Raw genomic sequence first — 64,112 nt, 5'->3', positions numbered from 1 at the left:
ACTTATATTATAAAAACAAAGCAAAAAAAAACTAAAACTGTTAATAAACTTTCAAAGCCCTGACCAATAATTAAACTATAGCGCCATACATAAAAACACCACGACTTCAACTTCATTTATATTACATATAAGTAAGATGATTAGTTAATGTTTTAGAAACGAGTAGTGGGTACTATAATTAAAAAAAATTTATACAGATACTTTAAATATATAATAAATTAAATTATGTAATGAACTATGAATTTGTGTTTAATATGAAAGTTAAAATGTACAACATAAAATAACAAGGTGGTTGGTTATGTGCTAAGTATAAACCTGCAGTAAAAAATCCTCTAGCCGATCTATTGGGCGTAGTAGGTTAAAAAGCACGGTTTATCTGTGATTTGAATACAGGTTTCCAATTAAACTTGGAATTTAAGACATAAGGGAATATGAAAAATGTATAGTCGGGTAAGAGACAAAACGTTGATTATTCGTATATAATTTCGAAATTGAATAATAAACACATGGATTAATGCTTTTCAAATTTAAGACATAAGGGAGTATGAAAAATGTATAGTCGAGTAAGAGACAAAACGTTGATTATTTGGTAATAATTACGAATTTGAATAATAAACACATGGATTAATGCTTTTATTTTAATTGTAAAAACAAAATTCCGATTGAAACGTTAAAGTGTTTCCCCTAATACTTGCTGAATCAACAAATTTATAAAGTATTTTTCTATGCCCTTTTTATCCCTTACCCACTTTACTTAAACATACTTAAAATTGATCAAAAAGTAATTCTTTATAACTTAAAATAAAAATCATGACAAAAGTATTTTTATTTTGCTAACTCGGCACATATTAGAGGAAACACTTTAACGTTTCAACAAGACTCAATAATAAAGAAGTAATAAATACGTAAAGAAGTATCAAAAAAATAACAATAAATAGTTTATATCAAAACACATTTGTTTTACATCATTAGCTGCAATAACCAAAACAATATAACCATATTATTAGTTTACCTAAAATTAGTTAATTTTATGACGAAAAAAAGTCTAATTGATAATTAAGTTGAACATAGATTATTAATCAAAAAAATTTTTAGCACTCAAATTTTTATCTTCTTTGGTAATAGTCGGCTAATCCCTTTTTAATATAATAGATCATATTTTAGAACAAATAAGATATGTAAACGATTGTTTATGAACTAAGTTGAGTTAAATTAAGATTCAGCAATAAATATAAGGCGAATAAATATTAGAGTTATATTTTTTTGTTTTTACATTTTGATTTTGTTTAAAAAAAAAACATTAAAGGGAAGGATTACAACTCTTTGTTAAATTAGATACGTTCATATACTTACAGAGACAATAAAACAAGATGATCATTGTTAAGTAAAGCACATATACTATACCTATATGTTTATGCATAAACTTATAGGCATAAACAAAAACTTGAGACAAGATTCATTCAAAAGCATTTTTATTCTGCAACGAGTATAATATATGTCAGCTAGCCCTTATCAATTTCTTTTGTTAGTTATTGATTTTAAATTAGATCTTGAGTATGTAAAAATTTATAGGTTTCATCAGAAAATACTAAATTAATAAAATTAAGCAAAACTAAGCAAAGTTAATTAGAGATAGATTAACAGATTATAATTACATAATTATAAATTAGTTAGTTATTTTACTAATATAAGCATACCTACAAAAATTAAAGTAATACAAACAACTATTAAAATAAGCGACAAACAACATTTATAACAACTTATAAAGATAAGATTTATAAACGTACTATTCCTTACATAAATTAGGTCTAAAAGTTTTCATAAATATAGATTTAAAAACGCTTAAATAATAATCATTACGTGCTTTTAAAGCAATAAAACAAGCTAATCAAAAGTTTTACTGTTTTACTAAGCATAAAAACTGTGCTAGCGTCTACTTGTACTTTATAGACATTTAATAACAACTAAATCAAAATTTTAATCAAAATACGCTTTAGTTTTAAAGGAAATTAGACTATTTTCGATCAATTTACCAAGTAGACTTTTTTGAAGCATTATTATCAACTAGTTATAGGTAATTTATTTTTTTTTATATTTCTAACATCTTATTTCTTTTTACAATTAAATGGTTACAATTTTAAAACGCATGAGTCCATGTAATTACTAAGATATGATAAAATTTAACTTAATTTATATTGTTATTAATATTACTTAGCGATCTTTTATTCTATTCATTAATAAAACGTTTTGTTAAGAAAGTTTGTTTGTTTTAGTTGATTTAAATACGTGTTAGATAAGCACATTTTATGCAAATAATAAAACATATGTTGTTTAAATTGTTAAAATTACAAGTTTGTTTTTTTATTATAACTTTATCTAAAAATAATAAAAAGTAAATACAAACTTTCATGGTGAGATTTTTTTATTTATGTCATGATAAAGTCTTGAATGTAGTTTAAATGTCACCAGAAGTTACAGTATTATATACTTGCTTTTAAATCTTGTCTTCATCTCGATCTGTAAATAAGTACTATTATAGGAAGGTTTTTGAACGTGTTTATATACCATTTGCAACTTAATATCAAAAGATTATTCTTTTTTTTAAATATTTTATTACACAAAGCTTTTCAAAACCATACAAGTTTCTTTGTCAAGTGATAAATTTTAAATGAAATTTGAAAATAAATTTGTTAAGTGAATAGCTTAAAAAAATAACTTTAAATTATGACGTTTGAATAAATTCAAATAAAATTAGAGATTCAGTAATTAAAACTAAAGGTATGTTTATTTAGATTGTTAATAATTTTGTTTAACCATTTAATGCTACTTGCGTATTTAAGTTAGGTCGCTCTTCCTCGATCAATATTGATTCCAGGCTGTAGAGTTCGCTTTTCTTACATCGTTTTAAAATTTTGAACAATGTCAGAGTTTTGACAGGATGTGCAATTAAAAAGATGTTCAAATATTGTGTTGTATTTATCTGTTCCGAAGTGGTCTGTAATTCGTTGGAATATTTGCCGTGATGTTTCTCCAATAAGAGATGCTCTGACCTGCAGAGCAGGTATATTTATAAATAACATTTGCATCAAATACTTCCGAGCGTTTACTTTTGTTGCTGAAGTAGTCAGAAACTTTTTTGCTGGTGTAGGCCGGTTTAATATTAATGTTGTGTTTTTGAAATATGGATGCTATTCGTTTTTGGAATCTTATTGAACAACTACCAACGTAAACTGTTGTGAAATAAGCGTAGTTTTCGGTTTCTGTTTTCTTTTCATTTTTGTGTTAGTATTTTCATTTTGTTTAAATGTTGAATTGTCGATTTTGTGAGCTTCAGGAAATTTGTTGATTTTGCACTCTATAAGGTTTATTGGATACTGATTCTAAAGTAATAAGTTTTTAATTTTTGTAAGTTCATTTTTAAAAGCGGTAAAATTTGAGCATATATTAGGCGCTCTGTTTAGATAAAAGTTTATTAAACCGAGTTTCCAAGATTTAGGACAAATACTAGCATATTGCATTATTAGACCTGTGTCTGTTGGTTTTCTGTACACATTTGTGTGTAGTTGGTTAGATATTTGTTTTACTTCAGTGTCGAGAAACGGTAGTTTTCCGTCAACGGATCTTTCTAAAGTGAATTCTAAGTTTGGGTGTAGAGTATTCATTTCATGATAGAAGTTTGTTAGTTCAGTTTGGTCTTGTGTGACTACGAATATATCAACTACATACCTTGTGTAGTTTAGAGATTTTGTTTTTGAACTTGTTTGTAATTGGTAATTTTCTTTTGATGCTACAAACTAATTGGCTAGGATTGGGGCTAATGGGCTGCCCATTGCAACACCGTCTATTTGTTTGTAGACTTTTTCACCATAAAGGAAAATACTTTGGGAGCACAACTGTAAAATTTTCCTTAATATATTTTTAGTAATTTTAGTTTCTTTGAAAATTGATTTAATATTTGTGTCATAAATTGTTGTTAATACGTCTTTAATTACTTCTTTTAGCGGAACGTGTGTATATAGGCTTTTGATGTCTAAACTAGCAAAAACATTTGAGTGTTTTATATTTAGCTTGGATATTTTGTTAACAAATTCATTTGATGATGAAACGCTATATTTGTCATAGAAGCAACTTTTTATTTGTTTCTCTAACCATTGAGCTCGATTGTACTCTGGAGTGTTGATAGCTGATAATACTGGTCTTATTGGATAATTTTCTTTGTGCGTTTTTACTACACCATTTAATTTGTCTGGTTGTGAGCCTCGTGGATAAATATTGTAATAGGTTTTTTGGTTAACTATGTTTTTAATATAATTTCTGCAATAATAAATGACTTCATTTTCTTCTATAATCCATGGGGCTAATTTACAATCTTTTGTGTTTACGGAATTAAGATTATTCAACATTTAAACAAAATGAAAATATTAACACAAAAAATGAAAAGAAAAGAGAAACCGAAAACTACGCTTATTTCACAACAGTTTACGTTGGTAGGTGTTCAATAAGATTCCAAAAACGAATAGCATCCATATTTCAAAAACACAACATTAATATTAAACCGGCCTACACCAGCAAAAAAGTTTCTGATTACTTCAGCAACAAAAGTAAACGCTCGGAAGTGTTTGATGCTGTTATTTATAAATATACCTGCTCTGCAGGTCAGAGCATCTCTTACATTGGAGAAACATCACGGCAAATATTCCAACGAATTACAGACCACTTCGGAACAGATAAATACAACACAATATTTGAACATCTTTTTAATTGCACATCCTGTCAAAACTCTGACATTGTTCAAAATTTTAAAGTTTTAAAACGATGTAAGAAAAGCGAACTCTACAGCCTGGAATCAATATTGATCAAGGAAGAGCGACCTAACTTAAATACGCAAGTAGCATTAAATGGTAAAACAAAATTATTAACAATCTAACTAAACATACCTTTAGTTTAAATTACTGAATCTCTAATTTTTTTTATTTGAATTTATTCATACGTCATTATTTAAAGTTATTTTTTAAGCTATTTACTTAACAAAATTTTTTTAAATTTCATTTAAAATTTATCACTTGACAAAGAAACTTGTATGGTTTTGAAAAGCTTTGTGTAATAAAATATAAAAAACAAAATGATTAATCTATTGATATTAAGTTGAAAATGGTATAAAGATCTGTAAATAGTTATTTAGTTTTAAATAAATTTTCTAAATATAATATATATAATAGATAAGTGTGCGTGTTTTAACTTAAACCTATTAGTAAGTAGAAATCTATTACGTATTTCCTTTAGTGCGTTCCTTATTGATGTATTTATTTTGTTTAATGAACAATCTAAAACTGTGGTTTATTTAGACGAGCGTGAACTTGGCTTGAATGGCTTTTTTTTTGTAATTTTTTTTTAAACCAAACTTTAAAACCAATTATTTTCAATTTCTTTAAGGCTAACTTGAAACTTTTTTTCTTTTTATAAAGAAAGTTTTATTGCTTAGATTTTCACAATATTTTTCATCGAATTGGGGTTTTACTTTTGTAGTGGGGCCCCTTTAAAAATTTAATGTTATTTTAAATTTTTTCACTTTGCAACGTTTTTCTCCAAAAATATTTTTTTAATCAAATGTTTTTATTATTAACATACCTATTAAATTGTGTTATAAGAGGTTAATTTTTTTTTTCAAAATTTTTTTTTTTATAGCATATGCTTGAATAAATTTTTCAGAAAAGTTCCAATTTTGCAGGGTTTTAGTTTTTTTTGTATGGTTTTATAGCAAAATTAAATTATTTTTTAAATTAGTTTTATTTTTAACAGACTTATATAATTAAGTTTAATGTACGTTTAATGTTTAATTAAGACAAATGATAGTGTAATGTACATAATTTTGCTTTGGGGCCAAATCGTAAAAAATATTAACATTATTTATAAAATAAACATTTAAGAGTTTAAATAACATGCAAACTAAGGGAAAAAGATAAATAAAAATTTATTTTTGGTTTTAAGACAATAATAATAAAAAAAAAAATTTTGGAGGGACCCCATGAAATAATTCCAACCCCAAACAATTTTTTTTTTGAATTAAAGACAAAGGTGCGTTCTCTAAAGAAAAAAAAATTTTAGATACCTTTTAAGATAAGGCAAATAATTAACTTTAAAAGCTTTATGTTTTTTGAAAAATTAATAAATTTGCCTATAAAATTAACTTTATGCTCGTATTTAAAAGTTTTGAATATAAATATAGTATGAAACCTGTACGTAAAAACATTATTATTTGGTTAGTAGCTTTTTTTTTCTACCAATTTAAAAACATGGACCATTCATCTTCTAATAAAAATTACAAATGTTATAAAGCAGTCTTTTAAATTAAAAACAATTTTTACACTTAATAGACTGGATAATTTTTGTACTTATGTTTATTAAATGATAATAATAGTTTATAGTCTTTGAGCTAAATTTAAAATTTGCTATTAAAAGTATAAAACATTTTGATATTTTCAGAAAGAAGGTTGAGTGACTACTGACTAGTGTACCTTTTGATGACAACTGGTTTAAATAATGATAACACTTAAATATTTTTTCTCATACTTAAAAGAAAAATTTTAGAAAAAAATCAAAAGTGGTGTTTCAAGTAACAAAAACGATTAATAAAATAGTATAATAGATAATCAGTCCTAAACTTAACTATAATGTTTAAATTTATCGCTTGAAAAATAATAACTATAATAAATGTCTTTATGCCCGACCTGAAAATTCACTCACATCAAAAGTTTTGTGCATTCTAACTCAAAATTCGTGTTCACCAGTTCATACCGTGAAGACCACTGATCCATAAAACTAAGGAAAAATAATTCACAAAATTAATCAGAACGCGAATTTTACTTGCAAGAACGAATAAATTTTAAAACTGTCTTTAACTTTCTCGTAAATATTATTTTTTCAAGCATAAGTTTTATAAACAAAGTTCAACTAGTTATAGTTTTATAAGTCTTATACATTTTTGACTCTAATTCAGGGTTTCCCAAACTCATTTTCTAAATCGCCCCCTTTTCAGAAATTTGAAAAATAATCGCCCCCCAATTTTACAAAGTAGTTGTTCTCTTGAGTACAAACTTTTGAGCCGAAAAAGTTGTGTTCAAAAAGTAATTTAGTCTGGTACTTCTTATGCACGAACTTTTGGGCTGTGTTCAAAGTAATTTACAGGGCTTGAGAAAATAAGTTACATTTATTTTCTTATAAACCCAGTAAAGTGTACTAAAATACTTAATTTTTAAAAAGCCTTGTGTAGTCTGTAATCAATTTTGTTTAGATATAAATTGTTTTGAAACTAATGATACTTTTAGGGTAGTCGTAGACAAATTTTGTAGTCAGCAATTCATGTTTACTAAAAAATGTTTTCTAATTTCACTCTTTAAAAAAATGTAATTGCAGGCTGCATAATTTAAAAAATAACATATAAAAAAATTAAAAAACTCGAGCAAAATTGTAATAAAATGATTTAGTATTATTGTGATCTAGGAATACTATTGTCAACTGAAAACCAAATTAAAAGTCTACTTCAAAATATTAAGTATCAAAAAACTAAATTTCGTTTATTTTGCACAAATAGTTTTCAAGTTTTTTAGCGGGTCGAAATGTGACTGGATCTTAACCGTACGTTACTCATCTGAAATCTTAACTGAAACCTGAAATTATAATAATTTTTCATATAACGAATTTCGGACATTTAAAAGTTAATACTAAGTAACTTATTTAAGCCGCACAAAATACTTAGATTATTTTATAAATAGGCATATTCTAAAATTACTACACCAGTGATTTGAAAACTATAAAAGAATGAACAGTTTATTTTAGACATAATAAATGAATATTAAAAAATAATTTCTGATCTAGTTTGAAAAGTTTGACCGACTGGTTGATTATCTCACATGAAAAACTGTTTCATCAACAGCTTCAGTTAATGCAGTAAAATTATTAATTTCAATGCTAAGATATATTATAAGCAAGTTAGTTGTAAAGTTAAAAACTTAATTTTCAACTTTTTAAACCATAAACATAAAACATGTTTATAGCATAGTGATTAAAGTATTCGACCTTAAAGAAACTAAACCTTAATTTTAACATTTTCTTTTTTCTTAATTCAAATTCAAAAAAAAATCATAAGTATTAGCTAATTCTTTGAACAGAAAGTAACCGATTAAAAATTCTATTAATTTGGTTAAAATTTTGTTTTGTAACTGTAGCAGTCTTTTTGATGGCTTATTTAATATTGTTTAAATTTATACTTTTTCTAGTTATTAGCCTATAATAATTTACGATAAGAAAATAGTGAAAAACTAAAAGCTGGTGTTGAAGTATTAAAATAAATGACAGATGCTAATTGCTAATATATTAAATTAAGATAAAACAAAAAACAGTTGTATTAATAGTTTAAAATTCCTTTATATATGACTTTTTAACAATAATAAATCAAGTTAGAAAATAAAATTAAGTTTAAGAATCTTTTAAATGAAAAATTTGAAGTCATTTAAAAAAAAGTTAAATTTAATTTGAAGAGACCTAAAATCTATATTCTTTTAAAGCCAAAAAAAAAATTTGAAACAAAAACGTTAATGGTTATCAAGATTTTTTTAATAATACAGATTAAACAAGTAATAACAAAAATATTTCAAATAAAGTTCTTTCAAACAATTACTTTAATCACTATGCTATAAACACTTTTAGTGCATTGTAATATTAAACAAATATAAACTACAAAATTAACTAGGTCAAAATAAAACTATTAACAGATTTAAAACATAAACCATTTAATAAATATAGTAGACTTCCGCTGAGTTTGCACTTTGAGCAAAATTAAAAAGAGCAAACTCAAAAATTAATATTATTTTTTTTACAAAATGATATAATAAAATATATTATATGCAATAACTTTATGAATAAACATGAAATCAACTAAAACATAAAACAAACCTTCATTAAAAAAATAGATCTACATAAGCTAATAAAAATTATGTATTTTTTGTTTTATTAATACTTAGTTAGTTATTTAATATTAAATAGACTTTATTTAAGTTAAATTTTAGAAAACTTTAATTTGCATTTTTTTGGGTAAAAAGTGCGAACTCAAGAGGAAGTCTACCGTAATTAATATTTATTAGGCATTATGCAAACCTCATGTAGAATAAAAAACTTAATAAAAATTTTATTAAAAAAAGACTACTTAAATACAATACAAACCAGGTTAAATAAGAAGTATTTTAAAAGATCAAATAAAATAAAAAAACTTTCATAAAATAATGTCTGCTACTGAAGTCTAATATATTGTGAAGGATGAGGTTCATGTCTGCTTGCAATTTTTTCTAATCTGATTCTTAATCAGTAAAATAAAGCCTCCTTTACAAATATCTAGATTAGATCTTTTGCTCAAGATGTTTATACCTGAACTAAAAGTTTTCTCAACAACGTAGCTAAAAGGAAAAACTATAAACAACAATCTAAATTCCTCTCAAATGATTGGATTCTTTTGCCTTAGTTTTTGTTGAGTCTAAAAGCTCTCATATCGTTCTTTGGATTTTAGAAAAATTTACTTTAAGTTCAAGGCCAGCTTGTAAGTCTGAGAAGGTTTCCTGTAAGTCGTTTACTTCAAAAAGATCTGCTTCGAAGGGATTCATACTTTTATCTATATGATAGCTTTTTTGTGTCAAATCGAAGTTTTACTACTTAATATGTTGAAATTGTTAAAAATTCCAGACTTTATAGGTTTTTTTTTTGCCTAAATTGTCAAATTCCAGGTTTATTCAGGTTTCTAGGTAAATTGGCAGCCCTGTATAGTTTTATTTCTTAGTCTAACTTAGTGACTTTTCAAAAGACAATTTGAAATATCATGAGGTGATGGTTAATAATGTATAACATAGATTTTTACAAACCATTTATGATCCCAAATAACAAATATGTCAGGTTATAAAATAGTGAGAGGGATTCCGATCGTCTATTAGCTATGTAGTTGTCAAAAAAAAAAAAAAAATGAATGAAAATATGTAATTTACTTGAAAGTAGGAGTCATAAGTACTTGATTTTTTTCTCTATATTTTACATAAACAAAATAAACTATTTTTTGTTTAAGTTTTACCTCAGGGTAAAACATTTTATAGCAAGGTAAAATTAGTAAAATAGCAAGATAAAAAACCAAAATTTTATGACAGCCAAAAATTTTAAAATCGCCCCCTTTTCGCCCCTTACTAGTTATCGCCCACCCTTTCGCCCCCTTACTAATTATCGCCCCCCGACTTACTAAAATCGCCCCCAGGGGGGCGATATCGCCCACTTTGGGAAACCCTGCTCTAATTTGTCTATTTAGACGCATGATGATTTAATTAAAAAAACTTTATCATTTATAATATAATCAAAACTCAAAGTTAATCATTTGCTAATAAAGACCCTAGCGAGAAAAGTTCAGTGGAATATATAATAATAACAAATTTAAACAGTACCAGAGATGCTAAATCGCAGAGCACAAAATCCCCGCAGTAGAATAAAAAATAAAAAGCATGGCAATAGAATTAAAATTTCTTATGGAAGCAAAAGCTGTATTTTACAAGTTGAGAACATAAAAGTTTCATATATTCAATTACACCAACATATTTAAAAGCATATTGTTTTTATAAGTATGAATGCCTTAAATGTAAGTTTATGTTTTTTATTTTCATAAGGTTAATTTTATTCACTTTATTGTTAATTTAATCATAACTACCTATTAACCTTGTAGTAGTAGGTAATGTTTGGTTAGAAAAATTAAAGAAAAGTATCTTCCACTTATTTAAATGGTTAATAAACTAAAAACATTGTAGCTTTGGAACTAATCGATGTTAAATTAATTTATTATTTGATTTTTTTTTCCAAAAATTAGATGCAATAGACAAATTATTTTTTCTTATATCCTACTTTTATCAAATTATTTGAATTTTTAAACTTAAAAATAAAGTTTGATTATTATAATTTTTTAAGATTCATTATAAATTATTTTATTAAGACATAGATTTCACTTAAAAGTAATTTGAATATAATTTATTATTTTTGTTTACAAACTTGAAACTACTATTTGCTTAGATTAAATCTATTTAAAATTTTTAATGTGACAAATTTATTGAGTCTTTTTTTATTATAATTAGGTATTTTATCTAAAAAAAATATTATACTTGAAAGTTTTAGTGTACAACTCAAGGTTTTTAAAACTAGTTTTGTAAATTAAGCAGAGTTGAAACAAGGTCAGGAAAAGTCAAAAAACTCAGGAAAAGCAAAAAAAAAAAGATAAATAACAAGAATAGTAAGGTTTTTTTTTTAAACAGTCAGGAAGTTTGACTAAATATTAAAAAATACCAGATTTTGTCAGTTTAAATTCACTGAATTCCTTATATTCAAAAACAAGTCTTTGAATGGTAAAAAATTAATTTAAATTCTTCAAAGTGTGATTAAAATTGAAAAAATTTCCAAGAATTTTACAAAATTACTTAATGCCTTCATCTGGTAAAATTAAATGAATATCCTTTATAAAACTGCAAAATGTTTCTATTTAAGTTTTTTTAAACTATCCTACTAGAACAAACAGTTTTTGTAAGCAGTTTGATAATCTGTAGCATTTTTTAGTAAAACAATGATAATACACATAAGTTTGTTTATCTAGCATATGTTAGAATTGAATTGTTTTTTGTTTAAGTAAATAAATAATTTCATTCTAATTAAACACTAGGTTTAGTGTTTTGGGTAATAAGTTTATGTTTATAATTTACCTCATTATAATTTTTTCAAAATTGTTTAAATTTTTAAAATAAATTATAAAAGAGGTGAACTTCATGGTTAAGTTTAATTATTTATAGTTTATTGTAGAATAGTTGTTTTTTAATATTTTTTACATAAATAAGGGTAAAATATTTACTACTAATTTTATAAATATTGATAAACTGAAATATAAAATTGAAGGCTTTATTAATTCCAAGTGTTTGAATATGTATTATATTATTTGTTTAAATTGATAATTTGATTTAGAAAAGTCAGGTAAATTGTAATAATAAGTCAGGAAATTGTTTAAAGAGTGGATAATAACTATAGGGTTGCTATTTTACCTAGAAATTAAAAATTCTGTACTTTGACAATTAAGGCAATTAAAACCTTAGCAAAGCTGAAATTAGATATAATTTAAAAAAAACCTACATTTTTTAACAATAATCCTAAAAAACCTGAAATTCTTAACAAGTTTACATAGTTCGGTAATAAAATTTAACTTGATTCAAAAATATTTCATATAAATAAGTTTTTTTTTATCAACAAAAAAAAAAATTTTTCATAAAACGCATTTCAATAAACTTAAGTATTTTTCAATGGCTTATGCTATCAGGGTTGCCACTTTACCTGGAAATCTGTTTTTACCTGGAAACCTGATACTTAACAACTAAGGCAAAAAAAACCTGGAATTTGAGAAATTTTTAACCAAAGACTTAGAAAAACATTCAGTTTTTAACAATTTCAGCATGTTAAGTAGTACAATTTTAACTTGACACAAAAAAACTATCATATAAATAAGATTTCAATTGAAATTTTTTAGTTATAATACACATTTTAATTTACTTTATAGTACATATACAATGTTTTTTTATTATTTAACACAGTTTTTTATATTAGACATAACTTTAAACTGAAAATAAACCAAAATACATGTAATTTTAAAAGCCTCGTAGAGATTTGAAAAACCAGGAAAAATTTATAAACATGAGTGGCAACCTTGTACTATTCCAAACAGTTTATTACAATAAATTTAACTTTAAACTAAAGCTAGACTCTAAAATGTGTATTTTTGAAGATTTTTTGAAATCATGTAAAAAATTTAAATAAAAATCAGGTGGCTATTCTCAGGGTTGCCACATAGTCAGGAAAATTCAGGAAATCAGGAAAAACTAAGAAAAATGACAAAAGTCAGGAAAATTCAGGTCAAAGTGGGGGGTTTTTGAAAAAATTCAGGAAAAATTCAGGAAAAAAATTTATAAAAACCTCAGATATTGTCAGTTCAAATTTATTTATTTCCTTTTATTTCAAAGCCTTCGATTAGTGAAAAATTAATTAAAAATTCTTTAAAGTCAGAATAAAATTGCAAAATGTTCCTTAAGTTTTACAAAATTACTTAATTTTCAATGCCTTTTTTAGTAAAATTATAGTAAAAAGTCAGAAAAATCTTGAAAAAAGTCAGGAAAACTTTAGTAAAATGTCAGGAAAAAGTCAGGTAAAGTCAGGAAAAATTTCTCAGCTTGACTTGTGGCAACCATGCTATTCTGTAGTAGTTAAGGTAAGTCTCTAATGGTTTTTTTTTTCTTGGATTTACAAATAGTTATTAAGTTACACACTAAACACATTACTTTAGCAGTTACATTTTCGTAGGTAACAACCGTTGAAATTATTTTAGATGAAATTCCAGACCAAGAAGATTTACCAACTTTAGATTTTCCACCACCTAAAAAGATGAGGTACCAGAAATCTTGGGAATCTGTTTATGAGTTAAAAGGTTTTTTTATCTCTAACTATTTGTAGTATTTAAGAATACACATTTGAGTATTTCAATTTTGAATTCAACAAAAATTTTTTTTTAATACTGAGCTTTTTTATTAAATATTATAAAGGAAAGTTCTCATGTTTTTATTGAATTAAATAAATTTTTCCATTGTAATTTTTGAAAAAAAAAAATTTTTAAATAGTTTTTAAAGTATTTTTTGTAATTTTATTTCAATAATACACAAAAAATTTTATCATCTAAAGTCAAAAATTCCAATTCACTTTTTACCTAAAAATTAACATTTTGTTTTAATAATTTAATAATTAACAATACTTTAGCATGACATTTATTTACTTTAGTACTTACCTTTGACTACTTTATTTAAATAAATATACTTAAAATACATTTTATAATAACAACACACAAATTAAACTGTTAATTTTATTATAAAATTAAAACCAAAATTTGTTAGTATAAAACAAAGTTCGCTTCATAGACAAAAATTGAATTTCTAATTTTATTATTTAAGTAAAATGGTTCATAGAGGCCATAAGGCGGTGAGATGGGCAAATTATTTATTTACAACAATTTTTTGGTTTTACACCTTACAAATTATCATGATTTTTGTTTGTTAAACAAAAAAAAAATTTTTAATTTTTGTCATAAAATACATTTATTTGAATATTAAAAACATTTTTCTGACAAATGGTTTGTGGTAATATCAAGAATTCTTTATAAAATTTTTTAGTATATTGCTTTCAATTACAAAAAGAAAATTTTTATTTACTATTTTATAAATGCTAAGAAGATTAGCTTTGACTGATTTAATTACTAGACAGATCTACTTAGTTTTTTTATTTCAAAAAAGAATTATTTCACTGCATTGATTAAATTTATATATAAATTTTTGATAAAAGTTGTGATATAAATAACAATTTTATTATAAGCAAATTTATTATCCCATTTGTAAGCTTAACTTTTGGAGCAGTGTTCGCGTTGAATACCAAGAACTTAAGGAGTTAATGATGAAACTACAAACGATACCTTTTAGTAACGCGCAAATCGAGCGAGACTTTTCCTTGATGAATATCTCGAAAAACAATAGACAATCTAATATGGGCCATATTTTGTTAAACTCCTTAATGATTATTAGGTAAGTAAAAATTTAATGTATTTGGATTTATGTCTTTTTATTTTAACCTATTTATTTCATAGAAATGAAATTTTAATGTGTAATTTAAACTGTAAAGTTTTTAATCATTATTTAGATTATTTAATTTTAGTTAAAGTTGGGTATGCAACTCGATGACCGAGAGGTCTTTTTGTGTACCCGGATCCTTGAAACAAGAAATTTTTGAATTTTGTTTTGTTATTATTCAACAAACCTTATCATTTTGATTTTTACTTTTAAAAAACATATTTTATTATAGGAGACATAAAGGCCCTTTTAATAACTTGTTTTTTTTAATGTAATCCAATTAAATTAATATTTTGTATTACAACGATTTGTTTTATATTTTTTTTTTCTTTTATTTTAAATATAAGGGAAGAATAAATGCATAATAAGAATTGAAACATTTTTTTGCTAAATTTATCGGTATATTATCAGTAAAATTCAATAATATATATCACTAGTAAAAGTTACTAGAACTTTTTTAACAAATTTTAGTTTAGGTAGTTTTTTAAATTTTTTATTCTAATTAAAACTATTTGTACAAGGTTAAAAAGCTTGGCGTTTGCTTATTATTTAAATATTATATAGGTTGTTGTCTTTTTAGATAAAGTAAAGTATAGTGTTAATCTGTTTGTTGAATATTTTTATCATAAATATAATATTGGTAAAGTACAAAATTATAACTCAATGTATGGTTTATAAATTACTCTTTTTCATTCAAAGGTTCAATTCAAACATTAGTAATAAAAAATTCCTACAATTACTTTTTACATTCTTAAGCCAATTATTACCCAAAATTATAATAAATTCTATTTTTCTCAGATCAACCTGCAAAAGAATGGAGTTATGCTGTGACAAATTTCCACTTTCAGATACATTGATAGAAGAAGTTGGTAAGTCTAGTTTGTACAAACCAAGAAGCCAAGATGTCAATGAAATCTTGACAAACGAAGAGTACAGCAAATTTAAACCTTCAAATTTGACAATCTTTGCAGCAAACAATGTAATATAAAATTTCAACAAAATTTTTGCGTGTTAAAAAGCAGTTAATTTAAAAAAAAATGTTTTTCATTTAAAGTCAATTCACTATTTTAAAAACACTTTTACTTGAGTGACTGTTAAAGCATTCTACTGTTTAAATTTGTTGTGACTGTATTTTATTCAAAAATTTCAAATTTGTTTATTTACAAAGTTTTGTACATTAATTGCTAAAATTTCTTAGACTATTTGTACTTTTTTACATATTTTGTAGTAACAATAATAAGTTCAATAATAATTCAACCGTTAATCGCGCTAATTTTTTATCATATGAGTATTATGCTAAATTTCTTTTGCCTAACAAACTTTAAAATTTCTCATTTTCTTAGTTTTTATTAAGCATTTTTTAATACTTAAAATTGTTATTTTAAATTTTCGTATTAACTTTTGTATTTTTTAAAATTTTTATATAATATTTTAGGTTTTTAAACAAAACATTTTTACTTCAATTCAGCTTTTTTTTTAAACAATTTTCTTTATTTACCAATATAGATTTTTTTTTAATTGCCATAACTGCTAGTTATTGCAATACAAATTAGTTTAAGTCATAGTGCTGTAAACTGCCCTTATGTTATGCACTTGTTCTTTTATTAATAAACATATAAAATTAATCCAAGCTCTTTATATATATATCAAAAAAGTATGTAGAGTATATAGCTTGTATTAGTATAATATTTTGTAGTGTCGAAGGTTTGTATAATTTTTTAAATTACAATATATCCTAGTTTTTATTTTTTCACAAACTTTGAAACTTGAATTAAATGAATAAACCTAGAAGTACATAAGCAACTTACCAAAATAAATTACTTTTTAGTTAACTATACTTACAAATTAAACATTGAAAATGGTTTAAAACTTAAAGATAAATGAAATAAGTAATACTAGTAACCTTTTAGATTTTTTTTCTCTTAAATAAAGTTTTATTTTATGAAACAAATTAAAGTAGTTTAACATGAATTCCTTTAAATGTACAATTTCAGTCTTTGCTTTATATCATAGTCATTATTATCTAATAAAATATCTTTTCACTAAGTTAACATTTTTAGCTGCGAATATTCTTACTGCAAAAGCTTTAGTATAATTAGATTGTTATAAAACTTATAGCAGAAAATATTTTTAATTTAGTTTAAAAAAGTAAATTAAGCTTAAATCTTTAACAAACCAGTTAAACTGACCTTATTTTTTTTCATTTATTAAAAATTTAAGGTATATAAACAAATAAATTTTTGATAAAAATTTTCATAAGAAAAAAAAATGTTAAAATAAGTAAGTAAATTGTAAATTAAACACTTATGTAGTTTTTCACTTTAATAAAATTTTTGCAGGAACAAAAAAAAATTTTGACTTTAAGAAATATAAGACAAGACGTGAAAGTTAGTTAAAACTTAAAAAATTAACATGCATTATTAAAGTTTTAAAATTAAGTGAATTACTCAAGCGTACGATTTTGGCTTATAAATTTCTTTTTTCTTCTAGCTCTCTCACTTTTGCGCTAAAACTTTGCGTCTATTTGTAAAGTTCTTAAATGAAGAGAATAACTCGAGCGCGCTCCAGCGTACCACTCACTTTTCACTTTACTTTCTTTTATTTCTCCAAATTTCTCTCAATTTACTATAGAGCTTTAAAGCGCGTGTTTACAATTAAAACAGCTGTATTTAACTGCCATCTTGATTATACCATGTCTGAACAGTACTCTTTCTTTATTAAACTAATACATGAAACATGTCTTAGTTTAAAAAAGAAAGAGTACTGTTCAAGTTTGTTATTATTATCATTTAATCGCTTGATTTAAGCAATACTCAAACTTTAGCAACGTCCCGAACTTTTTTACACTTCATGTATATTTTTCTTTACTTATAACTTATACGATTTTATTTATTAGAACTTTCGCACTTTAATAAAAATATTTTTACATTCAGGTTGAAGTGCCCACAATAATCTGCTAAATAAGTTCAGTATACTCATGAGTAGATCATGAACTCAGCTTTGAACTTATGACCTATATGTTATTAAAATGTTAATAATATATTCTAGCATATAGATTCATTTATGGTTTCATATATCATAAGAACCGATTAAAAAGTCTGAATATATATTTAAAGTCTAAAAAACTTAATGACACCATAAAAATGATATAAATCTAACCATACTCATATTATAAGGGTGACCAAAAAACCTGAAAGTTTGTACAAAAATCATTAAAAAACAGGTACAAGTTGAGTTGGTAATTTGTACAGTTATGCTTTATTATGATAAGCAAAATTTTGATTTGTTGATAAGAAAATCAATTTATGTAGGTTTATTTGTATGCCTAAGTATTTATTTACTGTTCCTTACAGTTTTATATATTTTTAAATAAAATTATTTATTAATTTTTTATTTGGAAAAATTATTTAAAATAACATTTCTTCAGTTATTTAAAATTGTATTTTATTTAAATGAATAAAGTAAAAAAGCTAAAATTTTATTAAATTATTAAATAAAATTAGTTTTTACAGTACTTTAACCTATACTATAATACAAGGTTGCCAAAAAGCCTGGAATACTGGAAAAACCTAGAATTTGGCAGTTTAGTTAAAAAAAAACTGTAATTTTAACAATTTTTACATGTAAAATAACCAAGTTTTAATACGTTTCTATAGTTAGTTGAATATTTGCAACTTTAAATTCATATTTATATCCTAAAGCATCAAACCTTAAATAGAGGTTGTATAGTGTTATTACTTTATATATGTGTTCTTGTAAGTCGTCTAAACCTTAATTTTAAACTTAAATAAAAAAGAAGTTTTTCTGATGTCATAATTGACACTTGAAGAGAAAATTATGTAAAAACCGTCTAGTTACGTATATTCTAAGATAATAAGTTTAGACAACTTACAAGAACACATATATAAAGTATTAAAACTATACAACCTCAATTTAAGGTTTAGTGCCTTAGGATATAAATATGAATTTAAGGTTACAAATATTCAGCTAACTATAGAAACATAGTTTTAATTAGATACAAAAAATCTATCATATAGAATAATTTTTTGTAATTACCTACCATGATATCACACCAATAGTTAGCAGAAATCATATAGTTAGCCTTATTATTTAACTTTTTATTTATTTAGTTATTTATAAACGTTAGATTAGTATTTATTTTCATCTGAGTAGGTATTTATATTTTTTGAATATATTAACTTGGTTTCAATAGCATTGGTTCAGTCTACTTATTAGAAAGTTGTAATATGTATATATATATATATTTTTTTTTTCTGTTTGTAGTTTGTTAGTGTATTAGTAAACAATTTTGTAGTCTACGTTTTATCTGTGTAAATAAAATTATTACAGGGTTCGTGCACGTCAGGCTAAGGCAAGCTAAATCAGTTTTTTTATTTAAAAATTTGAGAATCTCAGTTTTTCTCAGTTCAAATGCTTGAAAATTTTTGATTAAAAAAAATTGAGAAATCTTTTTAAGATCAAATTGAGATGTGCATTTATTTCTAAATAAAGATTTGCTTATAAAAGACTAAATCAGTCAGTATCTGTAAAAATAAATGCTTAAATCCTTTTGTTGAATCTTTAAAAAATTTTTAAAAACTTCATTACTTTTTTTGAGTAGATTATATTCGTCATAAATATGAAAATTCATAAAAAAATACAGTTTAAACATTACAGTTTAGTTCAACAACTTAGCTGTTTGTTTGAATTTGTTAACATTAGCTATGTTTTTCAGAGCTTAGTTGGTTGAACTGTTTTCATTTCTAATTTAAAGGCTTTATTCCAAATACTTTTTAGATTAAAATCTTAGCAATTCATTCATATATTTACTGTTTGTTTAAAGTTAATAGAGATATTCAAAACACTTAAACTTAGGTTTATTATATAAGTACTAAGTTTTATTAGAGTACAAATTTTAGGTATAATTCATTTTTCTTTAGAAGAAAAAAATATAAAAGGTTTTTTTAAATTTAAGTGTAAGCTTTTTAAGTCTGATACAACATCACTGTATTTATTTTGAGTTTAGGATTTATAATTATTTATCAATTTTAAGTATTAGTCAAAATACTATAATTTTTTTTTACTTATTAAATACTTGTGTAAACGTTTCATTTTAAATTTTAATAAAAACATTGCACGTTGTTTTATAATAAATCTAGTTTTAATGGTTTTACTTAGTTCTTAATTAAATTAAACAGTTGTGTTAAGTAATATATATTAAATTTTAACATTAGTATTAGTAATAGATTAGATATAACACTTATTTTAAAACTTATCACTGAGCTTGTTATGTTTAGGGCATATGGGGGGTCAATCACCTTTTTCACAATTTAGTCTTATTTTATTGAATTTTAACTAAGCTATGAGTTGCTTTTTGCAGATTTTTAAAGCTCAAAATATTTTTGATTTAAAGCTGGTTGAAGTTGAAAACTACAATAGTACTAATCAAGACCCCCCAATACCTACAATGACTTCTAAATGGGATTTTCCTCACTTTAAAAAAATGTCAGGCTAAATTGGTCTCAGTCAGGCTAAATAAAAAAAATTTCGCGCACTAACCCTGTTATTAGTTTCTGAAAATATTTTTGCCAGAAAACAAAGGAAGTTAAATCTTTAAATCATGAGCTGAAACCACTGATAAAATTTAAAACTAGTAATAGGTTAACTTATTTTAGGATTATTAGTGTTTTTTTAGTCTTCTTTATTTTATTTATTTTTTCAAAGAAAAACCTTATTTACTATTTTAAGTGTTATTTTTTTAAGATTATTTACATGATTGTTTTGGTATAGTTAAACTTCTATATTTAAACAATTAATCAAAATTGTAAAAACTGGTAGTTTTAACTAAAAGGATAGATTTATTTTATACTTTTTTTTTAGTTTAAGCAAAAAATAAATATATTTTTTTTCTTTTATGGATACAGCTTTATTTTACTGTTTTTTTTGAATATTGCAGCTTTATTTTATGTATTTATTGTTTTTTTTTTAAATGTCATAGCTTTAATTTATTTTAGCTTATTTTTTGTTAGGTTGAAATAAGTTGATAGTAGAATATAAATTATTAAACATACTTAAAAAAAAACTTCTTATTTATTTATTAGTTAATTTTTTTGTTTTATTTTTCTCTTTTTTAAATCATATAAAAGGTTAAATTATTTGCTAACATTATTGATAAACTAAAAAAAAGATTTCAGATAAAAACTGTACCTTTTGACGTAAAGTTCAATATATATTTTATGTTTATATAATGTTAGATATACGTGTGTATATAATTTAATATATTGTTTTTTGAACTATATATATATTTTTTTTGATTTATTTTTTTTGAAAAATATTTAATGTTGTAAAGTTTAATAGTCTCATTTTAGATACAATATAGTTTGTTGTTTTAGAATCTGAATTTTGACTGTAAAGGTCTTTTTGCAGAGGTCTTTTTGCGTATCCAGGTCGTTGAATCAAAAAGTTTGAGCAATTATTCGTTTTTGTTCAATAAACCACTTTTTTAAAATTATTAATAACTGCTAATATAATTGAACTACCAACAAAAGTAGCCACCACCATGCATTTTTCCTCTACTCTCTCATGTCTTTGCGTTTGGTCATCTTTAATCAATTTTTCAGCAACTTGTTTTCTTTTATTCTTATTTAAAGGTCTTGAATGAGTCTCCCCTTTTTTGTCTAGTATTTTCCCCTTGTATGTATAAATACACTCAATGCGAGTTTTAAGGTAAGCTTTTCTGTACAAATAACAATTGCTTTTCAAAAATGTTACAAAAATATTAAAGAAAAAAAAAACTTTACTTTCTTCTCATTATGAATATATGCTTTGTATTACAACTAGAATGTGTTAGAAAATGTTAGATTCTCAAAAAATGTTAGATTTTTTTTTACTGGATTCTTTTATTATTACATGTATATATTTGAAAACCTGCACACAATAAGAGTTGTGCTGGTTTATAAATTTATCATATATGGCGTTAAACCAGTTGTCTTTAACTTAGTTGGTTTTAACCGTGTTTTTGGAAACTACCTATGTTTTACTATTATTGATGACCCTTAAATTTTTATATTCAGACATTGTAGCAATGTTAAAGCTAATAATGTCGTATTCATAATTTTCTTCAATCTTTTCATACTCTAGTTCACTTTTGCTTGTTTGATTTTTAGAATAAGTAGTAGTTTGAAAATCTGAAGAACTATATTCACTACTTACACAGTTTTTATTTTTATCTGAGTCTCTTACCATTTCAATACTGTTATTGCTTTCTATTTCAGAAAACCGTTTTTATTTAAACACTTGTCGTTTTCATTAGTACTGCTAAGTTTACTTTCATTTTCTTCAAAGTCAATTTTTCCAGATTTAAAGAATCAGTTTTAAAATTTTAATTTTCTTCTATCTATTTTTGTTGTTGTTGTTCACGGTTGCGTGTTATCCTTTCTATTTTACTATTTTTGTTTACATTAGTTTGCTCTCCTTGTATTTTTTTTTTGCCTTATTCCATTTTTTTTCTGTTTTCCAGTATCTGGTTAATTTCCTCTGTTAAAATATCATTGTTTGTTTCCCATATATACTTTAACATATTTACAGGCTTTTTCTGCTTTTAAGTTTTTTTTTTTGAACATCTTTTGTTGTAAAATTTTTATAAAATACAATTAAACGCTTCATTTTCATTACTCTGTAGGTTTTCTAAAAACTTTTCTTTTATTGCAGCATCTATAAGTGTAGACCTGTCAGACTCAACAAGGCGAAATATAAGTAAATTTTCTGCCATTTCTATTATTAAAAAGTATAAATTTATTTTTTTTAGAAATTAGATCATCTGCAAAGCTCATATATCCAAACAGAACATAAGATTTGGAAAAAAAAATCTTTAAGTACAAATCCTTTTTTTTTTGTAGGCATAAAATAATTTAAAAATTCTAATAATTTAGTGTTTTTATGAGTATTTTGTCTTATACAGTCGGTTATGGCGTCAATACTTTTATTTTTTCTTGAAATCTGTTTTTGCGCACAAAGGAGGTGTTATAGATTGTAAGAATTATACAAATATACAAATTATTATAAGGATATTTAAAGAGTAAAAAAGTTATGAAGGGGAATTTGAATACATAACTTGTTTTCGAATGTGTGTCTAACTTGAGTGTTGCTATTATTGAGCACTTGCATCATTGTATACAATGTCAAAACTCCAATATTGATAATAATTTTAAAGTCCTTAAAAGGTCTCCCCGAGGTGAGCTTTAAAGTTTTGAATCAATTTTAATTGGAAAAGAAAAACCAAAACTAAATCAAGTTTATGGAAATAGAAAGAAGATGACCATACTAGTAATATTTTAATTCAATTGTCACTATTAATTCTCATTTTACCAGCATGTATTTTTTTAACTTTGTACAACTACATCATAATTAATTTAAGTTTTTTTATAAATCTTCAAAACCATTTTAAATTTTGTTTAATTTTTGAAAATTAATCAAGTAGATTTGAAAGGCTTAAAGTTTTACAAGTTTTTAAAAATGAAAAATATATTCTTTTAAAGTTACAAGTTACATTTAAGTACAACAAAATTCCTTCCTACAATAGAGTTTTATACTTAAAATTAACAAAAGTTCTTGTACTTTCAAAAACCTGAAAGAAGTTTAGAAAACCTTTGAAAAAAATTTCAAAAAACATTTGGCTGTATAGTATAAATAAATTCACCAGGTTTTGGTTCTGATTACTTTCACAATTGTTTTTATTTGCTAATAAGATAAACATATACTATTTTAATAAAATTGTAACTGGAAATTATTTTTGTAAAAAATATCAAAATTTTGAAAACTAATAAAAATAATAAAACATATAAGTTTAATTTGGCTGTTGTAAGCATTTGTCCAAAGTCCTTATGGAATTTGGGTGGTTCGATTGATTTTTGATGTATATAATTTTGGATGCTGCTTGGTTTTCTAAAGAGTTTGTATGTGGCTTCTCTTAAAGACATAAAGATGTCAAGAAATTTTTAATTAATGTGTCTGTCTGGATTGTATACTATTTATCATTAAAAAGAATGCTTGCTTAAAAACTTTCAAGTTATCACATTCAGGTGCAGAGTTTTTGGTAGGGAAGCACTTAGCTTTAGGTTCTTTGATAATATTAAGTTTGCTTTTAAATACTAATTTAAATTAAATAAATTTAGAAGCTTTCACATAAATTTTCTTTTTTTAGAGCCATTTATTTAAAGTAGGAATGTTAGTAGAGAATAATCAAGGTTAAGATGATTAGGATCGGGTACTGAACTCATCTACTGCGCTAGATAAAGTGATCAACTTAATGAGCTCAGGAATACATAAATTAACAATTTATTACAAACAATTTTTATAATATTAAAAAACTTAAAAATAATAATTTCTTTGGTATGTGTTGTTTTTTGTAAGATTTCACGTTTTATTGAAATTTAATTAAAACAATTTTTTACAGAGTATAATAGTGTAGCTTAAAAATGTTTTGTTTTAATAAATATTAACATGCTTGTAGAAAACTACTTGTTCTCTAAATAGGGTAATATAAGGGCAAAGGGGGGGGGGGGGAAGATAAATATTTTTTTTTTACCATTTGATTTTGTTTTGTAGAGTTTACTAAGCTACAGTTAGCTTTTTACAGATTTTAAATATTCAAACTAGTTTTTAAGATATATCTGATCAAAATCAGAGAGTATAATAGGTTCCATATGGGAGGCACAAACTAAAAAGGTAAAAAAAGACTATTTCACTAAAAATCTATATCCTACAATTTTTTGAGATAAGTAGCTCAAATTTTTAGGAAATGTCCCTTACAATACTTAGAAAGTTTTGTCATAACAGAATTTAATAAAATAAAAAAATTAAAGTTTTATAAAAAAACTCGGACAGTTTTTTTGACTCAAAGAGTTGCAACCCTGCAGTTTTAACTATTGATTTAAAGTTTTTGTTATAAAAACTATAATATTGATCCGGGACTTAGTATAACAGGTAGAAGTCTAAAATGCACAAAGGGAAACTTTTCCACAGAGGGTCAAATATGCATGGCATCACTTTTGCACAAGTTGAATAATTTTTTAGTTGTTATTTTTTTTATTAATTAACTTGAATTAGTTATATTTTTTTTTATATATTACTACTACCCCTTACCCTGGTCAATAGTTTTTTTTTTGTTTGTTTTTTATTAACTTTTTTGTTTTTTTATTTTATTTCCCTTTTCAACAATAATTTTTATTAATATTTTTTTTCTTTCACTGTTACCCCTAGCCCTTAACATTGGTTAGTAATTTTTTTTTATTTTTTTGATTTTCATTAGTTAATTAATTTTTTGTTAATTTTTTTATTTATTTTTTACTTTTACTGTTATCCCTAACCATTACCCTTGGTTGGTAGCTTTTTAAAATTTTATTTCTTAATTTTCTTGTATTTTTTTTCTTTTAATTAATTTAATTTTGTACTCTTGTGCAAAAATGACCCTTCTTGCAAAAGTAACCATTCCTTGGTGCAAAAGTGTCCCTTCGTGCATATTAGACCCTTTGTTTAAAAAGACTTCATGCAAATTTGACCTGTTCCCTGATATAATATTGTTTGTAATTTCTTTTTATTCTTTAATTAGAGCCGGTATAAACTCTATAAGATGTTTACAAAAACTGTTAAAAAAGTAATTTTCTATAAAAGTAAACTCAAATATAATTTGAAGAAAGTTCATTTGGTTAGGTGAGAATTTATATTCTAACAACTCAATTTTTTACAAACATTTTAGACCATAATCAAGAGACCAAACTTAAAATAAAATTTAAGTTAGAAAAAAATTAAAATTAGGTTTGAAATTCTTATCAATATCTACAATCCATTCTTTCTTTTTGGCAAAACTTAAAATGTTATTTGTGATATTTAAAAATTACTTAAAGTTACTATATTTAAATTTATTTTATACATTACTCAGAAAATATTAAAAATTGTACAAAAAAGAAAAGGAAAAAATGGCTTGTAGATATTAATAAGAACAACATATGTATTTTTTAATGTTTTCAAATATATATTACAATTTGAGTTTAGGCCCTTTAAAAATAATTAAGAATTTGAACTGTCTGAATTCGAATTGTCCAAATTTGAGTTGTCGTGCACCCAGATCAATTATATCAACTAATAAGCTTATATTAAAAGTAAATAAAAGCTGAAAAAGAACCGTAGCTTAAGTCCATATTTCTGTATTTTTAAAAATCTGTGAACACTAAACAAAAAGTTATTAGAACACCAAGTTGTTAAGTTAATAGTTCTTAAAAGTGTTGCTTTATAGTGCAGGGGTCATAAATAAAGCTTTGTAAAAACTTTTTAAGTTAATTGTTGCAAAATAAAACACATACTCATGTGTTACTGTTACTGTTACATACTCATGCGGTTGACGCATGTTTAAAAAGTACATTTCCTATAAAATATTTGCTGTGATGGTATTTACAGGATGGCCACTAAATCTAGAATTCTGGAAAAACTGGAATTTGAGTAATTTTGAAAAAAAGCTGGAATTTTGAACAAAAATCATAAAAAACTTAGAATTTCAAACAGTTTCAGGTGATTAGTAGTAAAATTTTGATTTGACACAAAAATTCAATCCTACATGTAGAAATATTTTTATCATCATTTTTTTTTCATTTTAAACACATTTATAGTAGTTTTACAGTATCTTTTCAATGTTGGTATAGTATTTAACACAATATTTTACCTTAAATTTAATTATAAACTAAATATAGACTCAAAATTGTATACTTTCAAAAACCTGGGAGAAACTCAGAAAACCTGGAAGAAATTTCTTAAAAACTAGTGGTCAATCGGTATTTTAGTTTATCTAGTAATTTTTAGAAATACATCAGAAAAACAGAATAGAAAAAAATTCAAGTATAAAGTATTTTCTAAAAATATCTGAGCTTTATAGTGTTTAAAAAAATTCAAAACATTTAACTGTGATTTTTGTAATCAACACTTGGTTAATAAACAGTGAACCCTGTGTCTATAAAACTTAAGTCAGTTTTTATATAATTTTGGCATAAATAGTTTATAAAAATAAAGCATGTTTGATTATTTCAACTAGAAAGCTTAGTTTCTGTTCATTTAGTAGTATAAAAATTTATAACAACCAAATATCTCATCCTTCTTCTACTTATACATACATTAATTTATTTTTTAATCTTAAGCCAAGTACTCAAATTAGTTTTATATACCTGATAATTTTTTGCCTTGAACCTTCTGATAGATTAGGATTTCTAAACAACTACTAATTTTAATGCTTAATAAATAAGTATCAAAATAATAAGAATTAATACGTTAACAAAAGTAATTTTGATTTATGCTTTTAGATTAAACTTTATTTAATTTTTTATTGACAAGACATGTCACAAACACCAAGAAGTAAAGTATCAACAAATGTGCCTTTATCATCTGGCTTCTCTACTCCAGTATCTAGTGTAAATGTTTTGAATCAGGGTATTCCTCCTTTTACTTCAGGGTATTTACCATTGAACCACCCTCTGATCATTCAGGCTGCCAATGCTAATCAGGTGAGTTGTACTTTATGAAATATTTTACTGAATAATATAAACAAGTTAAAGAGTTAAAATATTAAACTACTGTTGTAGTACAAAGTTGTAAGTTTTAAACAAAGGTTTATAAATTATAGTGTTGCTAAAGATCACATTAAGTTTATGTATGAAATATCTACAGAATATAAAACTTATTTTTAAAAAGATTTTTATTTAATAAGGGTTTGTGCGCATCAGGCTAAATCAATTTTTTTATTTAAAAGTTTGAGAATCTCAATTTTTCTCAGTTCAAATGCTTGAAAATTTTTGATAAAAAAAAATTGAGAAATCTTTTAAGATCAAATGGAAATGTGAATTTATTTCTAAATAAAGATTTAGTTATTAAAGGCAAAATCAGTCAGTATTTGTAAATATAAATGCTTAAGACCTTTTGTTGAATCTCTAAAAAATTTTTTAAGAATCTTAATTATTTTGTTTTGAGTATACTATATACACCATGATTATGAAAATTCATAAAAAAATACAGTTTAAACATTACAGTTAAGTTCAACAACTTAGCTGTTTGTTTGAATTTGTTTACGTCAGCTATGTTTTTCAGAGCTTAGTTAGTTGGACTGTTTTGATTTCTAATTTAAAGGCTTAATACCGAATACTTTTTAGATTAAAACTCTTAGCATTTTATTCATATGTTTTACTGTTTGTTTAAAGTTACTAGAGATATTCACAACACTAAAACTTAGCTTTAAGATATAAGTACTAAGTTTTGTGAGAGTAAAAATTTTAGGTACAGTTCATTTTTCTTTACAAGAACAAAACATTAAAGATTTTTTTTTATTCAAGTGTAAGCTTTTTAAATCTGATACAATGTCAACAATTGCTGTATTTATTTAGAGTTTAGGATTTATAATTATTTATCAATTTTAAGTGTTAGTCAAAATACTATAATAAACATTTTTGCTTATTTTAATACTCCGGTAAGCGTTTCATTTTAAATTTTTATAAAACACGACAATCCATGTCGTTTTATTATAAATCTTTTGGTTATAAAGTTTTTACTTAGTGGTTAATTAAATTGAAAAATTGTGTTTATTAATATATTAAATTTTTTCACTAGTAATAATAGATTAGATATAACACTTATTTTAAAACTTATCACTGAATTTGTTATGTTAAGGGCATAGGGGGGGGGGGGGGTCAATCACCCTTTTCCTAGTTTAGTCTTATTTTATTGAGTTGTAACTAAGCTATGAGTTGCTTTTTGCAGATTTTTAAAGCTCAAAATATTTTTGAGATAAAGCTGGTTGAAGTCGGAGACTACAATAGTACTAATCAAGACCCCCCAATGCCTAAATTGACTTCTAAAGGGGATTTTCCTTACTTTGAAAAAATGTGAGGAATTGTTCTCAGTCAGGCTAAATGAAAAAAATTTCGCGCACAAACCCTGTTTAATATTATTTAATTAGTGTTGCACTGTTGGTAATATGAGAATATAATTTATTTATGTATTTAAGTTTCAATAGATTATATAATTTTAATAGGCACTTAAGGCAAGTCAACCACCTCCTAACTACAATGCTCACCAAAAATCACCTATGGTTAATGCCCTTGGTAATCCAACTACTATTGGTAAGTATTCTACATAGTGAAATAAAAAAACTGTCAATTGTATGGCTTATGATCTTATGACAGATAGTTATAATATACTTAAATAGTTTTTAAGACTAGGTATTTTTTTTGATCTGAATATAATTTTTATTGTTGTACATTGAAATATTTTACTTTTGTGAGTTGCAAGCTTTTTGTTTAGAAAGCATAAATGTCTTCATCAAAAGTTTTCATTTGTATTGATACTTAAGTTTAAATTGTATTAATAATAAACTTTCTTAACTAAATAATAGTTACAGGATTACCACAAATTCAGGTTACTCAGGTATTTAAGCTTTATTATCATATATATGTTTTACTTTTCGATAAGTATTTTTATTTTTTATAAGCCCAAGCCAACTTAAGGTAGCTTAATGTAATTCAGGTGAGTTTTTGGTCAATCTGGCCGGATTTTGCCTCAAAGAGTTGCAAATCTATACTTTATGGTGTTTTTTTAACATCACTCAAAAAATCTTTTCTAGAAGGCTTAGTTGCCATAAGTAGAGTTTTTGTAAGTTATTATCATGATAAATGTGATTTTTTACAGTTGGAACTTCATGTGATATATTAAGTAAAAAAATTTAACAGGGTTGGTAGGCGTCAGACTTATCAGAAAAAATCACTCTAAATTTTTTTTTTTTGAAAAAAAAAGCAAAATGTCAGTTTTTGTCAGTTCAATTGCTTAAATGTTTTAGAATATTTTGTTGTAGTGTAAATTAGAACTTATTACTTAAAAAAAAACAGTATTTTTTAGTCTTAGTTTTTCCAATATTAATGCAATATTAGAAAAAATCCAGTATTTTTTCAGTACAAATGCTTCAATGTTAAAATAAATTTTAGACCTTTTTGTTCTAAGTAGTTAAAATAACTTTCTTACAAGAAATGTACTTTTTTGGTAAATATACTCACTTCTTTGCAAAATTTTATTTGAATGCATTTGTTGTAAAAGGGCAATATCATAAAAAGAGTGTATTCATCTATATTCCATCTCACTGTAATTTAAGAAAGGGTCAACTATTAAATTAGAATTATAAACATTCTATAGCTCTTTAATAAAAGTTCAAGTTCCAACAACTAAAATCATATGAAGTTTTCTGGGGCCATATCTAATTAACTACATGTTTTCAAACTTCAAAAATATTATAAAAAACTAGTTACGCAGTTAAAACTATATGTTGTATCGTTGGTTATAAGCTCAACCGGGAGCAAAACAACAAAAGTTAAGAAAAATGTCTTTCTAAATCAGGGTTTCCCAAACTTTTTCAAAAGGGCCCATTTAAAGAACTTAAAAAAGGTATTGCCCTGACGAACAAGATTTCTCAAGAAACTACCATTAACAACGCCTTTTATTTTGCTATTTATCATCAACTCTAGATATCTAGTGTATGTTTCAAATTATGGCATTGTGACTCCCCCTTTTACGGCTTGTGGCTCCCTAAGTTTTTTCCATATTATCTAGTATAAGTTTCAAAACTACCATTAAAAACGCTTAAGACCTTTTTTTTGCTCTTCATCATCAACTCCAGAATATCTGGTGTAAGTTAAAAATTATGACCTCATGGCCCCCCTGTGGCCCCTTTACTGCTCATGGCCCCCTTTTTTTACCTCCCCTTTGCCTCCCCATTTGGCCAAATTTAGGAAACCCTGGTCTTTCTAAATAGTGAAAAGTTGGTATAGTTTGCTAAATTTTGCGCACAAACCCTGTATAAGTGTCACAACTATACTTGCCAGAATAAACTATTTTAAATTTATGTGGAATTTCTCCTTTCTTTTTCAAAGCAGAGCTGTATAGATAAAGTTGTAGATTTATAACTGAAGAACATCTTTTTGTAATTAGAATCCAATAAATAAAATCTTGACCACTCTAAACTTTTGAATTTTACTCAATTATTTGTCAAAAGTTAAATGAAATGTAAAACTAATTAATGATTTCACGCTTGAGTTGATACAACAGTGCTTTTTCACTTTTATAAAAGCCTCTCCACTTTGATTTAGAGTTTTGCACATGGCATAAAAACTATGATAAACTGTTTTTGTTAGACTCTCAAATAAAATTAAGTATATAATTAATGCGTTTAATATCAGCTTTTCGGATGACCGCACTTAATTATTTATCATATGTTTATTTTTTTTTTATTAGCTCGTAAACCTATTTTGATTCAAATAGTATTTTGGCTTTACGAGAATATATAAAATAAATATAATTATAGGTAAATTAATTTAATTCATTTTAGTAAGGTTTTCCTCAGGTCACCTCATTTCAGTGAAGTCTTATCTTGAAAACTTATGACATATATTTAATTGATAAGTTTATGGAGATTTTAGTAGGGAGGTCTAGTTAACAAAGACCATGTAATTATTTAAAGTATCTTTTCTTTTGTAAATATAATTTTGAGTCTTCATTTAGATGTTATTGATTATTTAATTGTGTCATAAATGACTTGTGACAGGCATTGTAGGACTTATATATTTTATTTTCCTTTTTTCTTAATTAAGTAAAAATATCATGTTATTGTGTTAGTTAAAATAAAAAATCTCAGTTATAATAAAGTTGTTTTTTTTTTGAGAATTTTCATATAAAGGTCAATTATTTGTATAAAGAAAAAAGTTCAACTTAAATATGTAATTTTAAAGCAGATGCTTGCATACTTTTAGCTATATACTTTTATGTTATTATTTTTTATATATTTAGCTATTAACTTTAAATTTTGACATATATGTATAACTTAAAGCATTTTAATATTTTAATTTCAAAACAATGTTCTAAAGAAAAAAAAAATCTGTTATTAATAAATTCTAAGTTAATTTTTAATAATTTTTTATTTTGTTTGGTGTTCTATTAATTGGAATGAAAGATTATTATGAAAACAAAATCTTAAATAATTGAAGTTATATCATTTTCTTTAACAATAGGTGGAGACCTTTAATTGTTTTTATCTTTAAATCATATATTTCTTATACCGCGCATTGGTTGAATGAAAATTTTTAGTGCAAACATCGTGTTGTGCATTGCTGGGAAATGGACGGTGAGCACACTGGCCAAAACATTTGTAATTACATTCAGGATATGCTTAATAATTGGAATATTACCTTGGATCATGTTCACGTTTTTTTTTTTGCGAGACAATGCAAGAAACATTAAAAAGTACAAACAAAATAAAAAGCCATGCTTCTTGTTCAAGATGTGGATACAAGGTGAAACTCAACATATCTTATGCTAGAGAGACTGAAAAAGCTAAAATATGGTGTCCGGTACTATTTGGCTAACTATAAAGACGATCAAGATTCGATTTTTACAGCTAAATTGCAACTGGTTAATCACATTATTTTACTACTCGAACCTTTTTTTTGTAACAAAGGAGTGTAGTAAAAACAATGCATTGTTCTCAAGCGTGATCCCGCATGTAAGATCACTGACGAAGTTAGTTAACTCTAATGAAAATTCAGAAAAACTATCAATTGTTTGTAAAACTTTAGCTAAAACTACAGGAAAGGCTTGCAAAAGAAGGTTCTATACTAGGGGTGGACAACGTTTTTAATCGGAGTTTTTTTATTTTTGGCAGGCCAGAGCATTTCGAATTAGTGATTTACCAGATCCAGTATCCGGATAATGCCTTTTTTAATCCGAGTCCGGCCGGATCCTAGTTAAAAAACATTATTGTGATCTGTATTTTAATCCACATCTGGATCCGGTCGGATTCTAAATTAAATAAATGTTTTGGATTTGTCCGGAATCTAATTTTGTAGTTATGGTTGATCACTTTTCTGAATCCTTCTAATAAACAAAAATTTCTCAAACGTCACAACTTAAGATATAGATTGAGACATGTCAGATGTTTATGTAATGTTTACAAATAGAACATGGTAATTGACAAAAGTAGGTATTTAAAATATCAGATTTAAACAAACACTTTGCTTTGGGTAATTTGACAAAAAGAAATTCCAACTAAGTTAGAACAACACAAAAAATTAGGACAAAATGTTTTTTACCAGTAAACATAAGTTTAAAATGCCATTTTAGAAATGTTTTTCTTGTTGAAATCATACAGTTATGTTTTGTAAAAATATGATATATAGTTAATTGCCTTAACTAAAAAAGATTGCTCAATTTACTGAAATGCAAAGAGTTTATTTAAATAGAGGTGTGTAAGGTTAAATATTTTATTCACGACCGGCTTTGGTGGCAAAAAATTGCGTACTCTTCAATCAAAATAAAATATTAAACTGCATTTTCGAATATGTAACATTTTAGAATTTTTGTTAGAATTTAGAACTTTCACGCATGAATAAGTTTTCAAATAACATTATAGATAACTAACAATGTTATGTGCAGTTTAATATTTTATTTCGCTTGAAGAGGTCGCAATTTTTTGCCACAAAAACCGGTCATGAATAAAATATTTAACCTTGCACACCTCTATGTAAAAATATTATAAAAAGTTTTATAAAATTTTTCTATTTTTGAACTTTGCGAGTCGGACACTTCTATCGCGGCCCGGTCATTTTCATCTGCCGGCTGAATGTAATTGTAATTCAAAAAACGATCGGGAGCTGTACATTGTCCACCCCTATTCTCTATCAATAACAACAACTTATTTGAATAACAAAAAGTTATACAAGTCACAACAGCTTTTGATCCACGATGTTGACTTTCTGCTTTGCTTTCTTACCTCAATAATAATGTCAAAGAGCAGCTAAAGTTTAATGTTAAAAAGCATATCTTATTCGAGGCTGATAAAAATAGTGATTTTCCTATATTGCCACCAGAGAAACCAAAACCAAAACCACAACTCTCTGTAAATTTTGGTCCGAAGAAGTTTTTAACTTACTATTCTTTGTTTAAAACAGAATCACACAGCTACACAGGAGGACGAGCAACAGGATTCTATTTATGGAGAAATTGAAGCAGAAATAAAGGACTTTTGCTGTAGAAAATTTGAATGCAGAAACTAAGAGAATAAAGTCTTAAACTGGTGGAACTTGATTAAGACAAAATAATCACATCTTGCCAGCTTTGCAAGTAAGTATCTTGCTGCACTATCGTCTTCTGTGCATTCTGAAAGATTATTTTCTGAAGATGGTAATTTGTACGAGGAATAGCATAATTGATTGCTTTCAAAGACCAGCGAAAAACTTTATTTTTCAACCACAACTTAAAAAAAACAAGAATAGTCTTTTGTAGTATAAAAAAGACATCTATAGCAGTTGTCTATAGCAGTCGTTTTATTTTTTTAAACAGTTGCTAGGGTTATTTTTTTAAGGTAAAACTGTAGTCCTAAATGAAATTTTGTAATTTTTTATTACAATTTTTATTCCTATCTCTTTTTGGCCTTTACTATATTTGGTATTATATTTCAATTTATTATGGCTCCATGTTATTTTCAATTGCGCTTTGTTTCATTATGTTTCAGTTGTTAAAAACATTTGCAAAAGTTTATGTTCTAATTCGTTTATGGTCACAATAAAAACTAACTTTTAAGTTAAACGTTAATACTTTGTTTGTGATTCTTTTCTGCTTTAAGCATTTATTAAAGTCGATGATTTAGTTATTTTGCATAACAAAGTTACAAGTTATTTGTTAATGTTGCTTGCATGGATATCAAAATATTGAAACTAAGTTCTTGTGTATGTAGCTGGATTTTTTTTTCAGCTAGAAATTTTTTTTTTGTTCGCTTTTGAAATAAATTATTCTTAAAAAAAACTGTATTTATTTATTAACACGTTAAAAATTTTCTTCAAACTTAATTCACTAAATAAATAATAATATAATAAGTATTTATTATTTAACTGTTCAAAATATAGTTTTAATTGTTTGCTAACAAAAGATCCTAGTGAAGTAACTTCACTGGAATAAAATAAAAACAAATTATACAGTAATCTTCCTACTTAGAATAAAGGAAGATTACTGTATAATTTGTTTTTATTTATTATTTATAAACTTTTACTGTATTTACATTACAAGCAACTTAAATCTTTAGGATTCCAATTATTAAAATATTCGGATCCGGATTTCGATTCAACTGAATCCAAATTTTAAAATTGAGATTTGGCAGATTCGGTAGATCACTACGATAAACTGAATATGAAATTAGTCACTCATTATTAATGATCAATGAATTTAAAACCAAAAGTACCTAGTTTCAAAGTACGCTATGCTATATTATTATTTAGTTAACTGTTAAGCATTATAAGCTTAAATTAAATCGATTTTTTTATTAAAAATACTTTCGCAGTGTATAGTTTGTAAAAGTATTTCTCTATTAGGTTTTTTGTTGTCTAAACTTTATTTATTTAAGTTAATTTTGATTAAAAGTTGCTTTTTTATTATCCTAGTTCAATTTCTAATTTATCTAGAGTTGGAATTTTTAATAAATTTTTATTTCTGTAGAATAACAAAGTTTTAAAATGATGTTTAAATTTTCTAAAATGTTTTCATTTACAAGATAAGAGTAGCATGATAATTTTTACATAATATATACTAGATTAAGAATGCATTCAAAACAATTTTAATCTTTAGCTATAGTTTAGCACAGACGTTGGCAGCTTTATGTTAGTTGTTTTCTAATTTTTCTTTAAAATTTTGCTCCTGGGCTGCACTTTATAGAAAAAAAAGTCTTTCATGGTATGCAGTTATTTAAAATAATTGTTGTAACCAATATAAAAATACTAGTGTTAATTAAGTATTTAGTTATTTAGCAAACTAATTTCAAATTTTTTCCAACAATTTTCAATTCTTGTAAAAAGTATTTTTTTAGCTATAAAGTACCTTGCTGCCACAGATTTATTTTTACTTTGTGGACCCTAGTTTGTCAATCTCTGGTTTAAAATTTATTTCATAGTATCAATTATTTGAACTATACTATTTAAAAAATTCAACCTTCAAAACTTAGATATTTCCCTTTTTTGTTTTCTAATGAAATAATTGTCTAAAAATGTCATTGTATGTATAATAATATAAGTAATTTTTCATTGTTTCTTAAAAAAGTTATTTATTTATAACAAAATTTGTTAATTAAAATACTGTAAATAGAGACAAAATTAAAATAAAATAGCTTGTATTGTTATGTACTTTAACAAATTCTTATAATATTTTTCTTCAGTAAAATACTTTCCAATAATAATTTTTAAATTTTATTAAACAAAACAATGTTTCACTCTTTTGAAGACGAGATCTTTAGTTGTTTAAAATCTTATTCAAATAGAATCTTTAATTGCCACCTTTAAAGTATAAAGTACGTAAAATACTTATATAAATTAAAACAAAAAAAAAATTGTGACTATCTTTTAAAGCATGAAAGTTAAATTTATTTTGTCATTTACAACTAAATGATTTTTTTTTACAAAACAAATATCACTTTACTATATTAAGACGAAATTCTTACTTATAGTTGTAACTCATTTTGAAAAATTTCCTAAAATATATTTTTATTTTTTTTGTAATGATTAGAAGTATGTTAATATGTTTCTAATAAATAAATATTAAGACAAAAAGATATCGAAGTACCAAAACTATCTAAAAGAAACTAACCTATTTTTACTAGAAATATATATTTTAATTACTATAGTTATTATATTTTTCTCACAGATAATGATAAACAGTACAATGTATCAATCTTATATCAAATTATATTAGATTATCAGTTGTTAAAATAATTCTTATTAAAGTAGAATTGTTACGATTATTAATATTATATTTGAATAACAATTATTATTTATTAATTGATAATTTCTTATAGTTTAATATAGGAGTAAAACATTTTATTATTTGTAATAATCTGTGAGAATCAAATGTAATTCGTGTTCTTAAAAATAGTTAAGTTGAGAATTTTCTATTGTTTAATCTAAAGCAATTTACGTCATTACTATAGATATTACTAATAAATAAAGGAAATGTATTGATGCCTTCATTCGAGCCAAACAATGTACACATTAAGCAAGAATTTCCTTACAACAACAAACTTCATCATGGTAACAGTCTATTTAATGTACAGCAGTCTCCCTCCACGAGCTCAGGTCACCATTGCAACAAACACATTTGTGCTGTATGTTGCGACAGGGCAAGTGGTAAACACTATGGGGTATACTCCTGTGAAGGCTGTAAAGGTAATAACTAGTTTAAATTGAAATTAAAAGTTAGATTTTTACCTATCGATATTATTGTAAAGAATTGGAATAGTTTATTTTGCTCTAATTTACTACTTATAGGTAAATGAAATAAATTGATTAGTTAATTCTAAAATATAAAGTTTACAGGTTTTTTTAAGCGCACAGTGCGCAAGTATTTAACATACACATGTAGAGATGACAAGAACTGTGTGATAGACAAGCGACAGAGAAACAGATGCCAATATTGTAGATATCAAAAATGTTTGGAAATGGGCATGAAAAAAGAAGGTTCGCCTTCATTTGTAGTATTTATCAAATATACATAATATCTGATAAAGTCATTACTTTAATATTGTAGTTTGCTACGAATGAGACAAAAGTAATAACATTTTTAAATAATAAACTTAAGTATTTTTTAGTTTTTCAAGGTAAAACTCAAATTTTTTTCGACCATAAAAGTTACTTAAACACTCTAAAGCAGGAATTGACAAAATACAGTCTGTTAACCAAATCAGGCCTATGATGCAGAAATCTGTTACCTGTGACGTACTTTTTACCTTAAATAAAACAATCAAACACAAGTTTCCTTTGTAAAACTTACAACTTGAATTTTAATTTGATTTAAAGTAATTACTAGTACTTTATTTTTGCTTATATTATCACACTTTTGGTTTGAAATTAATATTTTTATATTGATTACTACAAATCTTTAAATAACTGCTGCCAGCACAAGGCTTTTTATATACAGTGTGGCAGCAAATCATTTTTGTGTGATAAAGTAAGCAATAATAAATCACTATATGTTTTAAAATTAAAAGCTTTATTGCAAGTTTCTATCTCCAAACTTTTTTTTTGTTTCTAAATCTTTATAGTTAAAAAGTACATTGTGGTCCTCAGATTTTTGTATTATGGGCTGCAGTTTCTAAGCTCTGCTATATAACTTATGATTTAGTTTAACGGCTTTTTGCTATGTTAGTACTCATCATAATATCAATAAGTATATTCTTTAATTGTAACAAGTTTCTTTTAAATATAATGTATTTAATTTTTGTTAATGTTCATATATATATAAGCAGTTGGTAAAAATTGAAGGTGGTTTATATATGTATAATTTTTTGTTATATGATTACAATAAGCTGTATTCTTAAATAGTAGTTCCAATGATTGTGCACCTCTGAGCACAGTAGTGAGGAAAAACATAATTTATTGTTCACAGAAATTTTAATAATTTATATGAAAAATTGTTACAATAACACTTAATTAAACGATAAAAGCGCTGAAAAAGTTTGGTCCAAGGACCTGGTGAACTAAAAATCTTCCGGTTATCGAGTTGTACACCACGGATAATTTATTGAACGATATATTAATAACATTCTATGTTTTTCGTTTATAACATAAAGGGCATAGGGGAATACATTTTTTTTCACCAATTCTACTTTAGCTCTTATACTAAAGCAACTAGTATAAAGTACAAGTCAGTTTTTATAGTATATGAAAATATAAATTTACTTCAAGGATGTAGACTTTTTTGCAAAAAGTTCATGATACAAACGTATGAACTAAAAATTATTCATCAAAACTTAAAACTCACTAAAAATATATATCTTCTTCTTCATTTTCTTAGTTAGATACCTCAAATTTTTAGGAAACACTTAAAAAGACTTTAAATGTTGGAATTTAAAAGATACTAAAAAAAATTGTGCGTTGAAAAAGTTTAAATACTAGTAATGTACTTTATTTCAATAAAGAAAAAAACAAAATCAATAACACCCCTACATGTAATTGTCGATCTGAAAACTCCTGTCCTTTGAACAACAAATGCCTTACAAAAAATGTTATTTACAAAGCCACCGTAATATCAAACAAGGAAACCAAAAGAATACATTGGGAGCACTGCAAATACTTTTAAAAGCAGATGGTACAACCATAACCACAGTTTTAAGACCTACAAAGAAAACACCACCGTACTAGCTAAATACATCTGGTTTTAAAAAAAACCGCAATATTAAATATAACATCAAATGGAGTATCATCCACCACATGGGGGAGGTAAGAAAAATCCACAGCATATGCAGCACTTGCAGCCTAGAATAACTAGAAATAGCCAGAGCCAATTAAATAAAGAACTTAAACAAAAGATACGAACTGTTTGCTAATTGTCCACACTTAAAAAACTTCACTTTAAGACTTAAGCGGTTGATAATTAGTTTTGTATGTCATTTTATTTACTTAAATTCATTTTAACTTATTATTACAAAACGTTTTTAGTCCTACTTGAATAATTAAAAAAAAAAAACTCCAGCTTTAAACTGTAAAAACTAAATTATAACATCTAAAAAAAACTTACTTTAAAGTATACATTAGTTACGTCATAATTATAGAAGCGATGTTATTCAAAAAAATTTTCAATGCAATTTTAAATTAATTAAGTTTAACTGCAGCTAGCTAGTAGTTTATCATTTTATAAATTTAATTCAAATCCCTTGGTTCATGGTAATATGTAAGTTATTTAGTTTTTTTATTCACTTTAAGCTGATTGTATTTTTAAATTTAGTAGTTTTATGTTCAATACCTAAGTTAAAGTTTTCAATTTATTAAGTAATTCTAGTACATACAATTTTCATGTTAAAGACTCTTTAAACTTTCTAAATATTATAAGCTACAAATTCTAATTTACTTGTTTTGTTTTACTTTTTAGTATCTTGATGTTTTGTTTTACTTTTATTTTTCAGATTTAAATTGTAATTGAAGATCCCTTATAGGGTGAAACTGAGTTTTGCAAATAAAATTTTGATTAATTAGTATTGTAATGGACTTACTGTGAAAACTTGAAGAAGCTTAGTTAAAAACGAAGGAAGTAATAGATTTTTAGTGTAATTTTTTTTTCGCGTTTTTGTTTGCTTCTTCCATAAGGAATCTTTTAAGCTCACCAAATTCGATCGTTCATATCTCCAAAGTTACTTTGAATTTTGTTGAGCGGTTAAAAAATCTGATAGCTTAGAAAAAACTCTAAAAATAAGATCAACTTGTAAAAAACAACATGGACCATCTAGCCCCTTAATATAGGACATTTATAAGTGTCATTGTCTATATTATAAGCTTATTATTAAATGTTTTGGTTTTAAGAAAACAAATAGAGAGATCTTAACTACTGGAGGAGAAATAATGAATTTATTCTTTCAAAAATTTATTTTACAAACTAAGTTTCGGTCAAAGAAAATCGTCAGTGCTTAAATAATTCTAAAAAAAGATATGTGGCAGTCATAGTAAATAGCATTTAAACAATTAAATTAGAATAAAACCAAATTTTTACTTAATAAACTAAACAAATCAAATTTTGATATTAAGACTGAGTTTTAAGTGAAGTTTAAATTTTAACTAAGTTTTAAAATCAATATAACAACAATAATAGTAATAATAATAAAAGCTGTATGTAGCTTTCTTGTTTCTTCTAATTAATTTACAGAGTAAACATTGTTAAAGCAAAAGTGTAATTAATAAAGTGAGCTTAAAATTGAGTTGAATTTAATGTAGCTTATTTTAATTGTGATGTAATTATTGAAAATTTAAACAATCTTGTGCTTTTAATCGCTATGAAAATTTGAAATCCCGCTCAAATGCTTTATATAAAAACTTATAGTTAAAACAAATTTTTGCCTAAAAACAAAACAAGTTGAATTATAATACTAAGTTTGAATTTGTAGCAAAGTTTAAAATTTAGTTAAGTTTAAAAATGAAAGAACAACACAAAAAAAAAATTGTATGTAGCTTTCTATTTTCTTCTAGTTGATTTTCAAAGGAAACATTGCTAAAATAAAAATGTGGTTAATAGTAATAACAGGGCTTAAGTTAAGATGCGTTTTAATCAAACTAAATTTTATTGTGTACAGAATATTGTAAATTTAAGTAATTTTGTGCTTGTAATAGTTACGAAAATTTGAAATTTTGCTAGAATAATAAAAAAAAAAAACTTATAACTATAAGAAAATAATAGCTACAAAAAATAAAAAGCATGCATAAAACCTGTATTACGGGTAACTTAATTTATGAAGTGGAGTTTTCGGAAGTGCGGGCAGGAATAAAAGAGCTCGTACCGTTTGTTTAGATTATCCCTTCTGTCTGCTTTAGCGATCGCGACCTTTTCTAATATGCAAGTACTGCAAATGCTTTGTTGGTTTTTGGCTTTGCCAATATGGTGGATAATTTCCCAATCTATTTTGTAGTCAATGTTCTTATTTTTAAGCTTCCATATATACTTCGATATTTCTGTTCCGTTCTCTTTATAGTTTTTAAAGTCACTAATATGGTTGTACCATTGTAATGATATTTACATCTCATTTTCGTATTTTAGAGCGGATGTTGTAAACTGTTTTACGCAGATTTCGTGACGTGCTTCCAGTATTAAAAACAAACATTTTTATTATTTCAAGGAGTTAATTTCATTTCAATGCGTATATATTTGCGTTTGTCTTTCAAATACGCGTTAGTTGCTTAGTTATTCCGCGTTACGATTAAGTTCAACGTTTTATTCACAAATCTCGATAATCAAGAAAACGTCTACATCGTGGAGTTGATGTAAGTATTTATATAACTTAACGATTGTTGATACTTTTTATAGATTTTATTTGTGTCGTGATTTAATAGTTTCTTTCTTCAAAACTAAGAATTATTATTGAAAATAAAGTAAATTACATTTATTTAAAGTGTGTTTTGTTCATAACTTAAGAAATAGTTTTGTAACTTATACTGTTAGCATACTATTTACTACTCGTAAGTATAGCAGTCAGTAAGTTACTGGAGACCACGTTATTAAGACATAAACATAAAAATCATTAATATAACATATTTGGTAAACCATATTTTTTTGAAAGTTCCACCCGTTGAGCCCAAATAGTTTTTTGTTTCGTTTTTCGATCTGATTGTCGCTCTACGTACCACATTTTCAACTAAACATTTATTCTTAACGGGACATTTGTTTTTTGTTCGACAGTTGCAAAGCTTATTATAATATAAGTTATTAGTTTTTAAGACGTTATTTATCTTTAAACTCAAAGCATGAAAAAGTACTTAATTTTACTTTAACCTATAATTTTTATAGTTTAGTATGCACATGATTTAATTTTCGACTACTTACTGCTAACAGCTTAAGTTAAGAGCTGCTGCACTTACCAACTAACTTTTAGGTTTTTAATATTTTAGTTTTTAAGATATTCATATGATTAAGGCCATAGGGGGGTTAGCCATGTTTTTTACAAGTTGATCTTATTCTAAGCTCGAAGATGCTTTTATCGTTTAAAAAAATTCAAGTTATTTTTGAGATATGACCAGTCAAAGTCGAGCCGCATAATAGGTTTCCTATGGGAAGGGAAAACTAAAACAGCAAAAAAGACTGTTTTATTTGAAATCTATCTCCTCCTACATTTTTCAAGCAATCTTCTTCAAACTTTTACAGTCTAGTCTTTATACAATCACAAAAAAACGTTACTTAGGAATTTAAAAAAAATTGTAAATTTTTTTTTTTTGAAAAATAAACATTTTTTTTTGTGATAAAATTTTAATTTTATTACATTATCAAAAATTAAGTAACGTTTTTTTCATTTTTATATAAGGAATTTTCTTGAAAATTTTAAGAAGATTGCTTGAAAAATGAAGGAGGAGATAGATTTTTAGTGAATTTTTAATTTCCGAGAAAATTGACCCCAAAAATTTTGCGGTCCATACGTTTGTATCGGAAATTTTTTACAAAAAATAAAAGATCTCAAAAGTTAAATGATATTTTCGAATTCTATAAAAACTAGCTTGTAGTTTGTACTTTAAGCTTTCATATAAAAGCCAAAGTTAATTTTTGGAAAAAAAAAAGTGTTTTACCCCCTCTATGGCCTTAACCTATGTTTTTTATTGACATTCATAGTATAACAGAGTTGTCACACACTCAGTGTAACTCAGGCTAGTTTGAAATGAATAAACAACTTAGGATGACTCAGGTTAATTTCTAAAATAAAAAAAGTTTAGTTCTAAATTTTTTTTTGAAAATCTCAGTCCAGCTTTTTTCTAGATCTTGAAGGAGATTTAGTTGTTCCAGTTTCAAATGTTCTGATATTTTATAACCAATTAGGATTACTCAAGACAGTTTTTGGTCACTTAAAATAGTTTTTTGACTCAAGGAGTGGCAACTCTGGAATTGTATCAAAAATAAAAGACCTTAATTTGTCTGAAGCTGTATTTTTTTGGAAAATTTTATAAACATAAATAGTAAAACTTTTCAAAGAAATGTTAAAGTTTTAATAACATAATTATAAGTTTTGTTCTTAAAATTCCTTACTTAGTTTTTATTTATAGATTGAATTTTAACTTGTACTTATTTTACTTGTATCAAAGTATGTTTAGCATAAAATAGTAAATTTATTAATAAACAGATTAACAGATAGTTTGAGTTTAAGTAAATACAGTAAATTTGTTTAAAATTCCTTTTTTTAAAAGTTCTGAATCATAGTTGTTACATAGTAGAGTTGTATTTGTATAACCGTTTCTATTAACTTATGTATTGATGTTTTTTTTACGTTTGTTATGTTATTCTTTATAGTTTTAATAAAAATTGAAATTTGAAAATATTAAAATAATAACATTTAGATTGTTATTAAACAAACTAGTTTGATAACAAAAAATTAGTTTGCTGAAAATTAATAACTTAATATGATTAAAAAACATATAGTTTACGATTTTGAAAGTTATATGGTTTTGAATAGAATGTAAATTTTAGTTTAACCTTTGAGAATAGAAGATTAGAATTGCTTTAGGGCAGTATTTAGTTTCTGATTAATATCACGTGTATGTCTGATTTTTAGCGGTAATAAAATGTTCCTTTAAAATTAATGTATAATAAAATTGGTGAAAATGTTAAGTGAAATACATCAATAATGTTTATATAAAGTTATATTAAAAAATTGTAGGAAATCAATAGTTAAGTTTTCTTTTCATTATGAACTTAAGATTTTCAATAAATTTGTTTTTTTAATGGTTCTGTAATGAATTTAAAATAAGATAACAATACCATTGGTTTGTTTCATTAAAACTTAAATATTTTCAATTAATAAGTGTTTTTGATTTAGAATGCATTTTTTATTTAATATCTTGTAAAAAAAAGAAGTTATAATAGTTGTTTAAGTATGTTTTATTAACTTTAATTGTTATTTGATTAAAAAAAGACTTTATATTTACATTTTGTTAAATAAAATAACTTTTTGCGAACTTTGAGTCTGTGTAGTACATTTCTAATAAATAATTAACTGTGTTAACAAATGTTAATTATTAAAGTTTTTTAGATCTAATTCAGTATCCAGTTAAAAATGCAAAGATTACGGTTATTTTTATTACTTATATTTTTTATAGGTACTATTAAGAAAATAGAGATTTTCCTATTAGCAGTACAATTTTATGATTCAGGAAGCTTAACAACTATTTTTTTATATATCTATTGATGTTATTTAGAATTTTTTATTTTTATAATGTTGTGTAGCTATTTTGTTTATGTGAGCGATAAAAGTTTTTATTATTTATTTTGATAATTTATTTTAAAAGTATTCTTAATTTATTCTTTCTTAAAGTATATTTTATTGAAAATTAATATTTATTAATAAAGTTCTTGATTTTTTTGTTTATGCAATTTTTCAACCAATAGCTGTGCAAGATGAGCGACAAAAGCACAATACAAATGCAGAAGAAGACGTGATTAATGAGATAAATAAGGAAATGCCTGTAGAAAAAATACTGGAGGCTGAAACCATGTCAGATCAAAAAAGTGCAGATAACAGTGAATTAAGTGTAAGTTTCATCGTTTAAAAAAAAGAATTATAAAAAAGCATAAACGAAATTTGAGTAATTTTTAAATTTTATTAAGAAGTACTTGAAAAAATATTTAAGTATTGAATTTGATATAAATAGATAAATTTGTCCTATATCTAAGCTTTATCCTTGCCTATTCAAGTTTATCTAAAAGTATTATGTAAATATTAACTAAATAAAAATAAATAGATCCCAAAACGTTTGTAGCATTGTCTTGCGTTTGTAAGTAAACTTTTCTGATGAATTTTAATATTAAAAGTATTCTAAACAAGTTTTTGTTTTCACTTTGTTATTTTTTAAAAGCTTTAAATTAAAAAAATATTCATTTAAAAACTCTAATATTTAAAAAAAAATTTATGTACCATTTGCAATTAAGCATAAATAAATTACTTATTTTATTTGTTATTTTTATTACACGAACGTTACTACACTGAGTTATTGAAAATATTGATTGAGGAAAAACGGCCTAAGTTAAATACGCAAATAGCTTTGGATGGACAAGCAAAACTATCAATAATTTATTAAAGGCATAGGGGGTCCACCTTGATTTTTACAAGTTGATCTTATTTAGAATTTTATCTGAGCTATCAGACATTTTTACTGCTTGAAAAAATTTCAAGTAATTTTCGAGATATGAGTGATCAGATTCGGTGACTTCAATATGTTCCTAATGGAAGGCGCAAACTAAAAAAGGCGAAAAAAGACCATTTCACTAAAAATCTATCTCCTTCTTCATTTTTCAAGTAATCTTCTTAAAATTTTCACAGAAAGTCTATTTTCTAATTTTTAAAAGATTGTATGCAGGATTTTTTTTTGGAAAATTTAATTTTTGTTAAAAAAAAAACCTTTTTTTTTGTTTTGTTTTGCTAAAATATATATTTTTTAATGTTTTTTAAATTCCAACATTCAAAGTCTTTAAAATTATAAAAGGAATGCCCCTGAAAGTTTGAGGTCTCTACCTTAAAAAATGAAGGAGATAATAGATTTATAGTGATTTTTTAAATTTCCAAGAAAATTGACCTCAAATTTGCATACGTTTGTCCATACGTTTGTTTTAGAAACTTTTAATAAAAACTACAGTATCTTAAAAGTTAAATAAGATTTTTTTTATTCTATAAAAACTGGCTTGTAGTTTGTACTTCAAGCTTTCATATAAGATCCAATGGTATTTTTAGTAAAAAAAAATGTCATAACCCCTTTATGCCCTTATATAACATATTTTTACTTGCTAAACTCTAAATTTTGTATGGATTTAAATTCATATATACGTCATAGTTTAAACTTATTTTTAAAACAGTTTTACTAACCAATTATTTTTCATTTATTTAACATTTACTATTTAAAAATGAAAAAGTGTAGTTTTGAAAACGTTCTTGTAATAAAAGTAAAATAAGAAATATTTAAGGCCATAGGGGGGGGGGTCCGACATATATTTTTACAAAAATTAACTGTGGCTTTTATATGTAAAACTATACTTTTATTAAAACTTTAACATTTCTTTGAAAAGTTTTACTATTTATGTTTATAAAATTTTCCAAAAAAATACAGCTTCAGACAAATTAAGGTCTTTTATTTTTGATACAATACCAGAGTTGCCACTCCTTGAGTCAAAAAACTATTCTAAGTGACCAAAAACTGTCTTGAGTAATCCTAATTGGTTATTAAATATTAGAACATTTGAAACTGGAGCAACTAAATCTCCTTCAAGATCTAGAAAAAAGCTGGACTGAGATTTTCAAAAAAATTTAGAACTAAACTTTTTTTTTTTAGAAATTAACCAGAGTCATCCTAAGTTGTTTATTCATTTCAAACTAGCCTGAGTTACACTGAGTGTGTGACAACTCTGTTATACTATGAATGTCAATAAAAAACATAGGTTAAGGCCATAGAGGGGGTAAAACACTTTTTTTTTTCCAAAAATTAACTTTGGCTTTTATATGAAAGCTTAAAGTACAAACTACAAGCTAGTTTTTATAGAATTCGAAAATATCATTTAACTTTTGAGATCTTTTATTTTTTGTAAAAAGTTTCCGATACAAACGTATGGACCACAAATTTTTTGAGGTCAATTTTTCTGGGAAATTAAAAATTCACTAAAAATCTATCTCCTCCTTCATTTTTCAAGCAATCTTCTTAAAATTTCCAAGAAAATTCCTTATATAAAAATGAAAAAAACGTTACTTAATTTTTGATAATGTAATAAAATTAAAATTTTATCACAAAAACAAAGTGTTTATTTTCAAAAAAAATATTTCTAATCTTTTTTTTAAATTCCTAAGTAACGTTTTTTTGTTATTGTATAAAGATTAGACTGTGAAAGTTTGAAGAAGATTGCTTGAAAAATGTAGGAGGAGATAGATTTTAAATAAAATAGTCTTTTTTTGCTGTTTTAGTTTTCCCTTCCCATAGAAAACCTATTATGCGGCTCGACTTTGACTGGTCATATCTCAAAAAATAATTTGAATTTTTAAAAACAATAAAAAGCATATACAAGCTTAAGAATCTATTTAAAAAAGATCAACTTGTAAAAAACATGGCTACCCGCCCTATGGCCTTAATTTATTTACTGCAAATGGTACATACACACGTTTAAAAACTTTCCTATAATAGTTTTTATAAAAATTAGTGTTCTGACAAATAACATTAAAATTGGATTACAAAACTGTGTTGTAAAACTAAACATTCTGTAGACACCACATACATTAGAAGAAGCTTCTGTGCAGCAACTTTACCAGCTTGTTGATTGGGCAAAACGAATTCCTCATTTTAAGAAACTTCATATGGATGATCAAGTGACACTACTGCGTGCAGGTTTTGTTCTGCGTAATAATAAAATTTTAATAGTAATGTAGTAGTATAATTAGCATTTATTTTGTCAAAAAAATTAGAACATTTCATTGTAACTATAACGTTCTAAATTTCTTTTAGGACTAGTATAACTATAAGTTTTGTATTGTTCCCTGTTTTGTCGGAGATCATTGAAAACTTAAATTTATCAAAAGATGGTATTTCTTAATGTTAATATAATTAAAAGCTTAAACTAAATATAAAGCAAACACATGTTTTCTATTATCAAATTAATAAACTAGACACCTTTAATATGCCCATGGGCTCCTTATAGGGCGCAGAGGTATGTGATCTAATAGGTTTGTACTTCCTAAATCAATTGGATTTTACAGAGTTGATGGACTGTGCTTTATAAAACAAACTAGCGAACATTTTCGCCAGATAAAAATGACAACACCAAAAAGCTATCAAAAATTGCATTAAATATTACTATTAACCAGGGACATAGCTAGCACAAAAAAGTTACGAATCTGCAAAAAAAATCACCTCAAGAATGACACGTGATGACGTCATAGCAGGAATATTTGTCTTATTGTTTTTTTTTTCTGACTTATATATTCCAATCTTCTTTACAAAACTTCAGAAAATGATATCATCACTGTTTGAAAAATTTTTCAATTTTTTTTATTTGTCAACCACAGGGATTCAATCTTGCAACATTCAACTCAGAGAGTCAATTTGATTTAACACAAAAGTTGATACTTTTTGTTAGTTTACTTTGAACCTCATCTACTTTTAAATTCATCTTGTTGTATATATATTTTTTATCTGTGTTTGCTCTTTTTTGACACAAAAAAATGTAAATTTTCAAAAATTTTTAATTTCTGATTGACTCAAACAAACATTTCAATAGTACAAAAACCTCTCTCACTCTTACGTTTTTTTTATTATTTCACATTAAAAAAATGAAGCTTCAGATTCAAAAAGATTTTTTTACAATGCTTTGCTTTTTGATAAAAGAAATCTGACGTAACCTAATTGTATAAAACTTAAACGCATTAAGTAAAAGTAACTTCAACTATTAGCTCGAATAAAATCTACCTAATGATAATAATAATAATAAAAAAACAAGAAGATAAAAATGTGTATTCTACAATACCATATGACCATATTGTGAGTCAGTAAAACTAAATTTTGTAATTTAATTTTAGGAGACTTTCCTAAATACTATGAGATCAACAATATATTTGATAGAAGTTGCATTAAAATTTTATAAAGTTTCTCTCTAAATATCAAAGTAATTATTGGCGGAAAATTACTTGAAAAACCACGCACAGACTCAAACCTCTCTAACTGCAACAGTAAAATAAAATGTCCAGTCCAGTTGGCAATAACTATAAAGAAAAAAATCTTGTGTATAAATACTTCATTAACAATGAAAAATCTTGAACGTAATAACAAGTAAAAATGTAAACATACTTTTATAATATGAACACCGATTTATGTAGTAAAATGAACTATAGTTCAATTGTGCTACATCCCCTCCAGCTCATTTAAAGCACTCTTTTTTCTACCTTAGAGTACTCCACTCTCAACCTTCCCTGGCGCATTAAAATCTTTTAACCTACGCAAGGCAAGTGGCACCTTATTTTTTATGGCGACTGAAGGAGCAGGAATGTGCTTACTTAACTCAACTCTGTCAATCTCACATACTTCATCAATATTGGTACCGTTAGAGTATTCTGTAACCTCTACAGGAAAATCAGGATGTTGATGGCGTACATTTCCTTTAGGTGAGCTGGGTAGATTCCTCTGCTCACCATTGAAAGCTTTCGTTTCAATGTTTGATGAGACTGGGTTTTACATCCTTACAAACCTTTTGTTTCTGAGCGTCAGTCTCCGTGAGCCATCACTTCTCACTACAAACTGATCATGTGGAAGCACTTCCATCACTATTTCACTTCTGTCCCATTTACGCGGATGGGCACCGCCTTGGTTCTGCAGTAGACACCTACTGCCAACATACAGAGGTTGCAACTTCCTAGCGTTATGGTTAATCGATTCTGCATTTTTAACGATTATTGTACAAAGTGCTTCTTTTTTAGTTTCCATGCTTCTCTCCAAGCAGGACGCACGTCAGGGTTAGAAAATTATCCAGCTTGTTTTAAAATGCGATGCCATCTCGCAGCTGACGTCCGTATATAATTGCAGCTAAGGAATTTGAAAAAAGATTCGGATCCGGTCGGATCCTAAATAATGGATCCGGTAGATCACTAAGCCATTTTTTAATATTTTTTGTCCGAATCCTTTGTATTTACATTTTATAAAACCTAAACTAAAATTTATTAGATATATATTGAAAGCCTTATAAATACTTGTTTAAACTTTTACAACCTACCTTGAATATAGTTTTTTTACTAAAAACTATCATAGCCTATGTATGTATATCTCTTACTTTAATATTAATGTAGCTTATTTTTACAAAATATTTGGGAAAACGTCATCCTAAAATTGCAAAATGTTGCGTTCGAACCCCACTTATTTCTAGACAATTTAAGAAAACAACTTAACTGTTAGTTGTCTTTATTGTTTACGTGTTTATATAGGTATTTTACTTGTGTTGGTGTTTTATAACAGCTTACTATAATTTATATTTGTATTAGTTAGTACAATGTTGGTTATGAATTATTAGTTAACAAACGCTTACCATACAAAGTGTATATCATTAAATAATATAAGTAATTAAAAAGTGAAGCACGTAGAATCAATTCAGACCACAATACCTTCTTCTTAACTCATAAGCGCAACTTCACCCCTTATTACATTCTAACCTTTTATTTTTTTTAACTTCTATTGGAAATTAATATACTTAGGACTAAATAAATGCAGACAACAATAAAAAAAAAACTACACCGCAGTTTCAAAAGCTTAAGTTTTTGTTAAAAGGCATATGCAATGGTCTTTATAAGGAGCGATAAAACATAATGTGATGAATAAGCATTAAAAATAGCAAAAAATATAGAAAAAAGCTTTTTTCAAAATTCACTAATATTTGCTGCTTTTCAGAGATACAAACTATAATATCACTCATTTAAAAAATGCTTTTAATAAAGTTTGCAAGTTAGCTTAAAACTTCAGCTTGTTACAAATGACTATGTAGAAGAATAGTTAAGTAGTGCTCATACTTTAAGACTTCTACAAATAAGTTTTTAATTTTTTGTTCCTTTTTTTATGTCTTATGTATAAGCTGCCTTGGTTTTGATGCGTAGGTTCAACGTTTAACACTAAACAGTATATATAGCAATAATAAAAGTTGGCAAACGTTTCCTAGGAACTGTCAGCCTAAGCTTTGGCTTAACAAGCCCAATGCCCAGTTTTTAACAAAAAGCTGTTTAAAAATTTGTACTTGTGCATGCCCAATCATGAAACGCCAGATAATGTCTCACAACGGAAAATGCTAAGGATAATGGAATTTATAAAGCGATTGTGGTAACATCAGAGAACAATAAGCAGTATGAAGGGTCATTAGGTTTATCGTTTAAAAGTATCACATGGCATAAATGTTCCTTTAATTTCAGCAAACAGAAACGTAAAAGTTCGCTCTAAAAGTATATTTGAAACTTCTTTTTATTCTCAACTTTTTTTAATTTGAGTTGCCAAAAATGATTGACAAAATAAATAGTAACTTTTAACATCTTAAAACTTGAAAAAAAAATGTATTAAGAAACATTTTTGTTGATATGGCAACAATATCTTTAGCATTTAGTGTTTGTTGTATGTGAGTGGAAAAAGAGACCATAACTTTTTGATTTTTTTTTAGTTTTGTAGTATTTTAATTCTTCAAAATAAAAGAGAATATTTCAGAATAAGCTCGGAAAAAGAAATACATATTTTATCTTGCACTTGTAATATCTAAATTAATTACTTTTTAGAAAATTATGTAATAAACACAGAACTGAACACTGTTAAAACACAACATCCACTTATTCAAAAACCCGACAATCTCAGCTATCTAGTTGTTACACAATTTTTTTATGTTTGTAAAAGTTATTAAATAGTTAACTGTTGTTTTATTGCTTGCACAACTAATCTGCGGAATCACTAGCTCTGTGTTGTGTGTTATATTTTTTAAGTAGAAATCCATATATGTTTCACATAGGTCCTTAAACTACTGATACATAGTCAACACACAACATCTGAAAAATTGAAATTAATTTATTAGCTTTACTATATAGATAACTCAAATTAAATTTCACTACATAATCACAAAAATAATATTTTTTTACTAACAAACAAATAGTAAATAAAATAACTCAAAAATTTCTTGTTTTTTCTTCTGTTTTTTCAAAAATATGAAACTTTTGTATTTTTCACATTTATATTTAATTTTTAGAAAATGTATTTGAAAGTTCTTTTAAGCTTAAGAAGGTATTATTGACATTATTCATATTTTTAACGGTATTTGATAAAAGTCACTAATAACAAGGAAATTAAGGGCATAGGGGGGGGGTAAACACCCTTTTTTGTTTTTTTATCTTATTTTATATAGTTTTTACTAAGCTACAACATGCTTTTTACAGATTTAAAAAGTTCAAAATAATTTTTGAGATATAGCTGGTCAAAGTCGGAGCCAACAATAGGTTCCTTATGGGAGGCGCAAACTAAAACGGCAAAAATAGACTATTTTACTAAAAATCTATCTTCTCCTACGTTTTTTGAGTTAACTACCTCAAACTTTCAGGAAATGTTCCTTGATATATTTAAAAAATTCTGTCGGAAGGAATTTTGAAAAAAATAAAAAATAAAAATTTTATATAAAAAATAAACAAAAAAAACAGTTTTTTTTTTGTTTTTTTGTTATAAAATTTTTATTTTTAAATTTTTTAAAATTCTGTTCCAACAGAATTTTCTAAATACTGCAAGGAACACTTCCTGAAAATTTGAGGTAGTTATCTCAAAAAACGTAGGAGGAGATAGATTTTTAGTGATTTCTAGTTATTTGCCGTTTTAGTTTGCGCCTCCCATAAGGATCCTATTGTTGCCTCCGACTTTGACTGGCTATATCTCAAAAATTATTTTGAACTTTTTAAATCTGTAAAAAGCATCTTGTAGCTTAGTAAAAACTAAGCAAAATAAGATCAAAAACCAAAAAAGGGTGTTTACCCCCCCCCTATGCCCTTAAATAGTTACTTAAGTTAAATTTAAAGTCGAATAGACGAATTTCTACAGTTGCTACGTTATTTGGTTAGCTTAGATTTAAAATTTTATTTTTAGTAACATACTTGAGTTTCATTTTATTTTACCAAGATATTAAACTGACGTGGTTTAGTTGAAATTGATTTAAAATAAAGTCTATTAGTTATGCAATGTATTGAACATTCTTTTTAATTTTTGCACTTAAAAAAGGTAGAAACATATTAAAACAACATTTGTTCTGAATTTTAAAAATATCCATTAAAATGTATCTTTGCAGGTTGGAATGAACTGTTGATAGCAGCATTTTCTCACAAATCTATTAGCGTCTCTAGTTCTATTGATCTTCAACAAAAAGACTCAATACTTCTTTCTAGTGGGCACATAATAAAAAGGTGTGATGCCTCAAAAGTTAGTGTTTTTAAGTCAAATTTATAGTTATGAATGAATATTCAATATTCTTAATAATTTGAAATAAAAATTATGATTATTATTTTTTTTTGTTTTATGATATTTTTTAATGTCAAAAATTTATAAAACAAAATACTTGAAAATAGTATATGGAAGTATACTTATTATGATAAATTACCTAATTCAATAGGTTGGTATTCACAACCAAACAATTTTTGAGATGTTTAAAATAATGTTTTGTTTGATTTTTTAAACTGAATTTTTGACATAAAAGAAAACTATATAATATAATAAAATCTTCTTTTTAAATAAGTTAATTATTAAGCTAGCAAAATTTTTGATAGGTTGGCATGGCTTCAATATTTGATAGAGTGACTTCACAACTAGTTACAAAAATGCACAATATGAAGATGGATAGAACTGAGTTAGGATGTCTTAGAGCAATAATTCTTTTTAATCCAAGTTTGTTTGACACCTGGTGGTTTTAATTAAATTTTCAAGTAGATTGTGCTTTTGACTTTAATTAATTTTTCTGTTAATTGATTGTAAACTTTGTAGAATTGAGTTTTTACAGTCATCTTTCAGATCAAAGTATACAGACCCGGCCGGATAATGCCTTATTGGACCCGGAATCTAGTCTAAAAAGTTATCTAGATCCGGCCAGATATTAATTTGAAAAAAATACGGATTCGGTCGGATACTAATTTTTTAAATATCTTGATCCAGTTGGATTCTAATGTTATATATCCTGTAGATCACTGAATATTCTTAATTCGTTTTAGTTCTTTCCAGTGATTTTTATCTCCTTAAAAAATGTAGTAGACATATTTAAGGGGAGTTTTGAAACTTACTCTAGGTATTCTGGAGTTTATGATGAAGAGCAAAAAAAAGGTTTTAGGCTTATTTTAGGGTAGTTTTGAAACTTATTATAGATATTATGGGAGAATTTTTGAAAGTTCACTAGTTATTACGAGAAAATTTGAAAGTTACACTAGTATGTAGTATGTATGTAGTATATAGTATCTAGTATGTAGAAAAAACTCAAAACTTTTACTAGATATTCTTGAGATCTTGATAGAGAGAAAAATACCTGTCAAAATACTGTCAAACGAAACTTGCCAAAGACAACAAGATTGTCAGATTTCGTTTGGCAGTATTTTGACAGGTATGGTACCAAGCCAGAAATGGAATGGAGCATCCTTCACCACGCCAAAAATAGCATCAGTAGGGAACGGGTCTAAATTGCGCGAAGACAAAATTGCACGACGTTACTAAATTGCACATGGGGACTAAATTACACGAGAACAAAATTGCACAAGTGTACAAAATTGCACGAAGACTAATTTGCACGGAAGCTCAATTTTGCAAGAGTTACAATTTTGCACGAAAGGTCAATTTTGCACAAAAAAATACTAATTTAAAATAACTAAATAAAAAATATATTAAAAAAATAAAATAAACATGTATTAATGTAATTAATTTTAATTTATATAGGTTTATATTAATCTTATGTATTTTTTAAAACTTATTTAGCTTTTTTTTAACTGAAACTAAATTATTGTGTTTAAAAAATAATATAAGTTTAAAAAGTTTTCAATAAAAATATCCCTTAACTAAGAATAAACATATATTGATGCAAACTAAAATTAAATTAAAATTATATTAAACTTCAAAATGAAATAAAACAAGATTAAAAATAAAAATATATAAATAAAATTCACATGGGTAGGTGCTAAAATTGCACGAGGGGACAAAATTGCACGAAGATACTTTTGCACAGAAATAAACGACTATGCAAAACAGTGAGACATTTAAATAAATTTAGAAAGGAGAAAATCCTTCTGATGAAATTTTTATTGTGCATTGTACAGAAAGTTCTGTTATGGCTGTGTACTTCCAAAAAATTATATTAAAAATTGTTTTTTTTTGTTTTATATGAAAGTTTCAAACATAATTTATATCATTATTTTCTATTTGTCTAAAATTTATCTTAGTTGCATCACTATTTGCACGCGTTTTACTCTAACTATATCTTAAGTTTCTCCTGCTCTGTTTTTTTCTCTTTATCTAACCCAGACTTGCGCAAAAGCACTGTCAGAAGCAATTTTTTCTTACTTTTTTAGTAGAAAAAGGAGATACAAGCTTTTGACTAAAATAAAACAAACAAAATAATACAACAGCTACAATTAGTTAATTTCTATTTTAACAAAAAAAATTATTAATATAAACAAAACTCTTTTTGGTAATTATATTTTAATAACTGTTAGAATCTAATTTTATGATCTAGTTTTTATTTATATAAATTTTTTTTGATTGATTTTGTTTATTATTAAATTTGTTCATTTTGACTTTTATTATTATTATTATTTCATTAAATTTGTTTAATTATTTATTTCATTTATATTAATTTTCTTTATTAATTTTATTAACTTTTGTTTTGGACTTTTATTTAGTGTATTTATTATTTAATTTATTAATTTTTAAATTTTATAAATCTTATTTTTTGATTTTTTAAAAATTTATTTATTATTTAGTTATTAAATTTTCAAAATTCTGACTTTTTTATTATTTATTTTAATCTGTTTAACATTTAATTTTTATTTTTTAATTGAAAAAATACTTTTTAACTTAAAAATTTTATATATAATGTTTTCTTTTTAGTTAACAACTTTTTTTTTTGTTAATCGATTTGTTATTTTTTACATAATATTAATTAATTTTTTTACTTATTTTATTTTTAAAATGTTTTTATTAATCAAATATTAAATTTTCTAATTCAGATTCTTTTAATTTTTAAAATATAATATAGTTATTTTTTCGTATTTTTCTATTATTTAGTTATTAAATTTATTAATTCTGATTTTTTTTTTTATATAAATTTTTTCTTGCAAAGTGTTTTCTCGTGCAATTTTGTCCCCTCGTGCAAAAATGTCTACGCGCAATTTTGACCCGTCCCTGGGTAGGAAACAAAACCCGTGCAAAATTGACCCTCCGTGATAAATTGTCATTCGTGCAAAAATGACCCTTCGTGCAAAAGTCTCTGCGTGCTATATTGTCTGCTCGTGCAAAAATATACCCTCGTGCAAAAGTGTCTTCGTGCAAAAGTGAACCTTAGTGCAGTTTTGTCTACGTGCAATTTTATCTTTGTGCAATTTTATGCTCTCGTGCAAATTAGTCTTCGTGCAAAAGTATTTTCGTGCAATTTTGTGTTTTCGTGCAATTTTGTACGCTCGCGTAATTTAGACAGCTACCCACATAAGTAGCGTGAGCAAGATCTGCCAAATATGAAACCTTGAACGAATGGCAATTGTAGTAGTAGAAGATAGTAAACAATCATGTACTAAATAAAAGATGTGAGATTTCAAACAACTGTGTACACAACCGACGGTTCTTCTTCAAATAACACCTTGGCGCTTTCTCACCTTTTAATTTTTGATTTACCTTTTATATAAACACACATTCACTTAATATATTTCTATAATTATATATCTTAAATAAAAATTTAGTTTTTTTTATTTATATTTTTATATCTGTTTCACTTATGTTACTTTCTATTCTCCGACATTTTGTATATTCATTTTATTCGTCGACTATGATTCCTCATATTTTTTTATTAAGTTCCAAGTTTAATCGGAAACCTGTATTCTAATCACAGATAAACCGTGCTTTTTTACCTACTACCCCCAATAGAACGGCTAGAGATCTTATTACTGCAGGTTTATACTTAGCATATAACCACCTTGTTTTTTTATGTTTTACATTTTAACTTTCATATTAAACATTAACCCGTAATTTATAACATAGTTTAATTATTAAATATTTAAAACATCTCTATAAGATCTTTAATTGAAATACCCGACTGCTCCTTTCTATAACAATAAATTATTAATTAATTTACTATTATATAACATGTATGTAGTTTAAATCATTGTGGTTTTATGTATAGCGCTGTAACTTAATTATTTGGTAAGGGCTTTGAAAGCTTAATAACAAGTTTGATTTCTGTGTGTTTTTTTTTAATTTAAAAGTTTTTAAATTTAAATTCAGTCTGCTTTCTAATTGTATCTAACTTTAATTTTTTATAATTTGGATTTAACCATTAATAACATTCAATAAATAAAAAATATACATTATACCAAGTTTCTGTGGCTTTTATTGCTTTTATTTACTATTGTTTAATTTATTAATTCAATAATTAATGTTTGTTGTTTTACTTTTTATTCATAAAAGATTACTTTTTTAAATTAAAGCGCTCTACTACTTTGTCCAAACATAAAGAATGAATTATCTAACTTTGTAGTACAAATTAACTAGCTTGTCCTAATGTTTATGTATATTGTGACGTAATTATTATTTATTTTCTAAATGATTAGTAACCAGTAAATATTTAGAATTAGTACTTCATTCATTTAATGTAATTAGTTAATATTATTATTTGTTATTTTATTTTGTATTTTTACTTTAATTTATTTAATTTAGACTTAATAATTACAAATATTGTATAGTTTTATAACAGTCTGATTTAACATTAAGTATTTTATCTATTATTAACCATTAACCTATAAAAATCTAAAGCAATTATTTCTATTTTTAATGGACACATGTATATACCTACTTAGCTTATATTCTTTCCAAACAAGAAGTATCAAGACTATAGTCTATACTTTACCCTTAGCCAGTGCAGGCTTTACTGAGGATGGGCAAAAAGCAAATTAAAAAGTCTCTGTTGTATATACAGTTCGTCATTAGTAGACTCAACCGCTGTCGTCCAACACTTCGTTTTAAGTAAGTCTTCAAGCGCGACCTAAATATATTGGAATTTTAATTGAATGGAGCTTGCTAAAAACTGCAACCAATGGCGGTATTATATCTTAAAAACGCTGAAAAAAAAGAACAACAATAATTTAGGAAACCAAAGCAGATGAAATAAATCAGGATAAAAATGCATTTTATTTTTATTTAACACTGTTTGTCTTTGTACAAGATTTTTTGACCAAAGCACGCACAGCCAATTTTTGCTTTAAGTTTCCAATTTTTCCTTTTGTATTCATGCATTTAGTTTTAACTTTTTATTTTTTTGCTGATTAATTGATTTAAATTATCTATATTACAGTATTAGTGGTATTAATGATTCATGTTTTTTTTGTGAAACTGACTGTTGTTATATAAAGTGTATCGGATGGTTTTGTTTGCTATGTAGTTATTAATAAAAAAAGCACGAAATATATTCCGATGTTTCAGTTTTTTGTCCTTTATAAATTGCTTTAATAATTGAACCCTGACTTATGGCTACTCATCAAAAGTACAAAAGGAAGCAATATTAATTTATTTATTTTAGTTTTATTTAAATTGATAGTTCCGTAAATATTAACTGCTAAAATATTAAATCTAATAAACTCATTTGTATAGCATCGTAAGCTATTGTTTTCAAATTAAAACAGTGAAGTATTATTCCAATATATATATATAATTTTAAGGCTTTATATAAGTGTTCTTGTTTGATTGTATTAAGAAAAAACCCTCTGCGGAGCATTTTGTAAGCTTTAAAAGCTATTTGTATTAAGCAGTAGAGAAACAAGAGGAAAAAGTATAATGAAACTTTTAACGAGTTAATTAAAAATATTATTGTAGTGCATTAAGTTTGTCATCTACAAAGCTTATTGAGCAAATATTTTTGCTTTACTTAAGGTTTTTTTTTTACCATTAATTTTGATTGACAAAAAGAGTATTTTTCAAAGTTAGAAATAACATAAGCTTATATAAAGCTTAAAACAAGATCGTTGACCAACGAAAAGGCCACTAAAGTAAATATGTATATATATATTTAAAAAATATTTACATTTTGTTGGAAAACTATAAGTTTAATTTAATACTATAACTTAATAAGAAAGTTAAAATTAATTTTTATCAGTTATTACCTATATGTGTTTTTATAGTTTGAGACATACTTTGTTTCGTTTTCTACTAAAATTTTGTTATTTATTTTTTTGATAATTATCATTAGAACCTATCAAGTTTTAATAGTTAAAAATTAATTTAATCGTGGTACTTAATTGAAAATATTCTTTATAAACATATTCTGTTCTTGAAATTATTATGTAATTGTGTTTCAAATGCATAACTTTTTTTTCAAGTAGATGCTAAGGACTTGCACGATCCCCAGCAAGTTGAATATTTGAGAGAAAAAGTTTATGCTTCACTTGAAATTTACTGCAGATCTAAATACCCTCAACAAACTGGAAGATTTGCCAAATTACTTCTTAGGTTAGTTATTTTAAATTGTTTAGACTAGCAACATTAGAATTGCTAGACTTATACTTGTTAACTCTTATATTTTGGTTAGGAATTTGTTTCAAGCATGTTATTTTTTATTATAGCATTTCCATTTAAATAAGAATCATATGTACTGAAGAGCTCTTTTAGTGAAGCTTTTTTTTGCTAAATAAGATTTATTAAATATAATTAAAATTTTTATAACATTAAAAATAAAAGTATTTGATTTCTTTTTATAGTTTTGAAATTTATTTTTAAGTTTATTTAATAATCATATTAAGTTATTTAGTCAAACAAATAAAAATAAAACTGTTTATTTTTTGCAATTTTTTGATCTTCAACTTAGTAAATCTTCAATAGTTGTGAAAAACACCACACGTTGAATGTATGTTTTAGGGTGCTTATAAGAAATTACATTTTTAAGATTTAAGCTCTACAGTATTTTTATATTCACGATATATAAAAAAACACCTAGTGCAAGGTTTGAGATGATTTAAAAATTTCTTAGGGATTAATATTAAATTTATTTATTCAAAGGCAACGTCGTTTCACCCAACAAGGATCTTCAGGCCTGCAAATAAATAAATAAAAAAGACGATGGATAACTTAATAAATAGTGCAAAACAATTAATATAATTAAATTTATAAGATTTACAAAATTCAGTATGTCAATTTAACATTATTGTTAAAGTGAACAAAAAATTATTAAATTAACAAAAATGTTTTTTTTTTTAAATAGGAATCTTTATACTTACAAGTATTGTTATATTTTTTACAGTTTTAGATAAAGTTTATAACAACACCAGAGCTGCCACAGGTCAGGAAATCAGGAAAAGTCAGGAAAAAGAAAAAAAAAAGACAGAAGTCAGGAAAAAATAAGGGTTTTTGAAAAAAAAGTCATAAAAAGTCAGAAAATTTAACAAAATTAACTTAATTTATCAAACTTTTATATGTATTGTTTTACAGTTACTTTGGTATATTCTTTTCTAATTGATTTTTGATTTAAGGATTTTATATTAAATGGTTAAAGTAATATTTAAAACTAGTCAAACCAATTTATTTGGATTATAACGTTTAATTAAGATAGCTTCGCTGATCAGGGTCTCAAGTTTATTTCTACATTCTTTTAAAATACCAAGGTTGTTAACGGTTATTCTTTCATTTTTACAAATATTAAAATTACTAATGTTGTCAGATACAGCAGTTTTACCTTTTAAATGTTACATTGTTACATGTTTTACATAAATATTTTATTATTATTAGATATGTATATATATTACCTTCTAAGTTATTTTACAACTTTTATGCTAAGTCTGACTATATTTTGCTGATAGAGCTGTTTATTGAAAATACATTAATCATACACAGATTGTTTAAGTGATGTAATGGAAATTAGACGATTGAACTTGGCAAAAATATCTTGTTATAACCTGTATAAAAATAAGATTGAAAGCTTTAGATAGTTTCAAGTGTTTGGTTATGTATTTTAGAATAAGTTTAAATTAAGAGTTTGATTTAGAAAAGTCAGGAAAGTTTCAGTAAAAAGTTAGGAAATTTTTCCCAGCTTGATATGTGGCAACCCTGCAACACAAATCAAAAATGAATTTTTAGGGAGTATTTTTCACCATCATAATTTATTAATTAGATCAACATTGGCATTAAAAAAAAATATTACTAATTTTTGAGATATTGCCCCTTAAATATTTTTATACAAATTTGATTTGTCACAACTTGAATTGTCATGTAACCGCTGAAAAGAGTTCTTACCTCATATTAAAATTAAAAGTTCTCCCTGTAGTTACTGACATGATTGTCAATTAAGTGTTGACCAATAGCAAAAAATAATTCTATCAGGTTTTTATGATAGACCCATAAAGAATTTTTTGTAGAAATATTTGACACATAACCATAGATCTTTAAACTAACGTGTTTAAATTTGTAATATCAATACTAAAATCATAGTAAGAATAAACTAAAATCTCAAATAAATAATTTTCTCAGGTTTTTCCGATAATCCTTAAACAAGATTTTAGGCACCAAACGATAGATCCTTAAACATATTCAAAATAAGATATTTATATTGAAAAGTCTTAGTCTTTAGATCTTCACAATAAAATATTTTTCATGTAATGTGTGTTGTTAAATATTTGAATACATTTTGAAAATTAAACTAAATATCCAAAAAGTATATTAGTTTAAAGTTCAGCTTTCAAAACAACAAGTGAGACATTTAAAAGCAAAAGTTACTAAAGTACAATTTTATTTTTTTCCTATCCAGCATATTCTTTTAAAGATATTAACGTTTTAAGAAAAAGAGAACACAAAAATCACTCAATGACCTTTTTTTTTAGTTATAATTATGTTATAAAATTTCCTACATAAATAATTTAAAATCAATTTTGGTTTACATTGACTTTAACTTTAGTTTATTTCATTTGTCAATCAAACAAAAATAACTCAAAGGTTTAAAGCAGCGACCATGTGGAAAGTTTTATTTTTTAATGTTTATGTATTCTGAGCTATTTCCATCAAGGTGTAAAATATTTTAACTTTACTTAATAATAAATATTTATCTACCCAAATGATATGCACATAAACAAAAAAGTTGTAACTATCGTATATTTTAGACTTCCAGCTTTAAGATCAATTGCATTGAAGTGCTCAGAATTTCTGTTTGTATCAATGAGACGAAATCCTAATGATATGAAACAATTTCTCCACGAAAAATTGGCTTAGTTCTATTATTTATCTTGTAATCAATGAATAAAGCTGGATTCGGCAAACTACGACTTGTGGACCAGTTCAACTCGTAAAGCAGAAGTATCTGGCGTTCAGACATACTTTTTAGCTTAAAATCATTTAAAGATAAGCTAATTTACTGTTAGTATTTACTATTGTGCTCTCAGTTTGAATTTTAGTAAAATAATAAGTGCTCATTAATCAATATTTTATTTAATCACGATTTTGATTTAAATTAAGTTTTCTTTCAGTTATAGTTCTTCAAAATCACTATGGCCCGCTAAAAACTTTTTTCTAACAGTCTGGCCTGTTGAAGGGGAAATTTTTCAGTAAATTTGGCCTTTTACTTTTAAAAGTATGTCGACCCCAGATATAAAGTGTTAGAAAATTTAAATAAAACTGATATGATAGGTTTACTTTTTTTTGTTTGTTATAAAAATAGATCTTTTCAGAGTAATTTTATATTTGAATAGAAAAATTGTTTTTTTTTTCAGTAGTTGTATTCGTTACATTTATACACTAATATATGCATATACACAAGTATAAGTTTAGAATTTAGAAAAAATTATAACTATAATGCTTTAACATTTATACTTAGTACTGGACTGTTTTCTTTTCAAATTTCAAATGTAACTAGATTATACAGTCATAAAAACTTTTAATACGTATAATTACACAGTTTGTACACAGTTTTTGTATTTTGAACTAAATCAAAATTTAAAAATCATGACGCGTAATGAAATCTATATGAGTTTTTTCATTATTTTTTTGATCTTTATTTTTATGTGCTGAGTTTTTGTATTTAGACTGTTCAAAAGCCCACACAAAGCAGACTAAATTCTTTTATATTGCTCTAACAAAAGTTATGTAGTTTTGAGTATGTTTAATTCAAAGTATTTGGCTAAATTTCGAAAGTTGTGATATAAAGTAAATTTATGTGATTATTAAAAGTCATAATCTAAGGAAGTTCAAAAAGTAGTATAAATATATATACCTACAATGTTTTTAAATGGGAAAGTAAAATATTTAAATATAAAAGTTTCTTAAATAAGTTTTATTGCATTTTTAATAGTAAATGACGGTCTAATTTACTAAAATAAACAACTATGTTATAAAATGGTTTAAATATTAAATTGAACCTATTTTTTTATTAGTTTTCGACTGAAACTGACTTTTTTTGCTTAAGTTTATTCGTTTAAATCACAGTTTTGTTTTTATTTAATGAACTAAATTTCTACTTTGAATACTTTTATTTTTATAAATAAGCTTATATAGATTTTTATTTTTAATTGTTTTATTCTTTTCAATAATTAAAGCTATATGTATTTTATTGCTAAGGTTTTTTATTTTAAACTTTTATTCGTTTCGTTTAGAATATATAAATTACCTTATCTTTATATTAATCGAATTTTAATTCTATTTATAAATTCATTGCTTTTATTATCTATATTAGCAATTTTGCACAAAAAAGAAAGTTACATTTTACGTCTTGTTCATAATACTAATGTTTTATACTATTATTTAAAATTAATTTTAATAAATCTATTTTTTCAGTTGTATGCCAAATTTAAAACTCTGTTAATACCAAGTTCATTTTTTCATAGCTATAATCTCAAGTAGTTTTTGTTTTAAAGTTTTAAGTGTATTAATCTATAAATAGTTTATGTATTTGGTATTCTTTAAATATGATAAATAAATAAGTTAACATTTAAAAATCAGCATAATTAATAGTTTATTGTAGATATACACTTTTCACTACTCTTTGGTTATAGTAAAACTTAAATATATTATAAGAAAAGCATCGGCAAAAATCTACCTATCCCAACCCTGGAATTTCTTACGCCGTAAGACAAGCTAAAGTTAACATAAA

General features: G+C 25.1%; 1 protein-coding gene across 2 annotated transcripts; it reads left to right on the top strand.

The window, feature by feature from the left end:
* The first annotated feature begins 27,069 nt into the window (after positions 1 to 27,069).
* LOC145837192 (retinoic acid receptor RXR-alpha-B-like) lies at positions 27,070 to 63,403 on the top strand. 2 transcript variants are annotated; one of them, XM_082944962.1, is made up of 10 exons: positions 27,070 to 27,265; positions 28,786 to 28,873; positions 36,779 to 36,994; positions 37,145 to 37,285; positions 44,676 to 44,818; positions 47,530 to 47,650; positions 53,100 to 53,230; positions 53,575 to 53,692; positions 59,368 to 59,494; positions 62,131 to 63,403. In XM_082944962.1, the coding sequence occupies exons 1-10, from the start codon at positions 27,098 to 27,100 to the stop codon at positions 62,237 to 62,239; spliced, it is 1,362 nt and encodes a 453-aa protein (XP_082801088.1). In that variant the 5' UTR covers positions 27,070 to 27,097; the 3' UTR covers positions 62,240 to 63,403. The 2 variants fall into 2 exon arrangements, with proteins under 2 accessions (XP_082801088.1, XP_082801087.1); XM_082944961.1 differs by having other exon boundaries at positions 59,365 to 59,494.
* The last annotated feature ends 709 nt before the right edge of the window (positions 63,404 to 64,112 follow it).

The sequence above is a fragment of the Thalia democratica genome, chromosome 5, assembly GCF_965202585.1.
Source record: "Thalia democratica chromosome 5, ktThaDemo2.hap1.1, whole genome shotgun sequence".
Classification (NCBI taxonomy): domain Eukaryota; kingdom Metazoa; phylum Chordata; class Thaliacea; order Salpida; family Salpidae; genus Thalia; species Thalia democratica.
Note: the sequence above shows the minus strand (reverse complement) of the source record. Positions and strands in the feature narration are given on the sequence as shown.

Bases quoted from the DNA above. Each gene is read 5' to 3' on its own strand.
- LOC145837192 (XM_082944961.1), top strand. From the start codon at position 27,098: ATGTCACAAACACCAAGAAGTAAAGTATCAACAAATGTGCCTTTATCA. The intron at 28,874-36,778 runs GTAAGTATTCTA...TAATAAATAAAG, and splicing joins TGGTAATCCAACTACTATTG to GAAATGTATTGATGCCTTCA. The intron at 37,286-44,675 runs GTTCGCCTTCAT...TTCAACCAATAG, and splicing joins AATGGGCATGAAAAAAGAAG to CTGTGCAAGATGAGCGACAA.